We start from the raw sequence: 72,089 nt of genomic DNA, 5'->3' as shown, positions 1-72,089 counted from the left end.
GTGTCCTTGTGGACCTTCGAAGTTCAGTAGGAGCTTGATCAGAAATATCTTGATCATCATCATTAACTTCCTCTCTAATTGGTGCAGGCACCACAGGAACATTTTCCTGAGCTGCGCTACTTTCTGCTTCAAGAGGTAGTACTTCATCAAGCTCTACTTTCCTCCCACTTACTTCTTTCGAGAGAAACTCCTTCTCTAGAAAGGATCCGTTCTTGGCAACAAAGATCTTGCCTTCGGATCTAAGGTAGAAGGTATACCCAATAGTTTCTTTAGGGTATCCTATGAAGACGCATTTTTCCGACTTGGGTTCGAGCTTTTCAGGTTGAAGTTTCTTGACATAAGCATCGCATCCCCAAACTTTTAGAAACGATAGCTTAGGTTTTTCCCAAACCATAATTCATATGGTGTCGTCTCAACGGATTTCGACGGTGCCCTATTTAAAGTGAATGCGGCAGTCTCTAAAGCATAGCCCCAAAATGATAGCGGTAAATCGGTAAGAGACATCATAGATCGCACCATATCTAATAGAGTGCGATTACGACGTTCGAACACACCATTACGCTGAGGTGTTCCAGGCGGTGTGAGTTGTGAAACTATTCCACATTTTCTTAAGTGTGTGCCAAATTCGTGACTCAAGTATTCTCCCCCACGATCTGATCGCAAGAACTTGATTTTCCTGTCACGTTGATTCTCAACCTCACTCTGGAATTCCTTGAACTTTTCAAAGGTCTCATACTTGTGTTTCATTAAATAGACATACCCATATCTACTCAAGTCATCAGTGAGGGTGAGGACATAACGATAGCCACCGCGAGCATCAACACTCATTGGACCGCACACATCAGTATGTATGATTCCCAATAAGTTGGTTGCTTGCTCCATTGTTCCTGAGAATGGAGTCTTGGTCATTTTACCCATGAGGCATGGTTCGCACGTGTCAAATGATTCGTAATCAAGAGACTCTAAAAGTCCATCTGCATGGAGCTTCTTCATGCGTTTGACACCTATGTGACCAAGGCGGCAGTGCCACAAGTATGTGGGACTATCATTATCAACCTTACATTTTTTGGTATTCACACTATGAATATGTGTAGCATTACGCTCGAGATTCATTAAGAATAAACCATTCACCATCGGAGCATGACCATAAAACATATCTCTCATATAAATAGAACAACCATTATTCTCGGATTTAAATGAGTAGCCATCTCGTATTAAACGAGATCCTGATACAATGTTCATGCTCAAAGCTGGCACTAAATAACAATTATTGAGGTTTAAAACTAATCCCGTAGGTAAATGTAGAGGTAGCGTGCCGACGGCGATCACATCGACCTTGGAACCATTCCCGACGCGCATCGTCACCTCGTCCTTCGCCAGTCTCCGCTTATTCCGCAGCTCCTGCTTTGAGTTACAAATGTGAGCAACCGCGCCGGTATCAAATACCCAGGAGCTACTACGAGTACTGGTAAGGTACACATCAATTACATGTATATCACATATACCTTTCGTGATGCCGGCCTTCTTGTTTGCTAAGTATTTGGGGCAGTTCCGCTTCTAGTGACCACTTCCCTTGCAATAAAAACACTCAGTCTCGGGCTTGGGTCCATTCTTTGGCTTCTTCCCGGAAGCTTGCTTACCGGGCGCGGCAACTCCCTTGCCGTCCTTCTTGAAGTTCTTCTTACCCTTGCCTTTCTTGAACTTAGTGGTTTTATTCACCATCAACACTTGATGTTCCTTTTTGACTTCTACCTTTGCTGATTTCAGCATTGCAAATACTTCAGGAATGGTCTTTTCCATCCCCTGCGTATTGAAGTTCATCACAAAGCTCTTGTAGATTGGTGGAAGCGACTGTGGGATTCTGTCAATGACCGCGTCATCCGGGAGATTAACTCCCAGCTGAGTCAAGCGGTTATGTAACCCAGACATTGTGAGTATGTGCTCACTGACAGAACTATTTTCCTCCATCTTACAACTGAAGAACTTGTCAGAGACTTAATATCTCTCGACCCGGGCATGAGCTTGAAAAACCATTTTCAGCTCTTCGAACATCTCATATGCTTCGTGTCTCTCAAAACGCTTTTGGAGCCCCGGTTCTAAGCTGTAAAGCATGCCGCACTGAACAAGGGAGTAATCATTAGTACGTGTCTGCCAAGCGTTCATAACGTCTTGTTCTGCAGGGAGAGTAGGTGCTTCACCTAGCGGTGCTTGTAGGACATAATCTTTCTTGGCAGCTATGAGGATGATCCTCAGGTTCCAGACCCAGTCCGTATAGTTGCTGCCATCGTCTTTCAGCTTGGTTTTCTCTAGGAACGCGTTGAAGTTGAGGACAACGTTGGCCATTTGATCTACAAGACATACTGTAAACATTTTAGACTAAGTTCATGATAATTAAGTTCATCTGATCAAATTATTCAATGAACTCCCACTTAGATAGACATCCCTCCAGTCATCTAAGTATAACATGATCCGAGTTGACTAGGCCGTGTCCGATCATCACGTGAGACGGACTAGTCAACATCGGTGAACATCTTCATGTTGATCGTATCTTCTATGCGACTCATGCTCGACCTTTCGATCTTCTGTGTTCCGAGTCCATGTCTGTACATGCTAGGCTCATCAAGTAAACCTAAGTGTTTGCATGTGTAAATCTGTCTTACACCCGTTGTATGTGAACGTTGGAATCTATCACACCCGATCATCACGTGGTGCTTCGAAACAACGAACTGTCGCAACGGCGCACAGTTAGGGGAAACACTTTCTTGAAATTATTATGAGGGATCATCTTATTTACTACCGTCATTCTAAGTAAACAAGATGCAAAAACATGATAAACATCTCATGCAATCAAATAATAGTGACATGATATGGCCAATATCATATAGCTCCTGTGATCTCCATCTTGGGGCTCCATGATCATCTTATCACCGGCATGACACCATGATCTCCATCATCATGATCTCCATCATCGTGTCTTCATGAAGTTGCTTGCCAACTATTACTTCTACTACTATGGCTAACACGTTTAGCAATAAAGTAAAGTAATTTACATGGCGTTTCTCAATGACACGCAGGTCATACAAAAAATAAAGACAACTCCTATGGCTCCTGCCGGTTGTCATACTCATCGACATGCAAGTCGTGATTCCTATTACAAGAACATGATCTCATACATCACATATATCATTCATCATTCATCACAACTTTGGCCATATCACATCACAAAACACTTGCTGCAAAAACAAGTTAGACGCCCTCTAATTGTTGTTGCAAGTTTTACGTGGCTGCAAGAGGGTTCTAGCAAGAACATTTTCTTACCTACGTTAAAGCCACAACGTGATTTGTCAACTTCTATTTACCCTTCATAAGGACCCTTTTCGTCGAATCCGCTCCAACTAAAGTGGGAGATACAGACACCCGCCAACCACCTTATGCAACTAGTGCATGTCAGTCGGTGGAACCGGTCTCACGTAAGCGTACGTGTAAGGTTGGTCCGGGCCGCTTCATCCCACAATACCGCTGAAGCAAAATAAGACTAGTAGCGGCAAGAAAGTTGACAACATCTACGCCCACAACAAATTGTGTTCTACTCGTGCAAAGAGAACTACGCATAGACCTAGCTCATGATGCCACTGTTGGGGAACATTGCAGAAAACAAAAAAAATTCCTACGTTTTCACCAAGATCCATCTATGAGTTCATCTAGCAACGAGTGATCGGATGCATCTACATACCTTTGCAGATTGCGAGCGGAAGCGTTCAAAGAACGGGGATGAGGGAGTCGTACTCGTCGTGATCTAAATCACCGGAGATCCTAGCACCGAACGGACGGCACCTCCACGTTCAACACACGTACGGTCAGCGTGACGTCTCCTCCTTCTTGATCCAGCAATGGGGAAGGAGAGGTTGATGAAGATCTAGTAGCTCGACGGCGTGGTGGTGGATGCAGCAGTCACCGCAGCAGGGCTTCGCCGAGCTTCTACGAGAGGGAGAGGTGTAGCAGGGGAGAGGGAGGCGCCAAGGCTTGCGGTGTGGCTGCCCTCCCTCCCCCCTTTATATAGGCCCCCTAGGGGGGTGCACCGGCCCTAGGAGATGGGATCTCCTAGGAGGGCGGCGGCCAAGGGGGTGGAGTACCCCCCAAGGCAAGTGGAGGCGCCCCCTCCCCTGGGGTTCCCAACCCTAGGCGCATGGGGGGCCCAAGGGGGGGCGCATCAGCCCACTAAGGGCTGGTTCCCCTCCCCACTTCAGCCCTTGGGGCCCTCCGGGATGGGTGGCCCCACCCGGTGGACCCCCGGGACCCATCAGGTGGTCCCGGTACAATACCGGTGACCCCGAAACTTTCCCGATGGCCGAAATAACACTTCCTATATATAATTCTTCACCTCCGGACCATTCCGGAACTTCTCGTGATGTCCAGGATCTCATCCGGGACTCCGAACAACTTTCATATTACTGCATACTCATATCTATACAACCCTAGCGTCACCGAACCTTAAGTGTGTAGACCCTACGGGTTCGGGAGACAAGGAGACATGACCGAGACGACTCTCTGGTCAATAACCAACAGCGGGATCTGGATACCCATGTTGGCTCCCACATGCTCCTCGATGATCTCATCGGATGAACCACGATGTCGAGGACCTAGTCAATCCCGTACTCAATTCCCTTTGTCAATTGGTACGTTACTTGCCCGAGACTTGATCGTCGGTATCCCAATACCTCGTTCAGTCTCGTTACCGGCAAGTCACTTTACTCATACGGTAATGCATGATCCCATGATCAACCACTTGATCACATTGAGCTCATTATGATGATGCATTACTGAGTGGGCCCAGAGATACCTCTCTGTCATACGGAGTGACAAATCCCAGTCTCGATTCGTGCCAACCCAACAGACACTTTCGGAGATACCTGTAATGTACCTTTATAGTCACCCAGTTACGTTGTGACGTTTGTCACACCCAAGGCACTCCTACGGCATCCGGGAGTTGCACAATCTCATGGTCTAAGGAAATGATACTTGACATCCAGAAAAGCTACAACAAACGAACTACACGATCTATGTGCTATGCTTAGGTTTGGGTCTTGTCCATCACATGATTCTCCTAATGATGTGATCCCGTTATCAATGACATCCCCATGTCCATAGCCAGGAAACCATGACTATCTATTGATCAACGAGCTAGTCAACTAGAGGCTCACTAGGGACACATTGTGGTCTATGTATTCACACATGTATTACGATTTCCGGATAATACAATTATAGCATGAATAATAGACAATTATCATGAACAAGGAAATATAATAATCATTTTATTATTGCCTCTAGGGCATATTTCCAACAGACACATGGTTACAATGCATGTGTTCGCTGTGACAGGAATCCGTTGTCATACGCAATACTTAGCAAGATCTGTTACATTGGACACCGCTGTTTCCTTACCAAGGACAAGCCGCTTCCTAGAAAATACCGAAGACATGTGTTCAATGCAAATCATGAAAACTGTGATGCGCCAAAGAGGCTCACCGCCGATGAGTTGCAAGTGGAATTAGAGAAGGCCAGGCATATTACACCAGGAAACCATCCTGATAATGGTAGCGGGAAAAGGAAGCGTGGCAGCGCAGAAGAGAGATTATTGTTTACCCGCAGGTCCACTTTGTGGGACTTGGAGTATTGGAATGATTTGGATCTGCGGCATAATCTTGATGTGATGCACATCGAGAAAAATATATGTGACAGCATTATTGGCACACTTCTTAATATTGAAGGCAAGACGAAAGATACCTTAAAATCTAGGATTGATTTGACACACCTGGGTATCAGACAGGATTTGCAGGTGCAAGATGAAGGTAAACCACGGGATATGGCACCAGATGTGTACGTCTTGGACAAGGTAAAAAGAAAAGAATTCTGCGAGGTCCTATCACGTGTGAGATTCCCACATGGATTTGCTTCCAACCCTGAAAGGAGAGTCAGTGCAGATGGAAACAAGGTACAAGGGTTGAAAACTCATGACTGCCACGTCCTACTTCAAAGGGTTTTACCTGTTATACTTAGAGGATTGGGCCGCCCTAACTTATACAGAGCAGTTGCAGAGTTGGGACAATTCTTTAGGGAACTCTGCAGTAGGAATATCAGGATAGATGCTTTGGAGCGTCTTAGAGACAAGATACCAACTATCCTATGCGACCTTGAGAAGATATATCCTCCAGCCTTCTTTGATGTGATGGTGCATTTGGCTGTTCATCTACCTAATGAGGCACTACTTAGAGGTCTAGTATAGTATGGCTGGATGTACCCTATTGAAAGGCGGCTAGACACTTTCAAGGGCTATGTTAGGAATAGATCTAGACCCGGGGGTTCCATTGCAGAGGCCTACATTGCTACAGAAGCGTTGACATTCTGCTCAAAATACATTGAAACAGCTGATCAGCTTAGCAAAGAGGTGGGTGAAGACAATCCCGGGCTCAATGTTTTCAATTATTCTGTTCGAGTTACAGGGAAGAGTCAACAAGAGGACAAACCTAAAGATTTGGACAAAATGGTTTGGTATGTGTTGAATAACTGTCCTGAGATACTACCTTATATCAAGTAAGTGCAGTACTACAGCTTATACATCGTAATCTACCAAACTTGCAGCACATTCTTATATATTTAGATGTTTGACGCGATCACTATGTTGTGCAGTATCTACAAAGAGGAGTTACTGCCGCAAAATCCAAGAAACATTGACAAACTGGTTATGGAAGGATTTGCGAAATGGTTCAAGAACCATGTAAGCTTTTGAAGTGCACTGTTAGTTTTTTTTAATATATTGAGTACATAAGATGATCAGCTTGTCTATTTTATAACCGTAGGTTAAGAAGATGCGGGAGGATGGGCAGGTAGTTGATGATGCCCTTTACTCACTAGCAATGGGTCCTGATACTCGGGTAAGACATTATGAATCTTGCGTTGTTGGAGATGTGCGCTACAACACCCTTGCACGAGACGAAGGTAGGAAGACACAAAACAGTGCCATCATGAGCACGGATACGTATGACAAAGAGACAACTGAAATGTATGCTAACATAACAGACATTGTTCAGTTGCAGTATATCTCCAGTTTCGAGGATCATCGGTGTGTGGTTCTGTTGTGCTGTCGTTGGTATAACCTGTTTTCTAGAATCGCAAAACCTAGAGCTGATGATTATTTCAAATCCATCAATGTCAAGGCGGCGTACCAGACCAACGGGCCTTTTATTTTGGCAAATCAAGCAACACAGATATTTTTCTTGGAAGACACATTTGCACGTAGCGATGACTGGAGAGTATTGCAAAGGTTTGAGTAGAGGAATTCGTTTAATGAAGTTGCACAACAAGATGATGCTTACACTGCTCCTGATGTACAAGATAACACATATGTTCCTAATATCTTTGAGAACCATCACATCAATGATGCCGGCGAAAAGATTGCCTGTCATGCTGTGGACATACAAGAGTTGATCAAGAAGAAGCCAACGTTCGAGGACGGTGAGGACGAAGAAGAAGATGACACCGTGGGGAATTACGATTCAGACTGATATACATGGCGAAGATGTTGACGCTGCTGCTACGGATGATGATTACATTGCTTTTGTCGTATTTGCCTGTCAGAAGACGTTTTTTTATCTACTATGTGAAATTGTGTTTGCTATGACAACTGAAACCTGATGAACATGTTGTTTAGTATTTTGCTGTGAGAACATCACTTGTTATGTATGCTGATTTGTGTTTGGTGATTGTATGCCAACTAAAACATGATGACATTGTTGTTTAGTTGTACTCATGTTTGGCTGTGAAACTTGAATTTGATGACATAGTTTGTTGTTGGACTGCGATTTGCTCGACGTCTTCAAATGAGAACAAAGCTGACCCGACAGGGCCTCTGCTATTTATTTATTTATATGAGCAAAAGGGGATGCCCCCTGATTTCCATTAATAGAAATCATTAGATGTTCAAAACACTACGCCCAGCCTGCTACATAGGTTTCATTCATTACTAGTTTCAGCAAAGTGCTCATGTCGTAGCCACTGAATACATCACGAGTGCTACATACACTGCAAATAAAGAGACAATCATCCTGCAGAGCACATCGATTTTGCCCATTATCTTCACAAGCTCTTTCATCTCCTCATTGCTGTCAAGGCCGTTCAGCAGCTGTTGCTTGGCCATGATCAGAGGAACTGCATCTTTAACCTTCTGCTCTGCATTTTCCTCTTCTGCCGTTCCTTCAGTTACTTGTCCAACACCCCAACCTGCTGGTATTGGGATTCCTCGGCTAACCAAATAATCAGCGTAGTTGCATTCCCCCACATCAGCAACTTCCCAGAAATACAAATCACACGAATCTTCCCTTTTCTGCACGAATCAAATTGGTAGATCATCAACCAAACTATTAAAAAATCAGCAACTGAAAGCAGCAGAACAACACTTAAACATATTATTACCCCATGATTCGGGCATTTGTAGAAGACTCGGCCAGGGTTGCGGATTGTGGTTGAGACGCGACGGATGACTCTGCGTGATTTGCAGCAGTGGCACCACACCAATGGCAGCGGGTTGCGATGAGCAATCGGCTGCGGTGCGCGTGCCGGCGAGGGTGTGATGAGACCCACAGGCGATGGTACGGGTTGCGACTTAGCGCAAATCTGGTTGTTGCCTGCTGAAGAGCAGGTGGACGAGCAACCAGCGGACATGGTTGCTACGGCCAGAGCTTCTAATGCTAGGCAGAGTAAGTAGAGAAGAGGAGAAGTGAACGTTGGATATGTCAGTTTCATTACTTACAGAGTAGCATAGCACCATATATAGTCATAGTCTAGGTTTGGATTCGAACCATCTACAAGAGCACGTCTTTTTTTTCTAAAACTCGGCAACGTCTCTTTACTGGTACACTAGCTTGTTCTGTACACCTTCCCAAGTCTTTGATTTTCTTTCCCTTTTTTTGCGAGGACCTGACAGTTGGGACCCACCGGAAGGGCCTCTGTATTTCGTGAAAAAACGTCCCCCCCGCTGACATGTCGGGCCCACCAGCTATATCTTCGCACGCAAGGAAGTGCCTCCTTATTACGCGCAAAAAAAATGAATACAACCTGCTAGCTGAGACCCACCATAGTGGGAGGATGACTTGTGGGCCAACAAAGTTGACAGGGACAGAGGGCTTTGTCAACTTAGTCAATACGAACGATTCTAGCTCCAGTGACCGTACGATGTCCATCCAACGGGCGTAGTGCTTCTTCAACCTCTGGTTTTCTTGCTCCAGCCGCCTAAAGCAGCGCCGGTCGTGTCGCATGCTCCTACCTCCCATGGCAGGCTGTGCTACCGCGGAGGCCTCACCGCCCCCTACTATTCCCACCGCTGGCCAGGCCCTGCGGCGACGGAAGCCTCACATCGCAGCCGAACCAGTGAACCCTCGTACTTCTCTCCACGCGGGCTTCCACTACCACGTCTTCCCCGGCTCCACGTCGTTCCCTTCCTAGGCCTCACCGTCGTCCACCGCCGTGGTGCTCTCCGCGCAGCGTGGTCAACGTGGTCAAGGAACGACTTCCATCGGAAGAGTACTGTACGGGAGAGGCTGACAGCTGGGTCCATGGCCACAACCCAGTTTTTTTGTGATTTGCCAAGTAAGTCACTTTGTCAGGCCTGTTGGGCTGCAAATCTTTCAAGACGAGGAGAGCTTTCATTCGGCTGGCCGAGAAAATGGCCCATCAGTAATGAGAAATGGGCTGTACATTTTTAAAACACATCAAACCAGCAATTAGTTTCAAATATCTTTTTTTTCATTTCAAGATTCTAAATTACATTAATTTTTATGCATGGAGAATTTGTTGGATTTTATATTGATATACATTTATTTTTAAAATCAGTTTGAATGTGAGTCGAAATTTCGGGATTAAAAACAGTTCGGACCGCACCGAAATATGCAAAATTTCGTATAATTTTTTAACCGTGGCCACAATTTGGGCTGTAATGCTAACAAAAAGAATATGGGCTCCAAAAAAACCTTAAAAATTAGCAAATGGGCTGAAAATTATTAAAAATAATGGCAGATGGGCTGTATGCTGTTTTCCACAGATTTGAGGCTTTCCTAAAAAAAGGTTGACGCATAAGCAGTGACTGTTGGATGTCCATCCAATGGATGTCGTGCTTCTTCAATCTCTGCTCTTCCTGCTCCAGCCGCTCAAACAGGCGCCGGCAGGACTGCCTGCTCCTTCCTCCCCGCGGCCAGCTCTGCTGCCGCGCAGGCCTCACCGCCTCCACCGTACTCCCATCGCTGGCCTAGCCATCCCTCTACTCACCCACACCTGCTATTATTCTCCGGCGACGGCAGACGAACCAGTAAACCCTCGTATAGTCGTACTCCCCTCCGCGTGGGAAACAACTGCCGAGTCTTCCCTGCCTCCGTGTCGTTCCCTTCCTAGGCCTCGCCATCGTCCACCGCCCTGGTGCTCTCGGCGCGACCTAGTCAACGTGGTCAACAACCGACATGCATCTGAAGTGGACTGTACGTGGAGAGGCCGACAACTGGGTCCACGGCCGCACGCAAGGAAATGCCTCCTTATTATGCGCAAAATAATGACTCCTCCACCTGACATCAGGGACCCACCGAAAGGGCCTCTGTATTTCGCGAAAAAAACGTTACCGCCGCTGACAGCTTGGACCCACCAGCTATATCTTCGCACGCAAGGAAGTGCCTCCTTATTATGCACAAAAAAATGAATACTCCCCCTGTTAGCTGGGACCCAGTATAGTGGCAGGCTGACTTGTGGACCTACTAAGTTGACGGGGACGGAGGGCTTTGTCAACTTAGTTAATAATGCACGATTCTAGCTCCAGTGACCGTACGATGTCCATCCAACGGCCGTAGTGCTTCTTCAACCTCTGGTCTTCTTGCTCCAGCCGCCCAAACCAGCGCCGGTCGTGCCTCGTGCTCCTGCCTCCCGTGGCCGGCTGCGATGCGGCGGAGGCCTCACCGCCCCCCACTACTCCTACTGCTAGCCAGACCATCCCTCTACTCACCCACACCCCCTGTTACTCTGCGGCGATGGCAGCCTCATACCGCAGCGAACCAGTGCCCTCGTACTCCTCTATGCGTGGGCATCCACTGCCGCATCTTCCCCGCTCTGCTTCGTCCCCTTCCTAGGCCTCTCTGTCGTCCACCGCCCTGGTGCGCTCGGCGCGGCGTGGTCAACATGGTCAAGGAACGGCTTCCATCGGATGTGGACTGTACGTGGAGAGGCTGACAGCTGGGTCCACGGCCGCAGCAAGGAAGTGCCTCCTTATTACGTGCAAAATAATTATTCCTCCACCTGACAGCAGGGACCCACCGGACGGGCCACCAGTATTTTGCGAAAAAAATCGTTTCCCCCTGACTGCCGGGACCCACCGGACGGGCCACCGTATTTCATGAAAAAAACGTTCCCCCGCTATCAGCTCGGACCCACCGGAAGTGCCTCCTTATTAGAACAAAAAATGAATACTCCCCCGGCTAGCTGGGACCCACCTTGGTGGGAGGCTGACTTGTGGGCCTACTAAGTTGACGGGGACGAAGGACTTTGTCAACTTAGTCAATATGAACGATTCTAGCTCCATTGATCGTACGATGTCCATCCAACGGCCGTAGTGCTTCTTCAACCTCTAGTATTCTTGCTCCAGCCGCCCAAAGCAGCGCCGGTCGTGCCGCATGCTCCTGCCTCCCGTGGCCGGCTGTGCTGCCGCGGAGGCCTCACCGCCCCCTACTATTCCCACCGCTGGCCAGGCCCTACGGCGATGGCGGCCTCACACCGCAGCCGAACCAGTGAACCCTCGTACTCCTCTCCGCGCGCGCGGGCTTCCACTGCCACATCTTCCCCGGCTCCCCGTCGTCCCCTTCCTAGGCCTCGCCGTCGTCCATCGCCCTGGTGCTCTCGGCGCGGCGTGGTCAACGTGGTCAAGGAATGACATCCATCAGACGTGGACTGTACGTGGAGAGGCTGGCAACTAGGTCCACGGCGGCAGCAAGGAAGTGCCTCCTTATTACACGGAAAATAATGATTCCTCCACCTGACAGCAGGGACCCACTGGACGGGCCATCGTATTTCACAAAAAAAACGTTTCCCCCCTGACTGCTGGGACCCACCAGCTACACCTTTGCACGCAAGGAAGTGCCTGACAGTCGGGACCCACCTGGTCGAAGCGTACGTAGCATTGTCATTCTGGTCGCGAACGTGTACGTACATATATACTGGTGGATGTAGAGGCGCGCACGTGTCGTAGTAGAGGCGGCCAGGGTGCAAGAAAGAAAATACGACCACGTATGTGTACATACGGGCGGGGTCTCGAACGCCTACTCGCGCATACGTACGGCGAGGTCTTGTGTACATGGCTGGGTCAGAACGGAGAAACAACGTCGTCGTCGTGTTCATGGGTCAGAACGGAATGTGTGGTCGTGTTCATCGGGAGGGCTTGGACGGAAGAGGCGATGGAAACGAGGCCTGGCGTACCGCACAACGGAGGAAACAGACCTCCTACGGTCGAAACGGGGGTCCTGTTGATCGGGAGGGGTGTGGCGTATCGCAAAACGGAGGAAACAGACCTCCTACGGTCGAAACGGGGGTCCTGTTGATCGGGAGGGGTGTGGCATACCGCAAAACGGAGGAAACGGACCTCCTACGGTCGAAACGGGGGTCCTGTTGATCGGGAGGGGTGTGGCGTACCGCAAAACAGAGGAAATGGACTTGTGTTGGAGCCTACGGTCGAAACGGGGGTCCTGTTCATCGGGAGGGGTGTGGCGTACCGCAAAACGGGACTCCACGGGATACTGTCCATCTCCACCGTCGACCCCCTCCAGCCTCCACGAGCTACTATTCATCCACCGTCGACCTCCTCCAGCCTCCACGGGCTCCTGTTCATCCAGCCTCCACCGCGCGCCACTCCACCGGCTACTGTTCAACCACCCCTACACCGTCTACTATTCATCCAGCCCTCCACACCACGGGGTCCTGTTCAACCACCCCTCCACGGGCACCCCTCCATCGTCTACTGTTCATCCTGCCCTCCACACCACGGGGTCCTGTTCATCCACCCCTCCACGGGCACCCCTCCACCGTCTACTATTCATCCAGCCCTCCACCACACCACGGGGTCCTGTTCATCCAGAGGCAACGCCACCGCTCACTGTTCATCCAAACCCCCCCGCAACGCTCACTGTTCATCAGATCGATCGGCTTCAGTTAGCAGCAGTAGCTAAGGAATCGCTCGATCGGGTTCAGTTAATAGCCATCGATCGATCGCTCGGGTTCAGTAACGCGTAGCCTGCAGTGCAATCGCTTGGGTTCAGTTAGAGCCCAACGCCTCGCTCGGGTTCAGTTAGAGCCAACGCCTCGCACACACGTGCGTACGTATACGAGAGAAACGCGCATCGCTCGCCCCCCGACCTCCCACCGTAACTGGGAACTCCCCGAAATTTTCCTCCCCCTCGCTTCTACCACGGTTTTTTCCGTCATGGACGGCCTAAAGAATGTCATGCAGCTACGTCTCCGGCCCGCCCAGGACGAAAAGCCTATTTTCTGTCATGATTTTTTGTCATACCGGGTTTTGTCACAATTATCGTCATAGAAGTGTCATATGTATGACAGAATTTTTTTTCGTTTGGCCCAAAATGTCACGGATGTTTCTTTTTTTGTAGCATCTATCATGGTGATGCATAGCAATGAGAGGTGAAGACTGTTGTCCACGTACCCTCGTACACCGTAAGCGTAAGCGTTATGACAATGCGGTTGATGTAGTCATACGTCTTCATGATCCGACCGATCCTAGTACCGAAATTACGACACCTCCGCGATCAGCACACGTTCAGCTCGGTGACGTCCCACGAACTCTTGATCCAGTTGAGTGTCGAAGGAGAGCTTCGTCAGCATAATGGTGTGATGACGGTGATGATGAAGCTACCGGCGCAGGGCTTCGCCTAAGCACTACGACGATATGACCGAGGTGGATTATGGTGGAGGGGGCACCGCACATGGCTAAGAGATCAATGATCAATGTGTGTCCTAGGGTGCCCCCTGCCCCCATATATAAAGAAGCATGGGGGGAGGCATATGCCGGCCCTTGGGGCGCGCCAAGGAGGGGAGGAGTCATCCTCCTAGTTGGAGTAGGACTCCCCCTTTCCTAATCCAACTAGGAGGAGGAAGGGGGAAGGAAGGAGAGGGAGAGAGGGAGGGAAAGAGGGGGCACCGCCCCCTCCTTGTCCATTTAAGACTCCTCAAGGGGGGAGGCGTGGCCAGCCCTAAGGCCCCCTCCTCTCTCACACACAAGGCCCATGTTGGCCCATTATTTCCCCCGGGGTTCCGATAACCCCCCCGGCACTCCGATAATTATCCAGTGACCCCCGGAACTCATCCGGTGTCTGAATATAGTCATCCAATATATCAATCTTTATGTCTCAACTATTTCGAGACTCCTCGTCATGTCCGTGATCACATCTGGGACTCCGAACTATCTTCGGTACATCAAAACACATAAACTCATAATACCGATCGTCACCGAACGTTAAGCGTGCGGACCCTACGGGTTCGAGAACTATGTAGACATGATCGAGACACGTCTCCGGTCAATAACCAATAGCGGAACCTGGATGTTCATATTGGCTCCCACATATTCTCTGAAGATCTTTATCGGTCAAACCGCATAACGATATACGTTGTTCCCTTTGTCATCGGTATGTTACTTGTCCGAGTTTCGATCGTCGGTATCTCAATAACTAGTTCAACCTCGTTACCGACAAGTCTCTTTACTCGTTCCGTAATGCATCATCCCGCAGCTAACTCATTAGTCACATTTCTTGTAAGACTTATAGTGATGTGCATTACCGAGAGGGCCCAGAGACACCTCTCCGATATACGAAGTGACAAATCCTAATCTCGATCTCTGCCAACTCAACAAACACCATCGGAGACACCTGTAGAGCATCTTTATAGCCACCCAGTTATGTTGTGACATTTGATAGCACACTAAGTGTTCCTCCGGTATTCGGGAGTTGCATGATCTCATAGTAATAGGAACATGTATAAGTTATGGAAAAAGCAATAGCAACAAACTAAACGATCATCGTGCTAAGCTAACGGATGAGTCAAGTCAATCATATAATTCTCCAATGATGTGATCCCGTTAATCAAATGACAACTCATGTCTATGGTCAGGAAATATAACCATCATTGATTCAACGAGCTAGTCAAGTAGAGGCATACTAGTGACACTCTGTTTGTCTATGTATTCACACATGTACTAAGTTTCCGGTTAATACAATTCTAGCATGAATAATAAACATTTATCATGATATAAGGAAATATAAATAACAACTTTATTATTGCCTCTAGGGCATATTTCCTTCAATTGCCCCACCCGTGCCACCTTCAGCGAGCATGTTGGGCCAACGGCCAACCTCGCCGCCTCCTTTCCCTCTCGCACGTGCCCACCCACATGACTCTGACGCCTTCCTCGAGCACATCTGACTGTCTGATGCCCCTCTCTGTAGGGCCCTTGGGCCCACAAATATACGGTCCCAGGGGCAAGTCAAGAATAAGGGGTCTTCTTGACACAAAAATGCTCAACTCTTTTTACTTCAAAAGCGAAGTAAATATATCTGGGACATATCATAGGTTGATCTTTTTTTTGAGACAATCTCGCGAAACCTTTAGTTAACTGGTCACAATGTTAACAGGGACAAAAGTAAGATCACCGGGGTTACCAGACATGAAGGCCAACCCCCAGTGAGAGAGCATGTTTCGCTAAATTGCGAGCCTCGGTATTCGAGCTCCTAAATTCATGACTAAAAGAGCAACTAGTAAAAAAGCTAGAATGATCTAAAATTTCTAGGATAATTGTGCCGTAGACTGCCGCACTCTTATACTTGATATCATCGATGACAATCTTACAATCTGAAGCAACATAAATTCTTTGCTCGTAGAGGTCATCTGCAAGGGCGAGCGCTTCTTGGACTTCAAGGGCTTCAAGTGTTGTAGGGTCTGAAATTTCCACAAGAGTAATTACTCAAGATCCAATATAATTCCCTGATTGGTCCCTGCACACCACGACTACTAATGATGTGTTCCGCAGTAGAGCAGCATCAACATTTATTTTAACTGTGCCTTGGGGTGGGGCAATCCAATGGTTCGGCCTTTAAAACAAAACTACCTAGGTTTTTTTTATATAGGAAGATTGTAAGGGAACCCCTTACAGTATAATTGGTGCAACAAACCCAAATTGCAAATATCATGCCTTGAACCTGGGTGGGTGGAAGGCATCAGCCCCTCCCCACCACTAGGCTATACCTAGGTTGGGGTGCATGTCTGCTTGGGGCCTAGGACGGCTGCCACGTTTGCCCAGCCCATGGGTCAGGCCTACCTCTCTGGCGCTGACTGCATGAGTCTTTTGCCATACCAACTTCCTCGCCGACGACACGTCGCACCTCCCATGCATGCTTTGAACACCTCCACTGCCCCTAGCTCGCGCCTCCAGCCTCATGAGGTCTGTCGTGACCCTTACCCTCATTCGTGCTCCTTGGGTGTGGAACGCGGGGAGCATCCGATGTTTCCGCTCGCGTATTCGTGGTGGCCATGGCTCGTCACAATATGGTTTTGTTGCTCAAGTTGAAGCAGTTACTCGGGACTCGGAAAGCGAAAACAACCCCATCATACAACAAATGATGGTGGTTAGAAATATGGCACATCAATCTTGATATATCTATGCGTGTGTACGTGAACTTCTATGTTATGTTAAAAAAAATGGCACATCTATCTTGATCTGTACTCCCTGTCCATAGGGAAAAAACCCGACTCCGAAGGATCAAAGGAGACTTGGGTGGAGCCTTGTGATGCTATACACACAGAGAGAGGGCCGGGACAGAGAGTGAGAGATCTCAAGCCTGACAATTAATTATGTCAGATTATCATATCAAGCTGTGTAGCATGGGATTACAAATCCATAATTATGTTATGCCACCCATGGTTAGTTACGTTGCCATGTGTGTCAGTGTGTGTGTGGCCCTTGAGTGATGCCTGCTGGAAACATGGATGCAGGCTCACCTAGCTAATTAACAGATGATTCCAGCTGGTGCTGGATTTTTCTTTTCCTTTGATTGATGGTACGAGGAGATACCCTCCACCTAACTTGATCGCAACACACACGTCAATCACACCCCTTTTGCCTAACCATTTTTTTCTCCAGAAACAGAGCTGAGGGCGCTGATATGCATCGCCTGTAGCGATAGAACCGCTCACGCAAAGCTCGCATCCCCGCGCCGATCGCTCAGGTCCCTGGCGTAGGATGAGCCGGACCATTAGCTCCAGTCGCTTATGCATAGTTTTATACGTGTGTTGGTGTTGGCTGTGTGCATGTTAACTATGCAGAGGCCGGGTGCGTGCTCATTGTGTTTGTATCGACTTGATGCTTCATTCTGAGTAAATAAAATTCACCCTTTGTCGAAAAAATTAGCTCCGGTCGCTATGTTCTGTAGCGCAGCGTTGGTAGGATCAGTGGATTTTTTTCCTTTCATTTTTTTTCAATTTTCCCATTGCATAAAAAACCCATCGAAAGTTCACAAAGTTCGTGAATAAAAAAGGTTGAACGGATTTGATAAAAATGTTTACAATTTTTTTGAAAATTTTCAGGAACAAAAGAGATGTTCACAAATTTAAAAAATGTTCATGAATTCAAAAAAATTCTCGTGAGTTTGGAAAAATTGTATGCAGACTTAAAAAATGTTCACTTGGTAGCTCCTTCTCTTACAGGTTCAAAGAGAAAATACGGACTGTGGTCTTTTATAACATACAAAAATCGAGCAATTTCAAAATGTTCATGAATTTAACAAAAAGTTCACAAATAGCTAAAACCTGCGGCATAAGAGCCGAATAGAGAGTTGGGGTGTACAAATTGTGGACCAAATTGAGCCCGGTATGGATGCCAGGCCACCGGGGTATCCAACAACAACCTAACCAGTGTCGTCAGGCCGAAAACAAGTGGCATGCAGAGTTGTGCCTTCGGCTGGCTATGGCCCACGTTTCCGTAACATCCCAAAAGTTTTCCCTAAATAAAAAATCATTTTCATAAATTCAATATTTAACTGGGATATTTTACTTTGCTATTTTATTAAATGGTGAATAAATAAACCCCTTCTCTCTTGTGTTGTTCTAGATCGAGACACGACTCCGAACCATCGGACACGACCTTGTTGTGATATTTGGGAGGTACCCCAATTATTTAATGAAGTGTGCACAAGCTACCATCACTCGAATTTCAAAACCCATTTATTTCAAAGTGTGAATAAAAAATTTGAGAAAATTGTTTGCAACTTTTTTTAAAAGTTCATGAACTAAAAATATGTTCACAAATATAAAAAACGTTTATGATTTCAAAAAATGTTTATGAGTTTGCAAAAAATATTAATGAGATCAAAGAATATTCATGCATCTGAATTTCTAAAAGATTTAGAAAATATGGTAATTAAAAAATGCCCATGAATAGAAAAAGTGTTCATGAAATTCAAAAAAGGTTCACGAATTCAGAAAAAATTCAGGATTTCGAAAAATTTCACAAATATGAAAATTGTTGGCAAATTAGAAACATGTTTGGAAAATAAATGTTCACCTATTTCAAAATTGTTCACGATTTGGAAAATTGTTTGTGAAATCAGAAAAAAATATTTCAGGAAAAGTTCATCATTTCTCCCACAAATTTGGAAAATGTTCGTGAAATAGTTGTTCATGAATTCGAAAATGTTCAAAAATTAAAAAACATTCTCAATTCACAAAAGGTTTGTTAATTCAAAAAAAATTCTATGTATTTAGAATTTTTTTGCAAATTCAAAAGGAGGTCTACGAATTGAAAAGGGGTTAGAACAATAAAAAAGGGGAAGAAACAACATAATATTAAAGAACACAAAAGGGTAGAAAGGAAAAGAAAGAATCTTCTTCTCTAAAAAAAGGAAAAGAAAGAATCTAAAAAAATACAAAACAAATTAGAAAAAATCACCTAGGAAAACTGTAAGAAAAAACGATCTGGAACCCTTCAGAAATATGATGGGAAGCTTCCAGGATGTTTGCTTCTCTTTGCTTATTTTCTTCGCACAACCGGTCGCTCCGGTGCCCAGAATGGGATAGGCCACATTCGAGCACTAGTAAGCGATCATGATGATACGTATCACAGTAAGCGATACATAACAGTCGCACAGACCATGCCCAACCAGAATCGCCTTGTGCGTCACGGTGGTTAGTCACTACAATGCCTGAAGGAGGGATGAGGAGTTTCTTAGCCCGAGCTCAAATGAGCTCCAGTGAACAGTAAAATTGAAAAAGCTTTAAAAAAATAAAAAAGCTGAACTTTTCTGTGAAAAGATATTGACAAAAGTTCTAAGAGCTTGAAAAGATTCGTCATGAAATCACATTTGTGAAAGTCGTGGCAAAAAATCGATACTCTAAAAATGCTAGTTTCAAAAGCCTTTCACCTCTTGGCCTTTTAAGGCCTCTTGATATTCAAATTATATAAAAGTGCACCAAAGGAGGGATGACAAGTTTCTAGCCCTTCCTCGAAGCTTCTGGGTCTCTTTTTTTCCATAAAAAATCAATGTAAATTTTCAGCCCATTCCGAGAAATTTTATTTCTGCACAAAAACAACACCTGGTAGTTTTGCTAAAAACAACATCAGTCCGGGTTAGTTCCATTCAAATCATATAAAAGTGCACCAAAACCATATAAAATTGTCATAAACTTGGCATTAATACTTCATAAATTATAGATACGTTTGAGACATATCACCCGTCTGAAGGAAATATGCCCTAGAGGCAATAATAAAGTTGTTATCTATATTTCCTTATATAATGATAAATGTTTATTATTCATGCTAGAATTGTATTAACCGGAAACTTAGTACATGTATGAATACATAGACAAAATAGAGTGTCCCTAGTATGCCTCTACTTAACTAGCTCGTTAATCAAAGATGGTTAAGTTTCCTGACCATAGACATGTGTTGTCATTTGATGAACGGGATCACATCATTAGAGAATGATGTGATGGACAAGACCCATCCGTTAGCTTAGCATTATGATCGTTTAGTTTTATTGCTATTGCTTTCTTCATGAGTTACACATATTCCTCTGACTATGAGATTATGCAACTCCCGAATACCGAAGGAACACCTTGTGTGCTATCAAACGTCACAACGTAACTGGGTGATTATAAAGATCCTCTACTAGTGTCTCCAAAGGAGTTTGTTGGGTTGGCATAGATCAAGATTAGGATTTGTCACTCCGTGTATCGGAGAGGTATCTCTGGGCCCTCTCGGTAATGCACATCACTATAAGCCTTGCAAGCAATGTGACTAATGGGTTAGTTACGGGATGATGCATTATGGAACGAGTAAAGAGATTTGCCGGTAACGAGATTGAACTAGGTATGAGGATACCGACGATCGAATCTCGGGCAAGTAACATACCAATGACAAAGGGAATGACGTATGTTGTTATGCGGTTTGACCAATAAAGATCTTCGTAGAATATGTAGGAGCCAATATGAGCATCCAGGTTCCGCTATTGGTTATTGACCGGAGATGTGTCTCGGTCATGTCTACATAGTTCTTGAACCCGTAGGGTCCGCACGCTTAACGTTCGATGACGATTTGTATTATGAGTTGTGTGTTTTGGTGACCGAAGTTTGTTTGGAGTCCTGAATGAGATCACGGACATGACGAGGAGTCTTGAAATGGTCGAGAGGTAAAGATTCATATATTGGAAGGTTATATTCGAACATCGGAATGGTTCCGAATGATTCGGGTATTTTTCCGGAGTACCGAGGGGTTACCGGAACCCCCCGAGGAAGTGTTGGGCCAACATGGGCCTAAGGGAGAGAGAGGGAAGACCGCGGGGGGTGGCCGCGCGCCCCCCTCCTAGGGAGTCCGAATAGGACAAGGTGGAGGGGGCGGCACCCCCTTCCCTTTTCCTCTCCCTCTCCTTCCTATTCCCTCCGGTGGAAGAAAGGAAAGGGGGGGGGGGGAATCCTACTTGGACTAGGAGTCCAAGTAGGACTCCCCCTGTCGTTGTCAAAACCGGCGGATCTCGGGTAGGGGGTCCCGAACTGTGCATCTAAGGCGGATGGTAACAGAAGGCAGGGGACACGATGTTTACCTAGGTTCGGGCCCTCTTGATGGAGGTAATACCCTACATCCTGCTTGATTGTTCTTGATGATATGAGTATTACAAGAGTTGATCTACCATGAGATCATAGAGGCTAAAACCCTAGAAGCTAGCCTATGGTATGATTGTATGTTGTCCTACGGACTAAACCTTCCGGTTTATATAGACACCGGAGGGGGCTAGGGTTACACAGAGTTGGTTACAAGGGAGGAGATCTAGATATCCGTATTGCCTAGCTTGCCTTCCACGCCAAGGAGAGTCCCATCCGGACACGGGACGAAGTCTTCAATCTTGTATCTCCATAGTCCAATAGTCCGGCCAAAGGATATAGTCCGGCTGTCCGGAGACCCCCTAATCCAGGACTCCCTCAGTAGCCCCTGAACCAGGCTTCAATGACGATGAGTCCGGAGCGCAGTATTGCCTTCGGCATTACAAGGCGGGTTCCTCCTCCGAGTACTCCATAGAAGATTTTGAACACAATGATAGCGTCCGGCTCTGCAAAACAATTTCCACATACCACCGTAGAGAGAATAATATTTCCACAAATCTAATCTGCGGACACGTTTTGACAGCACGACGTCAAGTCATGGCCCGGTCATCATCCGAACCATTTTCCCCAACCAGCACTACACATATTGCGAGGCGGTTTTCTTGACACGTCTTGTCGAAGCAGATATCGTGTCCCCCTTATTACGGGTTTCTCATCAAGACGGACGTGGGTAACCCACTTGTGCCCGTTGGTATGACTCCTTGATTTTAGGCGAGTCCAAAACGGCCGCGAGGAGGACGCTTGACATTCAACCTCTTTATAAAGAGGCCAAGACCTGTCCTTTTTTTCTCTCGTGCTCAATCGAATCCTTCCCCCGCCTGGAGTTCCAACACCCAAGGCTCAGGCCAGGCGCTTCGGACCTTCAACCATGTCCGGATCCAACCTCCAAGGTCGGTGGATGCCTTCGTCTGTCACAGAGGAGGACATCAAGAAGCTGAGAGAGGCCAGGTATCTGACCGCCGAAATCTCACACAGGCTGCCTGCCCATGGGCAGGTCATCCCCACTCCCGAATCCAACGAGAGTGTCGTGTTCGTCTCTCACTTCCTCCGAGGGCTAGGCCTTGCTCTGGACCCCTTTGTTAGGGGGATCATGTTCTATTATGGGCTGGACTTCCATGATCTGGCCACGAATTCCCTCCTTCACATCTCGTCGTTCATCGTCGTATGTGAGGCCTTCCTCCGCATTACCCCTCACTTCGGCCTGTGGCTCAAGACCTTCAATGTGAAGCCGATGATGATTGAGGGGTAGCATGCAGAGTGTGGAGGCGCCGTAATAAGCAGAAGCGCTGATGCTCCATGGCCAGAGGGTTCCTTCCCAGAGGTGTCCAGTTTGTGGCAGCGGGAGTGGTTTTATATCACCGCTCCCCGAAGTGCCAAGTGGGTAGCCGCCCCTGCCTTTCGCTCGGGCCCCCCACCACAACTGACGTCATGGATCAGCAGGGCGCTGAGCTGGGGTCCAGCAAAGGATGTGTCGATACTGCAGAGCCGCATCCGAGATCTCTTTGATAGAGATTTCAGCCTGGTTATGGTAATGCAAGTTATGGTAGTTCGTCGAGTCCAGCCTTGCAAACGTCGACCCCTCCGTATGTGGGAATTCAACCCGGAAGGACCGCAAACTAGTCAGCACTTCCTCGACATGACACTCGAAGAGATTTATAAATTATTCTTTGGACCCCAAATAGAGTGTCCGGACACCACCGAGGATGCGGGTCTGAGCTGCAACCGCCCTGATAACCAAGTAAGTAATCCCATGGCCGAACACGCTGTCCTTTTATTTATCATGACATCATTCTGAAAAGTCACACTTTGACCAGGACTGGATAATAAAGGCGAAGTTGATCAGGTGTTCGGCCCCCTTCCCGAAGGCTTGGCCAATCCGATACTGGACAGAATGCTCGAGCCGACGCCTCATCAGGTGCCCTCAAAGGAAGATGAAGGGGGGAATAAAGAGGCCGAAAGGGGGCCTCACTCGCTACTCATCCCAACTGGGGGAATGAGCGCCTCCGCGAGGGAGGATAACCAAGGAGAAGAATCTGACATTCCCTCTACCCGAGGAAGGAAGAGGATCACCTCTGAGGATCCGGAAACCAAGGTTTCTAAATAGGAGAAGAAATCTTCACCAGAGGGTCCTGCCTCGGAGGGTATTCTTGCCGCGCAATGTCCGCACGGGGATCAGCCCTCTACCGAGCTGTAAGTAATCAAAAGGTATTTTAATAGTGGAAGTGTCCTACCTTACTTCTGGAGACAATAACTGAAGCTTATATCTTGTAGTTCGGATCGTAGCCCTTCTTGACAGAGTTCGTCTTCCAGGGATCTTCTTCCGAAGATGATGGAGAGCGAAACGCCTCCCCCTGCTACCCTGCCTCATGAGGCGGGTGACCCTGAAGTGTCGTCGCGGAGGGTCTCTCCTAATCCGCCAAGGCCAGAGGGTAATCCTTTGGATACCCGGAGTCCTCAGTGTTCGGCTCCTAAAGAGAGCAACAGAAAGAGTCCGAAACCGTACAGTGTGCGGTCGGACACACTGAAGGATATTCTGGAGCAAGCGGCCATCTCAGAAGCACATTGTACGCTAATGGGTACGGTAATTGAAAGGATTTCATCCACTGAAAGCGGATTGCATGGAGCTTTTATGAGTCTGCTGAAAGGCTTTAAGGTACGTGAAATAGTGTATGTTTTTGACAGTACCACACACGTTAGGTGTGCCCTATGCAGATAGTAGCCCCTGAGAATCTGGTTGTTGTCGGAAACGGCAGAAATCATAGGATCATAGTCCCAGGTAATAACCAGACCACCTTTATGTGCAGGTAGCTGAAGCTCCGGTGGCTAGCCGAACAGATGGGTTTGCCGAGCTAAAGTGGCAACTTGATGCGGCAGATGCCGACATCGTGCTTGTCAACAAGCGGCTTGACGAGGCACAGGGTAAGTGATTTTTCCGGTGAGCAACACATAGTAAGAGGAGCATGATGCCAGTATCTTTAATATGTTGTGACTACAGATGGAGCTGCCACCGTGGAGTCCCTTCGGGCGGAGCTTGCCCGAGCCAAGGAACAAGCAAGGAATAGCGATGCGGCCACCCTAAAGGCGATCGAAGAGCTGAGGGCCGAACAGGCCGCGCATCACCAGAGCAAGGAAAGAATAGCCAAGATGGCCATTGAGTTGAAGGATTCCGCTGACCGTTACAAGCTTCTTGAAAAAGAAAGCCGAGCGAAGGCGACGGACCTGGAGAAGGCCATGGTAGCTGAGGGAGTCCTGGATTAGGGGGTCTCCGGACAGCCGGACTATATCCTTTGGCCGGACTATTGGACTATGAAGATACAAGATTGAAGACTTCATCTCGTGTCCGGATAGGACTCTACTTGGCATGGAAGGCAAGCTAGGCAGTACGGATATGGATATCTCCTCCTTTGTAACCGACCTTGTGTAACCCTAGCCCCTCCCGGTGTCTATATAAACCGGAGGGTTTTAGTCCGTAGGACAACAAACAATCATACCATAGGCTAGCTTCTAGGGTTTAGCCTCTCCAATCTCATGGTAGATCAACTCTTGTAATACCCATATCATCAAGATTAAATCAAGCAGGACATAGGGTTTTACCTCCATCAAGAGGGCCCGAACCTGGGTAAAACATCGTGTTCCCTGCCTCCTGTTACCATCCGCCTTAGACGCACAGTTCGGGACCCCCTACCCGAGATCTTCTGGTTTTGACACCGACATTGGTGCTTTCATTGAGAGTTCCTCTCTGTCGTCGCCGTTAGGCTTGATGGCTCCTTCTATCATCGATAGTAATGCGGTCCAGGGTGAGAATTTTCTCCCCGGACAGATCTTTGTGTTCGGCAGCTTCGCACTGCGAGCCAACTCGCTTGGCCATCTGGTCAGGTTTGGAAGCTTAAATTACACGGCCGATATCCGCGGAGACTTGATCTTTGACGGATTTGAGCCCCTGCCTTATGCGCCACGCAGTCACGATGAGTACAATTTAGCTCTACCATCGGACCGTATTCAGGAGATCGCACCGGCAGCCGCTCCGAGCCTCAATTCGGAGCCAGTTGCGCCATCCATGGACAGGTGGATAGACCCCGTCACGGAGGCCGTATCCTCAGCGGCGATCGAGCCGAATATCGACCTTACCCTTCACGAGAGCCATGTTGCCAAATTGCCGGATCCTTCCCCGGCCACGGACTCCTAACCGCCTGCGCCCGTGCCTATCAAATCCGATTGGGCGCCAATCATGGAGTTCACCTCCGCGGATATCTTTCAGCATTCGCCCTTCGGCAACATACTGAATTCATTAAAGTCTCTCTCCTTGTCAGGAGAGTCCTGGCCGAACTATGTCTGGCAGGATTGGGATGCGGATGACGAAGAAATTCGCCGCCCACCTACCACCCACTTAGTAGCCACTATCGATGACTTAACCGACATGCTCGACTTCGACTCCGAAGACATCGACGGTATGGAGACGATGCAGGAGACGAACAGGAACCACTGCCCACAGGGCACTGGACGCCCACTTCATCACATGACGTATACATGGTGGACACACCAAAAGAAAACGACGACGAGGAACAGAAGGATGCAACGAAGGGTTATCCCCTCGAGAAGCAGTCAAAGCGGCGGCGTAAGCACCGCTCCAAATCCCGCCTCGGCAGAAACAACGATCATATAGACCCAGCGTTAGAGCAGGGTGAACCATCGCCGGACCACGACAACACGGAGAATCAAACCGAACAACCCGACTCTGTCAAAGATAATAGTCCGGACGACATCACACCGGACAGGCACCTGGAGCAAAAGAATGCCCGTCAAAGGCTTGTTGCCACCGCGATGAGTCTAAAAAAGCAGAAGCAAAGGCTCAAGGTTGCGCTAGACACACTCAGAATCAGATGGAGTAAAGTACTCAACACAGCAGCGAAGTACGGCGGTAATCGCCCCACCAAGAGCTACCCAAAGCGAAAGTTGCTACCTGAATTTGATGAGGAGGCCTTAGATCCCCCGTAACCAAAAACGGCCATCTGGCCGGATAGACGACCTCACGGCCAACATAGAGTGGCAAACAACGCTGCACATAAGCCAATACGCGATCCACGCGAGGGCTCGCATCAAAAGGACGGCGCAACCAGATCCATCTATGGACCATGCAAGCGCGCTCCAGCATACGATGCAACATAACAAACATCCGAACAATGTGGTACACCCAGATACAGGGGTGCCGGACACCCCCTATGTTTCACCAATGAGGTGCTGGACCATGAATTTCCAGAGGGATTCAAACCCGTAAACATAGAGGCATACGACGGAACAACAGACCCTGGGGTCTGGATTGAGGACTATATCCTCCATATCCATATGGCTCAAGGAGATGATCTCCACGCCATTAAGTATTTACCCCTCAAACTCAAAGGGCCAGCTCGGCACTGGCTTAAAAGCCTCCCCAAAAGCTCCATTGGAAGCTCGGAAGAGCTCGAAGACGCTTTTCGGGCAAATTTTCAAGGGACTTATGTCCGACCTCCGGATGCAGACGATTTAAGTCATATAACTCAACAGCCCGAAGAGTCAGCCCGAAAGCTCTGGAATAGGTTTCTTACTAAAAGAACAAAATAGTCGACTATCCGGACGCCGAAGCCTTGGCAGCTATTAAACACAGCGTCCGAGACGAATGGCTTGCCAGACACCTCGGCCAAGAAAACCTAAGAACAATGGCAGCATTAACAAGCCTCATGACCCGCTTTTGCACGGGCGAGGACATCTGGCTAGCCCAATGCAGCACCCGCAACCCAAGTACATCCAAAGTTAGAGATGGAAACGGGAAATCACGACGCAGCAAAAATATTAAGCGTCGGAATAAAGAAGACAACCCGAAGAGCACGGCGGTAAACGCTGGATTCAGAAGCTCTCGGCCAGGTCAGCAAAAGCCGCCCTCTAAAGGCGCCAGAGATGAACTGTCCAGCCTAAACAAAATTCTGGACCAAATATGTCAGATCCATAGCACCCCCGATAAACCTACAAATCATACCCACAGAAAATGTTGGGTCTTCAAGCAGTCCGGCAGGGTCAACGCCGAACATAAGGGGCAGGATACACCAAGCGAAGACGAGGATGAGCCTCGTAAGCAAAGCACTGGGGAACAGAAGAAATTTCCACCAGAAGTCAAAACAGTAAACGTGTTACACGTGATAAAGGGGAGAAACAAAGCGGCACTCCCAGATAAATATGCCCAAGGGCCTATCACCGTGGAGTTCTACCACTGGCCGTCTCAACCGATCACCTTTGACCATCAGGATTACTCGGCAAGTATTCGGTGCGCAGGATGGGCTGCCTTGGTATTAGATCCAATAATTGACGGATACCACTTAACACGAGTCCTGATGGACGATGGCAGCAGTCTAAACCTGATATATCAGGACACAATCCGCAAAATGGGGATAGACCCAATGAAAATTCGTCATAGCAATACTACCTTTAAAGGAGTAACGCCAGGCCCAGGGGCTCATTGCACGGGCTCCCTGCTACTAGATGTTATATTCGGCTTCCCCGATAACTTCCGTAGCGAAAATTTAACCTTCCACATTGCTCCGTTCCAAAGTGGCTATCAAGCACTACTTGGACGTGAAGCTTTCGCTCGCTTTAATACAATACCGCATTACGCTTTCCTCACGCTTAAGATGCCCGGTCCACGTGGAATAATTAAAGTAAATGGAAATATTGAGCGATCCTTGCGCGCCGAAGATAGTGGCAGCCACACACTAAAACGGCCTCACCAACTAAAGCATTCGATAGGTCGTCAAGACCACGGACACGGTTAGACGAGTCCAACGCAACTATATGTAATTCATACAGGTTTGATGACCACACCCCTATTACAAATATAAGGGCACAACGCGCGCAGACAAGTGGCAACTTTTACTCATCTTAAATTGAACATGGTTTCTTTAAACCTACCTTTTTTCACGACAACTTTTCACCTAAGTTCCTCTCTTTTACAGATGGCCATCGTGATACACCCGTCCAGGATACGGCACAACGGAGACACAGGCGCAGACGTGCAGCAGGGACCCGTTCCAAGGATTCTTTTTAGATTAAGACCCTGCGTCAACCTTTTTTACTGTCTCTTGTTGATACACATCCCTCGGATTCTCAGCACAATGTAGAAGGATGCTGAGGTCTTGGCATGTGGCCACGTCAGAGTAATGCATGTACCTGGACACCAGGGGCTTCTTACAAAGGGCACTGTTCAGGCCCACAATAAAGACCGAATACCTTAGGGAGTGTTCGGCGTCGCGAGTTTGGCCTTATATGCATCAGCTCCGAATCATGTCTTTGGTCAAATGTTGGGTTTGCCCGGCTCCTGTGTTTTGCTGCCTTACGTTCCGCTCTATCGGCTAAGGCGGCACCAGGAGAACTACTGCGATTGTGCCCCGGTTCATTCGGAAGAGCACCTCAGTAGAGAAAGCCGAAAACTGACTGTCATGATATATCGTGAGACTGGTTAAACACTCGATGACCTATCAGAATGTTAGAATTCCTTCGCCTTAATGAAGGGCCGTTTCCCGGCCAGGCAGGTACGCACCCGAATTCGGGAGAGTGCGGAGCCACCAGGGGCTATATAGTAGCCCCATCGTCAAACTCCTATGGCTAAGTGAAAGTGTTAAAGCATTATAGTCCGGTTGCCTCGTTCGCTGCGCTATTACCTCCTTAATAGGACCAAGACGTTGGATTAAGTGTGAACATGCGTCTTCTGTGAGCACCTCCGCATTATATGCGTGGGGGTTGAAGCTGACGACTGCAATCGTTCAGGTTATATACATATATACATAAACGGCCGCACAGGAGGCATCATATTACTTTCAGGCAAAAGTATAAATACAACCTTAATAAATTTCATAAACATTGTTTTTACAATGGGAATACATGTCACTCAAACATAATATTCTTCGAGCACTGGGCCTCTATCAAACGAGCACCCTCGAGAACTTCTTCGAAATAGTGCTCGGCAGCCACTCGGCCTATGGCCGAACCCTGTGCCGCAACAGTAGTGGCATCCATCTCCGCCCACTATGCTTTGACACGGGCAAGGGCCATCCGTGAGCCTTCTATGCACGCCGACCTCTTCATCGCATTAATACGCGGCACCGCACCAAGGAACTGCTGCACCAAGCTGAAATAGCTGTTCGGCTTCGGCCTTTCCGGCCACAGATGATCTATGACGGACCGCATGGCGAGTCCGGACAATCTATCAAGTTCGGCCCATTCGGCAAGCTGATCAGTCAATGGAAGCGGGCGCTCTGGAATGTTAAACTGCAACCAGAACAGCTTGTCCACTTCACGATCTATTTGATCTCGGAAGTATTCGGCCACATCGACAGCGCTCACCGCCAAGTCCAGATATGCGTCTGCCGAACTTCACAGCCGATCCAGAGGGGCATACCGAGGATCTCCAAACTTCCTCCGTAGCATAAAAGGCTTCCCAGACACAATATCCCCGGCTTCACACAGTTCCTCCTTCTTTGCTCTCATTGCAGAGCGGGTGTCTTTGGTCGCCATCATGGCCTTTTCCGGGTCCATCGCCTTCGCCCGATTTTCTTCTTCAAGAAGCTGGCACTGGTCTGCAGTGTCTTTCAACTTTATAGTCATCTTGTCCATTTTTTCTTTGGTCTCGCTATGCGCGGCCTTCTCAGCTCTTAAATCTTCGGCCGCCTTCAAAGCGGCCGCATTATTACTCCTTGCTTGCTCCTTGGCTCGGGCAAGCTCCGCCCGAAGGGTCTCCACGGTGCCAGCTCCATCTGCAGTCACAACATATTAAAGATACTGGCATCACGCTACTCTTACTATGTGACATTCACCAAAAAAATCACCTACCATGTGCCTTGTCGAGCTGCTTGTTAACAAGCTCGATGTCGGCATCCGCCGCATCCAGTTGCCGCTTTAGTTCGGCAAACCCATAAGTCTGGCTAGCCACCGGAGCTTCAACCACCTGCACATGAAGGCGGTCTGGTTATTACCTGGGACTACGATCCTTTGTTTGCCGCCGTTCTTGAAGACAACCAGAGTCTCAGGGGCTACTATCTACACAGGGCACACCTAAAAATGTGCGGTACTATCACAAATGTATATCATTTCACGTACCTTAAAACCCGTCAGTAGACTCATAAAGGCTTCATGCAACCCGCTTTCGGTGGACGAAATCCTTTCAATCACCGTACCCATCAATGTACGGTGTTCTTCTAAGATAGTTGCTCGCTCTAGCAGATCCCTCAGTGCGTCCGACCGCATACCAGACGGTGCCAGATTCTTTTGTTTGCTCTCTTCAAGAGCTGGATGCTGGGGACTCCGGGTGACTATAGGATTATCTTCTGGCCTCACCAGATCCGGAGAGGCCCTCCTTGATGACACTTCAAGGTCGCCCGCTTCTTGAGCGGGGGAGGCGTTTCGCTCTCCATCATCTCCGGAAGAAGATCCCCCATAGACGGGCTCTGTTGAGAAGGGCTAAGATCCGAACTACAATATAAACACTTCGGTCATTTTCCTTGGAAGTAAGGTAGAATATCTTTACTATTAAGTATTTTTTGATCACTTACGGCTCGTTAGAGGGCTGATCCCCGCGCAGACTTTGTGCGGCAAAAGCACCCTCCGAGGCAGGACCCTCTGGTGGAGACTTCTTCTCCCGTTTGGAAGCCTTGGTTTTCGGATCTTCAGAGGCAGTCCTCTTCCTTCCCCGAAGCGAGAGAGGGTCAGATTCTTCCCCTTGGTTATCCTCCTTCATGGAGGTGCTCATTCCCTCGGTTGGAATTGGTAGCGATGGGGGCCCACTTTCGCCCTCATTATTCCCCCCTTTATCTTCCTTTGAGGGCCCCGGGCAAGGTGCTAGCTCGAGCATCTTTTCCAGTACCAGATTGTCCAAACCCTCATGAAGGGGGGCCGAACACCGAATCATCTTCGCCTTTGTTAGCCAGTCCTGGTCAAAGATGAAGGAAATATGCCCTAGAGGCAATAATAAAGTTATTATTTATTTCCTTATATCATGATAAAAGTTTATTATTCATGCTAGAATTGTATTAACTGGAAACATAATACATGTGTGAATACATAGACAAACAGAGTGTCACTAGTATGCCTCTACTAGACTAGCTTGTTAATCAAAGATGGTTATATTTCCTAACCATGGACAAAGAGTTGTCATTTGATTAATAGGATCACATCATTAGTTGAATGATCTGATTGACATGACCCATTCCATTAGCTTAGCACCCGATCGTTTAGTATGTTGCTATTGCTTTATTCATGACTTATACATGTTCCTATGACTATGAGATTATGCAACTCCCGTTTGCCAGAGGAACACTTTGTGTGCTACCAAACGTCACAACGTAACTGGGTGATTATAAAGGAGCTCGACAGGTGTCTCCAAAGGTACATGTTGGGTTGGCGTATTTCGAGATTAGGATTTGTCACTCCGATTGTCGGAGAGGTATCTCTGGGCCCTCTCGGTAATGCACATCACTTAAGCCTTGCAAGCATTGCAACTAATGAGTTAGTTGCGGAATGATGTATTACAGAACGAGTAAAGAGACTTGCCGGTAACGAGATTGAACTAGGTATGGGATACCGACGACCGAATCTCGGGCAAGTAACATACCGATGACAAAGGGAACAACGCATGTTGTTATGCGGTCTGACCGATAAAAGATCTTCGTAGAATATGTAGGAGCCAATATGAGCATCTAGGTTCCGCTATTGGTTATTAACCGGAGACGTGTCTCGGTCATGTCTACATTGTTCTCGAACCCATAGGGTCCGCACGCTTAAGGTTACGATGACAATTATATTATGAGTTTATGCATTTTGATGTACCGAAGGTTGTTCGGAGTCCCAGATGTGATCACGGACATGACGAAGAGTCTCGAAATGGTCGAGACATAAATATTTATATATTGGAAGCCTATGTTTGGATATCGAAAGTGTTCCGGGTGAAATCGGGATTTTACCGGAGTACCGGGAGGTTACCGGAACCCCCCGGGAGCTAGATGGGCCTGAATGGGCCTTAGTGGAAAAGAGAAGGGGCAGCCCAAAGTGGGCCGCGCGCCCCTCCCCTCCCTTGGTCCGAATAGGACAAGGAGAGGGGGCCGGCCCCCCTCTCTCTTCCCCCCCTCCGCGAGTCCTAATCCAACTAGGATTGGGGGGGGGGGATCCTACTCCTAGAGGGAGTAGGACTCCTCCTGGCGCGCCTCTCCTAGGCCGGCCGCACCCCCCTTGAGCCTTTATATATGGAGGCAGGGGCACCCCAGAGAGACAAGTTGATCCACGTGATCATGTTCTTAGCCGTGTGCGGTGCCCCCTTCCACCATAGTCCTCGATAATATTGTAGCGGTGCTTAGGCGAAGCCCTGCTGCGGTAGTGCATCAAGATCGTCACCACGCCGTCGTGCTGATAGAACTCTTCCCCGACACTTTGCTGGATCGGAGTCCGGGGATCGTCATCGAGCTGAACGTGTGCTAGAACTTGGAGGTGCCGTAGTTTCGGTGCTTGATCGGTCGGGCCGTGAAGACGTACGACTACATCAACCAAACACTTCCATTGTCGATCTACAAGGGTACATAGATCATACTCTTCCCTCTTGTTGCTATGCATCACCATGATTTTGCGTGAGCGTAGGAATTTTTTTGAAATTACTACGAAACCCAACAGTGGCATCCGAGCCTAGGTTTTATGTGTTGATGTTATATGCACGAGTAGAACACAAGTGAGTTGTGGGCGATATAAGTCATACTGCTTACCAGCATGTCATACTTTGGTTCGGCGATATTGTTGGATGAAGCGGCCCGGACCGACATTACGCGTACGCTTACGCGAGACCGGTTCTCCTGACGTGCTTTGCACATAGGTGGCTTGCGGGTGATAGTTTCTCCAACTTTAGTTGAACTGAGTGTGGCTACGCCCGGTCCTTGCGAAGGTTAAAACAGCACCAACTTGACAAACTATCGTTGTGGTTTTTGATGCGTAGGTAAGATTGGTTCTTGCTTAAGCCCGTAGCAGCCACGTAAAACATGCAACAACAAAGTAGAGGACGCCTAACTTGTTTTTGCAGGGCATGTTGCGATGTGATATGGTCAAGACATGATGCTAAATTTTATTGTATGAGATGATCATGATGGTGCTTCGGAGATGGAGATCACAAGCACAAGATGATGATGGCCATATCATATCACTTATATTGATTGCATGTGATGTTTATATTTTATGCATCTTATCTTGCTTTGTTTGACGGTAGCATTATAAGATGATCTCTCACTAAATTATCAAGAAGTGTTCTCCCTGAGTATGTACCGTTGCAAAAGTTCTTCGTGCTGAGACACCACGTGATGATCGGGTGTGATAGGCTCTACGTTCAAATACAACGGGTGCAAAACAGTTGCACACGTGGAATACTCAGGTTATACTTGACGAGCCAAGCATATACAGATATGGCCTCGGAACACGGAGACCGAAAGGTCGAGCATGAATCATATAGTAGATATGATCAACATAGTGATGTTCACCAATGAAACTACTCCATCTCACGTGATGATCGGACATGGTTTAGTTGATTTGGATCACGTAATCACTTAGAGGATTAGAGGGATATCTATCTAAGTGGGAGTTCTTTAAGTAATATGATTAATTGAACCTAAATTTATCATGAACTTAGTACCTAATAGTATCTTGCCTGTTTATGTATGATTGTAGATAAATGGCCCGTGCTGTTGTTCCGTTGAATTTTAATGCGTTCCTTGAGAAAGCAAAGTTGAAAGATGATGGTAGCAATTACACGGGATGGGTCCGTAACTTGAGGATTATCCTCATTGCTGCACAGAAGAATTACGTCCTAGAAGCACCGCTGGGTGCCAGGCCTGCTGCTGGAGCAACACCAGATGTTGTGAACGTCTGGTAGAGCAAAGCTGATGACTACTCGATAGTTCAGTGTGCCATGCTTTACGACTTAGAACCGGGACTTCAACGACGTTTTGAACGTCATGGAGCATATGAGATGTTCCAGGAGTTGAAGTTAATATTTCAAGCAAATGCCTGGATTGAGAGATATGAAGTCTCCAATAAGTTCTATAGCTGCAAGATGGAGGAGAACAGTTCTGTCAGTGAGCATATACTCAAAATGTCTGGGTATAATAATCACTTGATTCAAATGCGAGTTAATCTTCCAGATGATTGCGTCATTGACAGAATTCTCCAATCACTGCCACCAAGCTACAAGAGCTTCGTGATGAACTATAATATGCAAGGGATGAATAAGACTATTCCCGAGCTCTTCGCAATGCTGAAAGCTGCGGAGGTAGAAATCAAAAAGGAGCATCAAGTGTTGATGGTCAACAAGACCACTAGTTTCAAGAAAAAGGGCAAAGGGAAGAAGAAGGGGAACTTCAAGAAGAATAGCAAGCAAGTTGCTGCTCAAGAGAAGAAACCCAAGTCTGGACCTAAGCCTGAAACTGAGTGCTTCTACTGCAAGCAGACTGGTCACTGGAAGCGGAACTGCCCCAAGTATTTGGCGGATAAGAAGGATGGCAAGGTGAACACAGGTATATGTGATATACATGTTATTGATGTGTACCTTACTAATACTCGCAGTAGTACCTGGGTATTTGATACTGGTTCTATTGCTAATATTTGCAACTCGAAACAGGGACTACGGATTAAGCGAAGATTGGCTAAGGATGAGGTGACGATGCGCAAGGGAAATGGTTCCAAAGTCGATGTGATCGCAGTCGGCACGCTACCTCTACATCTACCTTCGGGATTAATATTAGACCTAAATAATTGTTATTTGGTGCTAGCGTTAAGCATGAACATTATATCTGGATCTTGTTTGATGCGAGACGGTTATTCATTTAAATCAGAGAATAATGGTTGTTCTATTTATATGAGTAATATCTTTTATGGTCATGCACCCTTGAAGAGTGGTCTATTCTTATTAAATCTCGATAGTAGTAACACACATATTCATAATGTTGAAACCAAAAGATGCAGAGTTAATAATGATAGTGCAACTTATTTGTGGCACTGCCATTTAAGTCATATTGGTGTAAAGCGCATGAAGAAACTCCATACTGATGGACTTTTGGAACCACTTGATTATGAATCACTTGGTACTTGCGAACCGTGCCTCATAGGCAAGATGACTAAAACACCGTTCTCCGGTACTATGGAGAGAGCAACAGATTTGTTGGAAATCATACATACAGATGTATGTGGTCTGATGAATATTGAGGCTCGTGGCGCATATCGTTATTTTCTCACCTTCACAGATGACTTAAGCAGATATGGGTATATCTACTTAATGAAACATAAGTCTGAGACATTTGAAAAGTTCAAAGAATTTCAGAGTGAAGTTGAAAATCATCGTAACAAGAAAATAAAGTTTCTACGATCTGATCGTGGAGGAGAATATTTGAGTTACGAGTTTGGTGTACATTTGAAACAAAGCGGAATAGTTTTGCAACTCACGCCACCCGGAACACCACAGCGTAATGGTGTGCCCGAACATCGTAAACGTACTTTACTAGATATGGTGCGATCTATGATGTCTCTTACTGATTTACCGCTATCGCTTTGGGGTTATGCTTTGGAGACGGCCGCATTCACGTTAAATAGGGCACCATCAAAATCCATTGAGACAATACCTTATGAACTATGGTTTGGCAAGAAACCAAAGTTGTCGTTTCTGAAAGTTTGGGGCTGCGATGCTTATGTGAAAAAGCTTCAACCTGATAAGCTCGAACCCAAATCGGAGAAATGTGTCTTCATAGGATATCCAAAGGAGACTATTGGATACACCTTCTATCACAGATCCGAAGGTAAGACTTTTGTTGCTAAATTCGGAAACTTTCTAGAGAAGGAGTTTCTCTCGAAAGAAGTGAGTGGGAGGAAAGTAGAACTTGACGAGGTAACTATACCTGCTCCCTTATTGGAAAGTAGTGCATCACAGAAAACTGTTTCTGTGACACCTACACCAATTAGTGAGGAAGCTAATGATAATGATGATGAAACTTCAGAACAAGATACTACTGAACCTCGTAGATCAACCAGAGTAAGATCCGCACCAGAGTGGTATGGTAATCCTGTTCTGGAAGTCATGCTACTAGATCATGATGAACCTACGAACTATGAAGAAGCGATGGTGAGCCCAGATTCCGCAAAATGGCTTGAAGCCATGAAATCTGAGATGGGATCCATGTACGAGAGCAAAGTGTGGACTTTGGTTGACTTGCCCAATGATCGGCAAGCAATTGAGAATAAATGGATCTTCAAGAAGAAGACTGATGCCGACGGTAATATTACTGTCTACAAAGCTCGACTTGTTGCAAAAAGGGTTTCGGCAAGTTCAAGGGATTGACTATGATGAGACCTTTTCACCCGTAGCGATGCTTAAGTCTGTCCGAATCATGTTAGCAATTGCCGCATTTTATGATTATGAAATTTGGCAGATGGATGTCAAAACTGCATTCCTGAATGGATTTCTGGAAGAAGAGTTGTATATGATGCAACCGGAAGGTTTTGTCGATCCAAAGGGAGCTAACAAAGTGTGCAAGCTCCAGCGATCCATTTATGGACTGGTGCAAGCCTCTCGGAGTTGGAATAAACGCTTTGATAGTGTGATCAAAGCATTTGGTTTTATACAGACTTTTGGAGAAGCCTGTATTTACAAGAAAGTGAGTGGGAGCTCTGTAGCATTTCTGATATTATATGTGGATGACATATTACTGATCGGAAATGATATAGAATTTCTGGATAGCATAAAGGGATACTTGAATAAAAGTTTTTCAATGAAAGACCTCGGTGAAGCTGCTTACATATTAGGCATAAAGATCTATAGAGATAGATCGAGACGTTTAATTGGACTTTCACAAAGCACATACCTTGACAAGATTTTGAAGAAGTTCAAAATGGATCAAGCAAAGAAAGGGTTCTTGCCTGTGTTACAAGGTGTGAAGTTGAGTCGGACTCAATGCCCGACCACTTTAGAAGATAGAGAGAAGATGAAAGATGTTCCCTATGCTTCAGCCATAGGCTCTATCATGTATGCAATGCTGTGTACCAGACCTGATGTGTGCCTTGCTATAAGTCTAGTAGGGAGGTACCAAAGTAATCCAGGAGTGGATCACTGGACAACGGTCAAGAACATCCTGAAGTACCTGAAAAGGACTAAGGATATGTTTCTCGTATATGGAGGTGACAAAGAGCTCATCGTAAACGGTTACGTTGATGCATGCTTTGACACTGATCCGGATGATTCTAAATCGCAAACCGGATACGTATTTACATTAAACGGTGGAGCTGTCAGTTGGTGCAGTTCTAAACAAAGCGTCGTGGCAGGATCTACGTGTGAAGCGGAATACATAGCTGCTTCGGAAGCATCAAATGAAGGAGTCTGGATGAAGGAGTTCATATCTGATCTAGGTATCGTACCTAGTGCATCGGGTCCAATGAAAATCTTTTGTGACAATACTGGTGCAATTGCCTTGGTGAAGGAATCCAGATTTCACAAGAGAACCAAGCACATCAAGAGACGCTTCAATTCCATCCGGGATCTAGTCCAGGTGGGAGACATAGAGATTTGCAAGATACGTACGGATCTGAATGTTGCAGACCCGTTGACTAAGCGTCTTCCATGAGCAAAACATGATCAGCACCAAGACTCCATGGGTGTTAGAATCATTACTGTGTAATCTAGATTATTGACTCTAGTGCAAGTGGGAGACTGAAGGAAATATGCCCTAGAGGCAATAATAAAGTTATTATTTATTTCCTTATATCATGATAAAAGTTTATTATTCATGCTAGAATTGTATTAACCGGAAACATAATACATGTGTGAATACATAGACAAACAGAGTGTCACTAGTATGCCTCTACTAGACTAGCTTGTTAATCAAAGATGGTTATATTTCCTAACCATGGACAAAGAGTTGTCATTTGATTAACAGGATCACATCATTAGTTGAATGATCTGATTGACATGACCCATTCCATTAGCTTAGCACCCGATCGTTTAGTATGTTGCTATTGCTTTATTCATGACTTATACATGTTCCTATGACTATGAGATTATGCAACTCCCGTTTGCCAGAGGAACACTTTGTGTGCTAGCAAACGTCACAATGTAACTGGGTGATTATAAAGGAGCTCTACAGGTGTCTCCAAAGGTACAAGTTGGGTTGGCGTATTTCGAGATTAGGATTTGTCACTCCGATTGTCGGAGAGGTATCTCTGGGCCCTCTCGGCAATGCACATCACTTAAGCCTTGCAAGCATTGCAACTAATGAGTTAGTTGCGGAATGATGTATTACAGAACGAGTAAAGAGACTTGCTGGTAACGAGATTGAACTAGGTATGGGATACCGACGACCGAATCTCGGGCAAGTAACATACCGATGACAAAGGGAACAACGCATGTTGTTATGCGGTCTGACCGATAAAAGATCTTCGTAGAATATGTAGGAGCCAATATGAGCATCCAGGTTCCGCTATTGGTTATTGACCGAAGACGTGTCTCGGTCATGTCTACATTGTTCTCGAACCCATAGGGTCCGCACGCTTAAGGTTATGATGACAGTTATATTATGAGTTTATGCATTTTGATGTACCGAAGGTTGTTCGGAGTCCCGGATGTGATCACGGACATGACGAGGAGTCTCGAAATGGTCGAGACATAAAGATTTATATATTGGAAGCCTATGTTTGGATATCGGAAGTGTTCCGGGTGAAATCGGGATTTTACCGGAGTACCGGGAGGTTACCGGAACCCCCCGGGAGCTAGATGGGCCTTAATGGGCCTTAGTGGAAAAGAGAAGGGGCAGCCCAAAGTGGGCCGCGCGCCGCTCCCCTCCCTTGGTCCGAATAGGACAAGGAGAGGGGGTCGGCCCCCCTCTCTCTTTTCCCCCCTCCGCGAGTCCTAATCCAACTAGGATTGGGGGGGGGGATCCTACTCCAAGAGGGAGTAGAACTCCTCCTGGCGCGCCTCTCCTAGGCCAGCCGCACCCCCCTTGAGCCTTTATATACGGAGGCAGGGGCACCCCAGAGAGACAAGTTGATCCACGTGATCATATTCTTAGCCGTGTGCGGTGCCCCGTTCCACCATAGTCCTCGATAATATTGTAGCGGTGCTTAGGCGAAGCCCTGCTGCGGTAGTGCATCAAGATTGTCACCACGCCGTCATGCTGACGGAACTCTTCCCCAACACTTTGCTGGATCGGAGTCCGGGGATCGTCATCGAGCTGAACGTGTGCTAGAACTCGGAGGTGCCGTAGTTTCGGTGCTTGATCGGTCGGGCCGTGAAGACGTACGACTACATCAACCAAACGCTTCCATTGTCGATCTACAAGGGTACGTAGATCATACTCTTCCCTCTCGTTGCTATGCATCACCATGATCTTGTGTGAGCATAGGAATTTTTTTGAAATTACTATGAAACCCAACAAAAGAGCGATTTCTCAGAATGACGTCAGGAAAGACGGTGTGTTCGGCTAGAGGATTACTTACTTGGTCGGCGGTGTAGTTGCTGCTCAGGCCCACGTCCTCGGTAGTATCTGGACACTCTATTTGGGGTCCAAAGAATGATTTATACATCTCCTCGTGCGTTAGGCCGAGGAAATTTTGAATAGTGCGCGGTCCTTCTGGGTTGAACTCCCACATGCGGAGGGGCCGACGTTTGCAAGGCTGGACTCGACGAACCAACATGACTTGCACCACCATAACCAGACCGAAATCTCCTTCGAAGAGATCTTGAATGCGGCTCTGCAGTATAGGCACGTCCTTGGCTGGACCCCAGCTCAGCCCTCTGCTAATCCATGACATCAGTTGTGGTGGAGGGCCCGAGCGGAAAGCAGGGGCAGCCGCCCACTTGGCACTTCTGGGAGCTGTGATGTAAAACCACTCCCGTTGCCATAATCTGGACACCTCTGGAAAGGAACCCTTTGGCCATGGAGCTCCAGCGATCTTGCTTATTAATGCGCCTCCGCACGCTACATGCTGCCCCTCGACCATCTTCGGCTTCACGTCAAAGGTCTTGAGCCACAGGCCGAAGTGAGGGGTAATACGGAGGAAGGCCTCACATACGACAATAAATGCCGAGATGTGGAGAAAGGAGTCCGGGGCTAGATCGTGGAAATCTAGCCCGTAATAGAACATCAAACCCCTAACGAAGGGATCCAGAGTGAGGCCTAGACCTTGGAGGAAGTGGGAGATGAACACAACGTTCTCGTTGGGTTCGGGAGTAGGGACGACCTGCCCTCGGGCAGGCAGCCGATGCGAAACCTCAGCGGTCAGGTATCTGGCCTCCCTCAACTTCTTGATATCCTCTTCCGTAACGGAGGAGGGCATCCACCGGCCTTGAAGGCTAGATCCGGACATGATTGAAGGTCCGAAGCACCTGACCTGGGCTTTGGGTGTTAGAACTCGAGGCGGGGGAAGGATTCGATTGAGCACGGGAGGGAAAAAAGTAAAAGCCTTGTCCCTTTATAAAGAGGGTGAATATCAAGCGTCCTCCTAGTGGCCGTTTGGGACGTGCCTAAAATCTAGGAGTCCTAGGCACGGTTGGGTTACCCACGACCGTATTGATGAGAATCCCGTAATTAGGGGAACACGATCTCTGCTTTGACAAGACGTGTCAAGAAACCGCCTCGCGTTATGTGTGGAGCTGGTTGAAGAGAAACGGTTCGAATAATCACCAAAGCCATGGCCTCATGTCATGTAGCCAAAGCATGTCAGCAGATTAAGATTTGTGGAAATATTATTCTCTCTACGGTGGTATGTGGAATTTATTTTGCAGGGTCGGACACTATCCTGGTATTCAAACTCTTCTGTGATGTGTTCGGAGGAGGAACCCGCCTTGCAATGCCGAAGACAACACTGCATGCCAGACTCATCGTCATTGAAGCCTGGTTCAGGGGCTACTGAGGGAGTCCTGGATTAGGGGGTCTCCGGACAGCCGGACTATATCCTTTGGCCGGACTGTTGGACTATGAAGATACAAGATTGAAGACTTCGTCCCATGTCCGGATAGGACTCTACTTGGCGTGGAAGGCAAGCTAGGCAGTACGGATATGGATATCTCCTCCTTTGTAACCGACCTTGTGTAACCCTAGCCCCTCCCGGTGTCTATATAAACCAGAGGGTTTTAGTCCATAGGACAACAAATAATCATACCATAGGCTAGCTTCTAGGGTTTAGCCTCTCCGATCTCGTGGTAGATCAACTCTTGTAATACCCATATCATCAAGAATAAATCAAGCAGGACGTAGGGTTTTACCTCCATCAAGAGGGCCCGAACCTGGGTAAAACATAGTGTTCCCTGCCTCCTGTTACCATCCGCCTTAGACGCACACTTCGGGACCCTCTACCCGAGATCCGCCGGTTTTGACACCGACAGTAGCAGCCAAGGAAGCCCGCTCCAAAATCAGAGCGACGAAGGAGGAGCTACGTCAAGCTGTGGATATCGTGGCTGGGAAGCCCTTCTTGTTGCGGTCTAAGTTCGGAGATCCGAAGTATGCTCCTCTTGATCAACTGTGGAGTTCTGCGGACGCCTACGTGGATTTGGCAGCAAGTGCTGCTGATGCGGCCGAGTACTTCAAGGATCAAAAAGATCGTGAAGTGAAAAAGTTGTTCTGGTCACAATTCCATGCTCCAGTGCGTCCGCTGCTGTTGAATGAGTGAATGGCCGAGTGGGCCGAGCTCCATAGGTTGTGCATCATCTGTGGCCGGGAGGGCCAAGGCCGAATAGTTACTTTAGTTTAGTGCAACAATTCCTTGGTGCTGTGCCGCACATCGACGCTATGAAGAGGTCGGCGTGCATAGAGGGTGCGCGGATGGCATTTGCCCATGTCAAAACATACTAGGCAGAGATGGAGGCCACCACTATTGCAACACAGGGTTCGGCCGTGGGCCGAGTGGCTGCCGAGCACTACTTTGAAGAGGTCCTTGAGGGCGCTCGTTCGATAGAGGCTCAGTGCTCGAAAAATATTATGTTCTAGTGACATGTATTCCCATTGTAAAAACAATGTTTTATTGAATTATAAAGGTTGTGTTTATACTTTTTCCCGAAAGTATTATGATGCCTCCTGTGTGGCCGTTTATGTATATATGTATATAACCTGAAAGTTTGCAGTCGTCGGCTTCCGCCCCCACGCATATAATGCGGGGGTGTTCGCAAAAAATGCGTATTCACACTTGATCCAACGTCTTGGTCCATGAAGGAGGTGGTAGCGCAGCGAACGAGGCAATCAGACTATATTGCTTTAACACTTTCACTTAGCCATAGGAGTTTGATGGTGGGGCTACTATATAGCCTCTGGTACTTCTCCGCTCGTCCGAATATGGGGCACGTATGTACATGACCGGGAAACGGCCCTTCGTTAATGCGGAGGAATCCCGAGGATTCCGCTGAGTCATCGAGTGGTTGACCAGTCTCGCGCTACATCATGACAGTCAGTTTTTGGCTTTCTCTACTGAGGTGCTCATCCGGATGAACCAGGGCACAATCGCAGTAGTTCTCCCAGTGCTACCTTAGCCAATATAGCGGAACATAAGGTACCAAAACATGGGATCCGGGCAAACCCAACATTTGACCAAAGACATGATTCGGAGCTGATGCATATACAGCCAAACTCGCGACGCCGAACACTCCCTATGGTATTCGGTCTTTATAACATATACCGGGCTGAATAATGCCCCGTAATAATAAACCCCGAGTGTCCAGGTACGTGCAATGTCCTGACGTGGCCACATGCCAATAACGTCAGCATCCTTCTCGGTTGTATTGAGTATCCGGAGGATGTGAACAACAAGAGACAGTAAAAAAGGTTTACGCAGGGTCTTAATCTGAAAGGAAACATTTGAGCAGGTCCCTGATGCACGTCTGCGCCCGTATCTCCGTTGTGCCGTGTCCTAGACGGGTGTAGCACGATTGTCATCTGTAAAAGAGAAGAACTTAGGTGAAAGTTGTCGTGCCAGAAAATTGGTTATTATCAATAAACCATTAAAATTCAAAATAAGTCAAGTTTGAGCCGGACTAGCCCTGATTACACGCGGGAAGCCCCTGGTACCGTCTATGAGGGTTTGACCATCAAACCAATCGCATGTGTATGTGGTGATGCGCCTGACTCGTCTAACTGTGTCCGTGGTCTTGACGACCTGTCATTTTTTTCTAGTTGGTGAGGCCGTCTAGTGTTCGGCTGTTAAAGCCGCCGCACATTCTTCCGCACGTAGAGAACGCTTAGTGTTTCCGCTAACTGTGATGGTGCCCCGTGGACCGGGCATCTTGAGCTTGAGAGAAGCGTAATGCGGTATTGCATTAAAACGAGCGAAAGCCGCTCTTCCGAGTAGTGCTTGATAGCCACTTCGGAATGGAGCAATGTAGAAAGTTAACCTTTCGGTTCAGAAGTTGTCGGGAGAGCCGAATACAACCGCTTGTAATAGAGAGCCCGTACAGCGGGCCTATGGGCCTGGTATTACTCCCTTGAAGGCGGTATTATTGTGGCTTATTTATGTCGGGTCTATCCCCATTTTGCGGACAGTGTCCGGATATATCAGGTTTAGACCACTGCCGCCGTCCATGAGGACTCGTGCGAGATGATATCCATTTATTATTGGGTGTAACACCAAGGTAGCCAATCCTTCATGCCGGATGCTTGTCGCGTGATCCCCGCGATCAAAAGTGATCGGGCAGGCCAACCAAGGGTTGAACCTAGGGGTGACGAGCTGTATGTCACGTGTGTCTTGGAGTGCATGTTTGCTTCTCCTCTTCGTCACATGGATCATGTTTACTATTTTAATCTCTGGTGGGAATTTTTTCTGTCCTCCAGTGCTTTGCTGGCGAGGCTCGTCCTCGTCTTCGCCTGGTGTCTCCCCCCTTATGTTCGACGTTTAGCTTACCGGCCCGCTTGAAGACCCATCATTCTCTGTGGGTGTGATTTGCAGGTTTATCGGGGGTGCCATGAATCTGACATAGTTTGTCAAGAATCTTGTTTAGGCCAGACGGTCCGTCTCTGCTGCCTTTGAAAGGCTTTTTCCACTGACTTGGTAGAGAGCCCCTGAATCCAGCGTTTACCGCCGTATTATCTGGGCTATCTTCTTTATTTCGACGCTTGCTTTTATTGCGTCGTGGTTTTCCATTGCCATCCCCGACTTCGGATGTGCTTGGGTCGCTGGTGCTACTGCGGGCTAACCAGCTATCTTCGCCCGCGCAAAAGCGGGTCATGAGGCTTGTTAGGGATGCCATTGTCCTCGGTTTTTCTTGGCCGAGGTGTCTGGCAAGCCATTCGTCTCGGACGCTGTGTTTGAAAGCTGCTAATGCTTTGGCGTCCGGACAGTCGACGATTTGGTTCTTCTTGGTGAGAAACCTGTTCCAAAGTTTTCGGGCGGACTCTCAGTACTGTTGAATTATATGACTTAAATCGTCTGCATCCGGAGGTCGGACATAGGTCCCTTGAAAATTAGCCCGGAAAGCATCCTCGAGCTCCTCCCAACTTCCAATTGAGTTTTTGGGGAGGCTTTTCTGCCAGTGCCGAGCTAGTCCTTTAAGCTTGAGGGGAAAGTATTTAATGGCATGGAGATCGTCTCCGCGAGCCATATGGATATGGAGGATAAAGTTCTCAATCCAGACCCCAGGGTCTGTGGTCCCATCGTACGCCTCTATGTTCACTGGTTTGAATCCTTCTGGGAATTCATGGTCCATCACCTCATCGGTGAAACATAGGGGGTGTGCGTCACCCCTGTATTGGGATGTGCCATGGCGTTCAGACGGTTGTAGTATTCGGTTTTGATTTTGTGCTGGAGCGCGCTTCCTAGATCCATAGATGGATCTGGTCGTACCAGATTTTTGGCACAAGTCCTCACGTAGATATTGTGTTGACTTATGTGCGACTTTGTTAGCTTCTCTATTGCGGTCACAAGGTGGTGGATCCGGCCGGTTGGCCGTTTCATTTTTTGGCTGTGTGGGCTCTAAGGCCTCATAGTCGAATTCAGGTAATAGCTTGCGCTTTGGATAGCTCTTTGTGTGGTAACTTCCACCATGCTTTGCTTAGTTGTCGAGCACTTTGTTCCACCTGTTGTTGAGCCTATTCTATGCGGCCTTAAGCCTTTGCTTTTGCCTTTTCAGACTCCTCGCTATGGCAATAAGCCTTCTGCGGAGGTTCTCTTGCTCCGAGTGCGTTTCTGGGATGATGTGTGCATCTTCGTCCGGACTGTTTTCCTCCCTAGAGGGGGTTTGATGAGGTTTATCCTCGGCGTTGCCATGTTCGAACGTCGGATCCGTACTATGTTCGCCGCTTGCAGCTTCATCGTGCTCTGCCGCCGGGGCAATGTGGTCGTCGTTTCTTCTGGAGTCGACTGGAGTATTATTTTCTCTTGCGTTGTTATCGCTGTTTTTTCTATGGCGGGACTTAGAGTGGCGCCGCTGACGTCGGCGCTTGGGTTGCTTCTTGGAGGGGCCATCCTCTGTAGTCTCTTCGCCATTGCCTTCTTTGGGTGTATCCACCATGTATATGTCATGTGATGAAGTGGTTGTCTGGCACCCTGTGGGCGCTGGTTCTTGTTTGTCTCCTGCATCTTCGTCCATGCCATCGATGTCTTCGGAGTCGAACTTGAGCATGTCGGTTAAGTCGTTGACAGTGGCTACTAAGTGGGTGGTGTGTGGGCAGCGAATTCCTTCGCCGTCCGCATCCCATTCTAGCTGGACGTAGTTTGGCCAAGGTTCTCCTGACAAGGAGAGAGACCTTAATGAATTTAGCACATTGCCGAAAGGCGAGTGCTGAAAGATATCCGCGGAGGTGAACTCCATGATCGGCGCCCAGTCAGATTCGATAGGCACGGATGCAGGTGGCTCGAGACCATGACCGGAGACGAATCCAGTGGTTCGGCGACACGGCTCTCGTAAGGGGTGAAGTCAGTATCCGGCTCCATCTCCACTGAGAGTGCGGCTTCCATGGCGGGGTCTATCCCTCCATCCTTGGATGGCACGATTTGCTCCAGATTGAAAGCCAAAGTAGTTGCAGATGCGATCTCTCGAACACTGTCCGACGACAGAGTTACGTCGTGCTCGTCGTGACTGTGCGGCGCACCTGACACGAGCTCGAATCCGTCGAAGATCAAGTATCCGCGGATGTCGGCAGTGTAGTTTAAGTTTCCGAATCTGACCTAATGGCCAGGGGCGTAGCTCTCGATCTGCTCCAGATGGCCAAGCGAATTGGCCCGTAGTGCGAAGCCGCCGAATACAAAGATCTGTTCGGGGAGGAAAACCTCACCCTGGACCGCATCGCTACCGATGATCGAAAGAGCCATCAAGCCTTATGATGACGACATAGTGGAACTCTCAATGAAAGCACCAATGTCGATGTCAAAACCGGTGGATCTCGGGTAGGGGGTCCCGAACTGTGCGTCTAAGGCGGATGGTAACAGGAGGCAGGGGACATGATGTTTATCCAGGTTCGGGCCCTCTTGATGGTGGTAATACCCTATGTCCTGCTTGATTGTTCTTGATGATATGAGTATTACAAGAGTTGATCTACCACGCGATCATAGAGGCTAAAACCCTAGAAGCTAGCCTATGGTATGATTGTATGTTGTCCTACGGACTAAACCCTTCGGTTTATATAGACACCGGAGGGGGCTAGGGTTACACAGAGTCAGTTACAAGGGAGGAGATCTACATATCCGTATTGCCTAGATTGCCTTCCACGCCAAAGAGAGTCCCATCCGGACACGGGACGAAGTCTTCAATCTTGTATCTTCATAGTCCAACAGTCCGGCCAAAGGATATAGTCCGACTGTCCGGAGAACCCCTAATCCAAGACTCCCTCACCACCCATGGCGCGCCCCTCCTGGCCACCGGCCTCTCCCCCCTCCTTTATATACGTGGGCAGGGGGCACCCCAAAGGCACATCAATTGTTCTCTTAGCCATGTGCAGTGCCCCCCTCCACAATTTACTCCTCCGGTCATAGCGTCGTAGTGCTTAGGCGAAGCCCTGCGTGGATCAAATCACCAACACCGTCTCCATGCCGTCGTGCTGACGGAACTCTCCCTCGACCCTCAGCTGGATCAAGAGTTTGAGGGACATCATCGAGCTGAACGTGTGCTGAACACAAAGGTGCCGTACGTTCGGTACTTGGATCGGTTGGATCGTGAAGACTTTCGACTACATCAACCGCGTTAACCTAATGCTTCTGCTTTCGGTCTATGAGGGTACATGGACACACTCTTCCCCTCTCATTGCTATGCATCTCCTAGATAGATCTTGCATGAGCATAAGAAAATTTTCGAAATTGCATGCATGCTACGTTCCCCTACAGTGGCATCCAAGCCAGGTCTATGCGTAGATGATATGCACGAGTAGAGCACACAGAGTTGTGGGCGATAATAGCCATACTGCTTACCACCAACGTCTTACTTTGATTCGACAGTATTGTTGGATGAAGCGGCCTGGACCAACATTACATGACCGCGTTCATGAGTGTTCTACCGACGTGCTTTACACACATGTGGCTGGCGGGTGTCTGTTTCTCCAACTTTAGTTGAATCGAGTTTGACTATGGCCAATCCTTGTTCAAGGTTAAAACAACACACTTGACGAAAATCATTGTGGTTTTGATGCATAGGTAAGAACAGTTCTTGCTAGAAGCCCGTAGCAGCCACGTAAAACTTACAACAACAAAGTTAAGGATGTCTAACTTGTTTTTGCAGGTCATGTTGTGATGTGATATGGTCAAGACATGATGTGATATACATTGTTGTATGAGATGATCATGTTTTGTAAGTTATCGGCAATCGGCAGGCGCCATATGGTTGTCTTCTTATTGTATGAATTGCGATCGCCATGTAATTGCTTTACTTTATCACTATGTGTTAGCTATAGTCGTAGTAGCAATAGTTGGCGAGACGAGCATGATGCTACGATGGAGATCAAGGTGTCAAGCCGGTGACGATGGAGATCATGACAGTGCTTTGGAGATGGAGATCAAAGGCACAGGACGACGATGGCCATAATATGTCACATATTTTGATTGCATGCGATGTTTATCTTTTATGCATCTTATTTTGCTTAGTACGGCGGTAGCATTATAAGATGACCCCTCACTAAATTTCAAGGTATAAGTGTTCTCCCTAAGTATGCACCGTTGCTACAGTTCGTCGTGCCGAGACATCACGTGATGATCGGGTGTGATAAGCTCTACGTTCACATACAACGGGTGCAAGCCAGTTTTACACATGCAAAATACTCGGGTTAAACTTGACGAGCCTAGCATATGAAGATATGGCCTCGGAACACTGAAACTGAATGGTCGAACGTGAATCATATAGTAGATATGATCAACATAGATATGTTCACCATTGAAAACTACTCCATCTCACGTGATGATCGGACATGGTTTAGTTGATATGGATCACGTGATCATTTAGATGACTAGAGGGATGTCTATCTAAGTGGGAGTTCTTAAGTAATATGATTAATTGAACTATAATGTATCATGAACTTAGTACCTGATAGTTTTTTTGCAGTCTATGTTGTTGTAGATCAATGGCCCGTGCTACCGTTCCCTTGAATTTTAATGCGTTGCTAGAGAAAGCTAAGTTGAAAGATGATGGTAGCACTACACAGAATGGGTCCGTAACTTGAGGATTATCCTCATTGCTGCAAAGAAGAATTACGTCCTGGAAGCACCACTAGGTGCAAGACCTACTGCAGGAGCAACTCCGGACGTTATGAATGTCTGGCAGAGCAAAGCTGATGACTACTCAATAGTTCAGTGTGCCATGCTTTACTGCTTAGAATCGGGACTTGAAAGACGTTTTGAACATCATGGAGCATTTCAGATGTTCCAAGAGTTGAAGTTAATATTTCAAGCAAATGCCCGAGTTGAGAGATATGAAGTCTCCAACAAGTTCTATAACTGCAAGATGGAGGACAACAGTTCTGTCAGTGAACACATTCTTAGAATGTCTGGGTACCATAAACACTTGACTCAGCTAGGAGTTAATCTTCCTGATGATAGTATCATTGACAGAGTTCTTCAATCACTGCCACGAAGCTATAAAGGCTTCGTGATCAACTATAATATGCAAGGGATGGAAAAGACAATTCCCGATCTCTTCGCGATGCTAAAGGCTGCGGAGGTAGAAATCAAGAAGGAGCATCAAGTGTTGATGGTTAACAAGACTAATAGTTTCATGAAGAATGGCAAAGGGAAGAAGGGGAACTTCAAGAAGAATAACAAGCAAGTTGCTACTCCCGGGAAGAAGCATAAGTCTGGACCTAAGCCTGTAACTGAGTGCTTCTACTACAAAGGGACTGGTCACTGGAAGCGGAACTGCCCCAAGTATTTGGCAGATAAGAAGGATGGCAAAGTGAAAGGTATATTTGATATACATGTTATTGATGTGTACCTTACTAATGCTTGTAGTAGCGCCTTTGTATTTGATACTGGTTCTGTTGCTCATATTTGCAACTCAAAATAGGGGCTATGGATTAAACGAAGATTGGCTAAGGACGAGGTGACGATGCGCGTAGGAAATTGTTCTAAAGTCAATGTGATCGCCGTCGGCACGCTACCTCTACATCTACCTTAGGGATTAGTTTTAGACCTAAGTAATTGTTATTTTGTGCCAACATTGAGCATGAACATTATATCTAGATCTTGTTTGATGCGAGATGGTTATTCATTTAAAATCTGAGAATAATGGTTGTTCTATTTATATGAGTAATACCTTTTAAGGTCATGCACCCTTGATGAGTGGTCTATTTTTGTTAAATCTTGATTGTAGTGATACACATATTCATAATATTGAAGCCAAAAGATGCAAAGTTAATAATGATAGTGCAACTTATTTGTGGCACTGCCGTTTAGGTCATATTGGTGTAAAGCACATGAAGAAACTCCATGCTGATGGGATTTTGGAATCACTTGATGATTGCGATCCATGCCTCATGGGCAAGATGACTAAGACTCTGTTCTCCGGAACAATGGAGCGAGCAACTGACTTATTGGAAATAATACATACTGATGTATGCGGTCCGATGAGTGTTGAGGCTCGCGGCGGGTATCATTATTTTTTGACCTTCACAGATGATTTGAGCAGATATAGGTATATCTACTTAATGAAACATAAGTCTGAAACATTTGAAAAGTTCAAAGAATTTCAGAGTGAAGTGGAAAATCATCGTAACAAGAAAATAAAGTTTCTACGATCTGATCGTGGAGGTGAATATTTGAGTTATGAGTTTCGTCTTCATTTGAAACAATGTGGAATAGTTTCGCAACTCACGCCACCTGGAACACCACAGCGTATTGGTGTGTCTGAACATCGTAACCGTACTTTATTAGATATGGTGCGATCTATGATGTCTCTTACCAATTTACCACTATCATTTTGCGGTTATGCTTTAGAGACGGCTGCATTCACGTTAAATAGGGCACCATTAAAATCCGTTGAGACGACAACATATGAACTGTGGTTTGACAAGAAACCTAAGCTGTCGTTTCTTAAAGTTTGGGGCTGCGATGGTTATGTGAAAAAGTTTCAACCTGATAAGCTCGAACCCAAATCGGAAAAATGCGTCTTCATAGGATACCCAAAGGAGACTGTTGGGTACACCTTCTATCACAGATCTGAAGGCAAGATATTCATTGCTAAGAATGGATCCTTTCTAGAGAAGGAGTTTCTCTCGAAAGAAGTGAGTGGGAGGAAAGTATAACTTGATGAGGTAATTGTACCTTCTCCCGAATTGGACAGTAGTTCATCACAGAAATCAGTTCTAGTGATGCCTACACCAATTAGTGAGGAAGTTAATGATCATGATCATGAAACTTCAGATCAAGTTACTACCGAACCTTGTAGGTCAAGCAGAGTACGTTCTGCACCAGAGTGGTATGTGAATCCTATTCTGGAAGTCATGTTACTAGACCATGCATGACGAACCAACGAACTATGAGGAAGCGATGATGAGCCCAGATTCCGCGAAATGGCTTGAGGCCATGGAATCTGAGATGGGATCTGAGGGAGTCCTGTATTAGGGGGTCTTCGGACAGCCGGACTATATCCTTTGGCCGGACTGTTGGACTATGAAGATACAAGATTGAAGACTTTGTCTCGTGTCTGGATGGGACTGTACTTGGCGTGGAAGGCAAGCTAGACAATATGGATATGTATATCTCCTCCTTTGTAACCGACCTTGTGTAACCCTAGCCCCCTCCGGTGTCTATATAAACCGGAGGGTTTTAGTCCGTAGGACAACATACAATCATACCATAGGCTAGCTTCTAGGGTTTAGCCTCTACGATCTTGTGGTAGATCAACTCTTGTAATACCCATATCATCAAGAATAAATCAAGCAGGACGTAGGGTTTTACCTCCATCAAGAGGGCCCGAACCTGGGTAAAACATCATGTCCCCTGCCTCCTGTTACCATCCGCCTCAGACGCATAGTTCGGGACCCCCTACCCGAGATCTGCCGGTTTTGACACCGACATTGGTGCTTTCATTGAGAGTTCCTTTGTGCCGTCGCCAGAAGGAAGGATGTCTTGTCTCGTCTTTAAAGATGGTACTACTGTTGGAGGAGCTTTGGCTGTCGGCCAAACTCTCCGGCTAGGCGGTTTCATCATGACCGCCTGTTCGGCATCCGCGGCGATGATGACTTCTCGGGTCATCGAAAACAGCCTTCACGTCAAATTGGCACTCGCCGAATAGATGAATCCAATGGAGCTCGCCTCCTTAAACGAGCTCTTGGATCGCATCGCCGCCTTGGGAGTCGCTATGGACTATGATCGGATTGGGCTTAAACCCGATCAAAGGAAGATTAACTCTCCACCGGTCACCCATCATATTGCAGTGGTGGAGGAACAATGCGGCGACCTTTCCTCTATCTTGAGGACCAACTATGTCCGGATTCCCGAGATCTCCGAGCCGGACGCCTGTTCGCGGGAGGACAACATCCAATCCCTGAACTTAGAGTCAGGCAGCGGGCCAGGATTATCGGGTAACACCCCGGAACCGGAACTTTCCAAAATTGCACTACTAGGAAAAGGGCTATAGATAGGATTGACACTAATGGCGCACCAGGGAGGCAGTGCGCCACTACTATATACTAATGACGCACCAGTTGGTGATGCGCCACTAGTGTGGAAGACACTAATGGCGCACCAGAAAACAGGTGCGTCATTAGTGATATTTTTTTTTCATTTTTACATACATACTAATGGCGCATCCTACCGAATTGCGCCATTACTAGTTCTAACTAGTAATGGCGCACCAGACAGGGAGTGCGCGAGTACTGAATTTTTTTATTCTTTTTTTTTGCAAAACTACTAATGGCGCACCGCCTCACAGTGCGCCATTACTAGTTTAAACTACTAATGGCGCACCCTGTAGAAGTGCGCCATTAGTGTATATTTTGATATCATGAATATTTTTAAATATCATGGGCACTTTTTGATATCATGAATATTTTTAAATTTCATGGGCACTTTTTGAATTCATGAATATTTTTTCAAATTTGATGATATTTTTTCATATTCAATATGATAAAATATTGAATATTCATGAGGACACTCGATCTCGATCCCCCTCCATCTCGATCTCGATTCCCCCTCCATCTCGATCTCGATTTCCCCTCCATCTCGATCTCGATCCCACCCGCGCCTCCTCTCCCCTCTTCATTTTAAAAAAATAATAATAAAAAAGTGTAGACTACAATTGTTGTTAAACAACAATTATTACTGTTTTTATAAAAAAATATTACTGTTTCATATTCATATTCATTTTCTGTAAAAAATTATTACATGCAACAAAAAAATTACTTATGGCGCACCTCTGGCTGGTGCGCCATTGCTATATATATATATATATATATATATATATATATATATATATATATATATATATATATATATATATATATATATAAAAGATTACTAATGGCGGACCTCTGCCTGGTGCGCCATTGCTATGTAAAAAAAAGATTACTAATGGCGCACCTCTGCCCGGTGCGCCATTGCTATGTAAAAAAAAGATTACTAATGGCGCACCGACAACTGGTGCGCCATTAGTAAGATTCCCCCTAGCTAATTCTCTCCCTCTCGCCAGATCCCCTTCATCCCTCTCCCTCGCCCCCTAGCTACTTCCCCCCGCTGCCCACGACCCACGCCGCCGCCGACCCCCCGCACCCTCCCCCGCTCCACCGCTGCTGACGACCCACCGCACCCTTCCCCGCTCCACCGCCGCCGCCGACCCCCCGCACCCTCCCCCGCTCCACCGCCGCCGCCGACCCCCTGCACCCTCCCCCGGCCCGCTCCACCGCAGCCGCCGACACCACGCACCCTCCCCCGCTTTTTGATAATATTTTCAAATAACAAATTTGATGATATTTTCAAATAACAAATTTGATGATATTTTCAATTAAAAATAAAAAACAAATTTGATGATATTAAAAAAACATATTTGATGATATATTTTGTTCTAGTCCTCATGAAAATAACAAATTTGATAAAAAAACAAATTATTAGATGCAACAAGAAATAATCAAAAAAAGAAGTTACTAATGGCGCACGAGAGGAGGGTGCGCCATTGCTATCAGAAAAAAAAGTTACTAATGGCGCACCAGAGAATGGTGCGCCATTGCTATGAGTGTTTTTATGGTGCACCCCTTGATGGTGCGCCATTACTAACATTCCCCCCTCTATAGCTGGATACCCGGCCCTTCCACTACGGGAAACAGCTAATTTGCCATCAGTGGACATCTTTGCTGTCAGCTTCTCGTCGTGGCAGACGGCAAAGAGCTGTTTTGCCGTCTGCAGCTGACGGCAAAGAATGACTAATGGCAAAACATATTTTGCCGTCTGCATTTTTTATTACAGACGGCAAAGTAATCTTTGCTGTCTGCGTTTTTTATTACTGATGGCAACGATCATGCTTTTCCGTCTACAAATAAATACACAGACGGCAAAGACTTTGTCGTCTGCGTTTTTAATTACAGACGGCAAAGTATGACATTTGCCATCTGTAATAAAAAAAGCGGACGACGAAGACATACTTTGTCGTCTGTATAAAAAACATAGACGGCAAAGAAGAAGCACACCACGCGGATCGATCCCACGGATCGATGATGTGGCGGTCCCTCCAAATGCACGCAGCCCCACCCATCCTGACACACCCACTAACCCAAGCCCACAGCCCCACCCACCCACCCACCAACGCACGCACACCACACAACCACTCACACCACGGAACCCACAACGGGCCATCCTGACACACCCACGCACGAAGCCCACGCCACCACACATCCATGGCCGGTGGGGGCAAGCAGGCCATCCACGCGGGCGGTGAGCAGGGAGGCCGCGCGGGCAGGGAGCAGGGCGGCCGCTCGGGCAGCAAGCTTGGCGGATGCGTGGGCGGGGAGCAGGGCGGCCGCGCGAGCAGCGAGCTTGGTGGATGAGCGGGTGACGAGCATGGCGGACGTGCGGGCGGCAAGCATGGCACGCGGCGGCGAGCTTAGCGGATGCGCGGGCGACGAGCATGGCGGACGTGCGGGCGAGGAGCATGGCGCGCGGCGGCGGCTCACTCCACCATCGACTACTCAACGCAGGAGTGCGGTGGCTTCTTCCCTCGGGCGTGCAGCGGCCTCTTCCCTTGAGCATGGCGCGTGACGGCCACTACAGAGGAGATCCTCCCTCCGATGTCGTCCACCCGATGCTGCACTGGCACGTGGCGGTGCCCCTCTATCTCTCTCTCTCCAGGAACCAGCAAGCACGGCCGAGCGAGCGGCGGGGGCGAGCGTGGCTTTCCAGTGGCGCGGTGAGCAGGGCGAGGTGGCGGCAGTGGTGTCCTTGTGCCCGGCGAGAAGGACGGCCGACGGTGAAGTACCTGTTGCTGCGATGGGCTTGATTGCTTTTCCATTTTAGTTTCTAGGGGTCCTTGTGTAAATTTTCAGGACAGATTTGTAACTTGTCTGTAACTCCACCGATGATGAATGCAAGACAGCACGACCGTGTCCAATCAAAAATCTTTGTGAGCTGAACCTGTTTTGGTTTGTTATTCGTGTGTCCGGCGAGATGCACTGCTTGGACCTCACTTTTAAAAAAAATGAAAAAACAATCTTTGCCGTCTGTACTTTAGTCTGGCTAACGACAAAGCATACGTTTTGGCTGATGGCAAAGAACACGTTTTTTGCCGTCTGTTATTTTTGCGGCAGACAACAAAACCGTATTGACTGACGGCAAAATCTTTGCCGTCATCTCAACAAAAAGCTGACGGCAAAGTATTCTTTGCCGGCTTATCTTTGCCGTCTGAGTTTGCCGTCTGCTTCCTGACGGCAAAATCTTTGCCGTCTGGATTTGGGTCTTTGCCGTCTGTGATCCACAGACGGCAAATTACCTGTTTCCTGTAGTGTTCGCCCGATACCTCCTTCCCTCTCCCTCGCCAGATCCCCTTCCATCCCTCACCACACCCACTCCGGCTCCCCCGCGCCGCCGCCCCCGCGCCCCCCGACCCGCGAAGCACGTGGCTGCTGGCCTCCCCACGACCAACCGAGGCGCCCAGGAGGACCGCCGTCGTCCTCCTCTTTGACTACGAGGACCCGGACGAGCTCGGGCGCCCTCGAGCCACCCCTTCGACGCTGCCGCCGACCTCGACCCCGACCCCTCCGGCGACTGGCCACGCCCGCCCAGGTACCTCTCCTCCTTCCTCCCTCTCCACCCTTCCTCCCCATTCCCTCCCTCCCTAGTTCTTCTTGCTATATGGATCAGAACATCAAGAGTTATCATCAAGCTCACTACACTAGAACAAGCTCACTACACTACACTACACTACACTACACATGCTTAAACTCTGAACATAAACAAACACCAGCAATGCAATATGTAAACTACCTCTGTTTCTAGGAAACAAGAGTTATCATCAATGCTTTTGAGTTTATTAAGTACCTTCAGTTCTGAGTTTTAAATGTCAAAACAGCTTCACAGAATCTTGAATCCTCCAAATCACTCTTAACAGTTCTGCATTGCACAAAGGCAGCAATGAGCCAATGATATCAGTAGCAATAATAGGTGCTTACATTCTCATAATGTCAGTATTAGTTAACCAAAATTCAACCTACAGAGTTCTAGTACAGTGAGTAACTCCCAATTCTTTTAATAGAAGCACAATTAACAACACAACTAGGGAGTCTAGGACAATGCCACCAGATAGAATTTGATGGAAAAACGTTCTTCCAGAACCTTCAAGCCACAATCATACATAGAGTGGCTGATCATATAAGTTATATTTAAATAAACATCAACTAAACTTGATGACAAGAAAAACTACAATCACATTGATACAAACTAGAGCATATAGCAATAGTAAATTGCTGCTCCATATAGCAATAGTAATGCACCTAATCAACATTGTAGAGCATCCTGTTACAAACTTGTTCTGATCCTGCAAATTAATGGGGAGGAAGAACTAGGGAGGGAGGGAATGGTAATGGTTCAGAGAAGAACAATAGTAATGCTCCATATAGCAATAGTAATGCTCCATATGTTCTAATCCATATAGCAAGAAGAACTAGGGAGGGAGGGAATGGGGAGGAAGGGTGGAGAGGGAGGAAGGAGGGGAGGTACCTGGGCAGGCGTGGCCAGTCGCCGGAGGGGTCGGGGTCGGCGGCGACGTCGAAGGGGTGGCTCGAGGGCGTCCGAGCTCGTTCGGGTCCTCGTAGTCGAAGAGGAAGACGATGGCGGTCCTCCTGGGCGCCTCGGTTGGTCGTGGGGAGGCCGGCAGCCACGTGCTTCACGGGTCGGGGGCGCGGGGGCGGCGGCGCGGTGGAGCAGGGGCGGCGGCGCGGGGGAGCCAGAGCGGGTGTGGCGAGGGATGGAAGGGGATCTGGTGAGGGAGAGGGAAGGAGGTATCGGGCGAAGGGCCGGGTATCCAGCTATAGAGGGGGGAATGTTAGTAATGGCGCACCATCGAGGGGTGCGCCATAAAAACACTCATAGCAATGGCGCACCATTCTCTGGTGCGCCATTAGTAACTTTTTTTTCTGATAGCAATGGCGCACCCTCCTCTGGTGCGCCATTAGTAACTTCTTTTTTTCATTATTTCTTGTTGCATCTAATAATTTGTTTTTTATCAAATTTGTTATTTTCATGAGGACTAGAACAAAATATATCATCAAATAACATCAAATTTGTTTTTTTTAATATCATCAAATTTGTTTTTTATTTTTAATTGAAAATATCATCAAATTTGTTATTTGAAAATATCATCAAATTTGTTATTTGAAAATATTATCAAAAAGCGGGGGAGGGTGCGGGGTGTCGTTGGCCGCGGTGGAGCGGGCCGGGGGAGGGTGCAGGGGGTCGGCGGCGGCGGTGGAGCGGGGGAGGGTGCGGGGGGTCGGCGGCAGCGGTGGAGCGGGAGAGGGTGCGGGGGGTCGGCGGCGGCGGTGGAGTGGGGGAGGGTGCGGTGGGTCGTCGGCGGCGGTGGAGCGGGGGAGGGTGCAGGGGGTCGTCGTCGGCGGCTTGGGTCGGGGCAGCGGGGGGAATTAGCTAGGAGGGCGAGGGAGAGGGATGAAGGGGATCTGGAAAAAGGGAGGGAATTAGCTAGGGGGAATCTTACTAATGGCGCACCAGCTGTCGGTGCGCCATTAGTAATCTTTTTTTTACATAGCAATGGTGCACCCGGCAGAGGTGCGCCATTAGTAATCTTTTTTTACATAGCAATGGCGCACCAGGCAGAGGTGCGCCATTAGTAATCTTTTTTTATATATAGCAATGGTGCACCAGCCAGAGGTGCGCCATAAGTAATTTTTTTGTTGCATGTAATAATTTTTTAGAAAATGAATATGAATATGAAACAGTAATATTTTTTTATAAAAACAGTAATAATTGTTGTTTAACAACAATTGTAGTCTACACTTTTTTATTTTTTTTAAAATGAAGAGGGGAGAGGAGGCGCGGGTGGGATCGAGATCGAGATGGAGGGGGAATCGAGATCGAGATGGAGGGGGAATCGAGATCGAGATGGAGGGGGATCGAGATCGAGTGTCCTCATGAATATTCAATATTTTATCATATTGAATATGAAAAAATATCATCAAATTTGAAAAAATATTCGTGAATTCTAAAAGTGCCCATGAAATTTAAAAATATTCATGATATCAAAAAGTGCCCATGATATTTAAAAATATTCATGATATCAAAATTTATACTAATGGCGCACTTCTACAGGGTGCGCCATTAGTAGTTTAAACTAGTAATGACACACTGTGAGGCGGTGCGCCATTAGTAGTTTTGCAAAAAAAAAGAATAAAAATTTTTCAGTACTGGCGCACTCCCTGTCTGGTGCGCCATTACTAGTTAGAACTAGTAATGGCGCACTTCAGTAGGATGCGCCATTAGTATGTATGTAAAAATGAAAAAGAATATCACTAGTGGCGCACCTGTTTTCTGGTGCGCCATTAGTGTCTTCCACACTAATGGCGCATCACCAACTGGTGTGCCATTAGTATATAGTAGTGGTGCACTGCCTCCCTGGTGCGCCATTAGTGTCAATCCTATCTATAGCCCTTTTCCTAGTAGTGGAAAATCACACTAGATATGGTATTTGGCACGCCGGATAATTACAGGTTCGAAAAAATCACATTCCAAGTGGCCCCGTTCAGCAGTGGTTATCACGCTCTTTTAGGACGGGAGGCATTCACAATCTTCCAAGCCTTACCCCATTACGGGTACATGAAGCTCAAAATTCCCGGCTAAACGGAATCATCACTCTCGCCAGCGATCCGGACATAGCACTCCGCGCCGGAAAAAAAAGCCGCACTGGCCCTCGAGGCATTATCCGAAGCCCTCTCGGTCGAGGAATTAACCACGCTACGCTCCATAGTGGATAGGGACGACGTGATACTTGACAAGAGATCCAAGTCCACCTCTTTTAAACCAGCGGATGAAATAGTCAAATTCCAAGTCCACCCGACGGACCCTACAAAAACTGCCTACATCGGGGCACAGTTAAACCCCGCTGTGGATGCCGCACTACGAGAGTTCCTGCGCGGGAACTGGGACATATTCACCTAGCATCCCTCAGACATGCCAGGAATCCCACGCAGGCTGGCCGAGCATAGCCTCAATATCCTAAAGGGATTCAAGCCGGTCAAGCAAGCTCTTCGATGTTTCTCCGAACCTAAGAGACAGGCCATGGGAGAGGAACTAGCCAAGTTATTGGAGGCCGGATTCATCAGAGAAATAAAACACCCGGACTGGCTAGCAAACCTGGTGATGGTACCAAAGAAGGACAAATCCTGGCGCCTTTGTGTCGATTTCAAAGACCTCAATAAAGCTTGCCCAAAGGATCCCTTCCCCCTCCCACGCATTGATCAAATCATTGATGCTACCGCAGGACACGAGTCATTGTGTTTCCTCGACGCATACTCCGGCTACCACCAAATCAAGATGGCGGAGTCCGACCAAGCCGCAACGGCATTCATCACACCATATAGTCCCTTTTGTTTTAACACAATGCCTTTTGGGCTAAAAAACGCCGGCGCGACATATCAGCGCATGATTCAGACATGTCTGGAGAAACAAATTGGCAAAACAGTAGAGGCATACGTAGACGATGTGGTCGTCAAAACCAAACTCGTCGACTCTTTGATAGACGACTTGAGGCTCACATTTGACAACCTTCGAACATACGACATCAAGCTCAATCCGGAAAAATGCGTCTTCGGTGTACCAGCCAGAAAGCTCCTGGGTTTCATTGTCTCCAGTAGAGGTATTGAAGCTAATCTGGCTAAAATCCAAGCTTTGTCACAGTTGGCTACCCCAACAGACCTCAAACAAATCCATAAGTTAACTGGATGCGTGGCGGCTCTAAGCCGCTTTATCTCCCGCTTAGGAGAAAAGGCTTTACCCCTTTATCGCCTCCTTCGGCGCACCGAACACTTCGAGTGGACGGACGCGGCCACAGCCGGATTGGAAGAAATAAAGGCCATCTTGGCAACCAACCCAATCCTGTCCGCGCCAAACATCGGCGAACCAATGATGTTGTACATTGTGGCAACTCTCAAGTTGTAAGCGCGGTGCTCGTTGTTGAACGGGAAGCGGACAGACATAAATTCCCTCTTCAGATGCCGGTATACTATGTATCCACTGTCCTCACTCCATGCAAATCACGGTTCCCGCATTACCAAAAGATAGCATATGCGGTATTCATGGCATCGCGGAAGCTGTGAGACTACTTTCAAGAGTGTTCGATTACAGTAGCCTTAGAAGTGCCACTTAATGATATTATAAACAACCGCGGCGCTACGGGCCGGATTGCCAAATGGGCCATTGAGCTCCTCCCATTCGACATAACATACAAACCTCGACGAGCCATTAAGTCGCAAGTATTGGCCGACTTCATCGCCGAATGGACGGAGGCCGAACTCCCTAAAGAGAACAGTGCATACTCCAATTGGATCATGCACTTCGACGGTTCTAAAATGCTGGCTGCTCTAGGGGCTGGCATCGTCCTGACGTCCCCAACCGGAGATACCGTTCAGTACGTATTGCAAATATTGTATACAGACTCCAACAATGCAGCCGAATACGAAGCTCTGTTGCATGGTCTTCGGATGGCAGTCTCCATGGGCATTCAACGCCTGGAGGTGCGTGGGGATTCAAACCTCGCAATATCCCAAATAAATGGAGACTTTGACGCCAAGGATCTGAAAATGGCGGCCTATCGAAACGCTGTCCTAAAAATGTCACCTCGGTTCGAGGGGCTCGAATTTCACCATGTGGCTCGGGAAAACAATCAGGCGGCGGATATCCTCGCCCGCATCGGCGCAAAACGTGATGCGGTCCCCCCAACATATTTTTGGAAAGGCTGTTTAAGCCATCCGTAGTATGGGAAGGGGACACCGGTAACAACAGTCCGAACCCGGCCAAAATACCCGATACCGAACTCTCTGACACAATCGGAGGCTCCGCCACCGAAATAACACCTTCAACCCATGAAATAATGGCCTTTATTGCCCCGTGGACAGAACCATTCCTGTCCTACCTAAATTAGTGCGCTCCTTAACGGAGTCTAACACGCACTTGGTAGAGGAGCTCGACTCCGTACTCTGGGGGCTGCGGACCACGCTGAATCATAGTACCGGATATACACCCTTCTTTATGGTGTACGGCGCAGAGGCAGTTTTGCCCTATGACATAATTCATGACTCACCTCGAGTGTGCATGTACGAAGAAAGAGAAGCCGAGCCCGAGCGCGACGTAGCCAAAGCCCGTTCCGCATTTTATCAGCAACAGGCTCGCAGATACCAAAGCAGAGAAGTACGGGCCAAAACTTATAACGTTGGCGAACTAGTTCTACGCCTGCCACATAAGAAAAAGAACAAGCTCGAGCCCAAATGGGAAGGTCCCTTCATTATTGACCAAGTTCTGACCGGTGGAGCGTACCGACTGCGGGATGCATCGACTATTCGACTCGAGCCGAACCCATGGAACGCGGCCAGGCTCCGAAGATTCTACGCCTAGAACCGGACTCTATGTTAGTCCCCTCCCTTTGTCCATTTTCTGCATATACATTATCTGTCTTGCTTTCTTTCTTTCTTTCTTTTATTATTTCTCTAGACCTTCAAGGGTCACCTTGTGCCTCGCTTGCACATTATAGATGCGCTAGCCGCACTCTTCATACCTGGGGGCTTCTTTCACAGAAGCTTAAATTATTTATCTGGGCCTCATGCCCCACACATGTGTTATACTTCCGCATGTACCTTTTTTCACCATTATATGCATCGATATGACTTAAGTTTTGGCCAAGCTGGGTTGCCTGGCTCTTGTATTTATGCCCTACGTTCCCGTTAATTCGGCTAGGGCATAAGGGGAGTACCTCTGCGATTGTTACTGCCGGGTCAGCCAGATGTGTACCTCAGACTGGGTGAAGCCGAAAGCTAGCGTTCTTATGGGAACATTCGGTCGGTGAACAAAAGATGATTTTTTATTTATTGTCCATATCTGCCCCCAGATGTTTTTCCTGCGTTTCCTATCGCAGTTCGGACATGCACTTTAGGGCATGCTTACCCAGGGAAAGGAACCCTTAACGGAACTATTCTCTCTGGAAGATGTTTCTTACTACCCATGTATATATAACATAACTAGTTGGGCACTTGTCTGATAAAGCACTAATGACCCCTACGCCTGGTCTCCACGCATACCTCGGTTCTTATATAACTGAGCGGGTATTCGGATACACTCCGGACTATTGGGCCCGGAGGTTGAAGTGAAAAGGTCCGCAACGACAAATGATCTACAATCCGGCTAGAAGGCATTATACATGTCACTTTAATTACATAGTCATGCAGACTGACTAAATTCCTCTTCTATACCATCCAACAGGCGGTCTAGCTTACAATCCTATTGAGAATACTTTGTGGCTAATTCTACTTGCCCCTAAACTAAGCTAACGTGGATCTCTTTTCCGTCGGGACCCACAGGTCCGACTTCGGCCATGTGATTTGGGTCTGCCTTGGTATACCACGTCTTCACCATGGCCCAGGCTTCTCTGGCACCATGTCGGCAGGCTGATATCTTCCATAATCGGAAGCGCCGCCGTGCTCCCTTGAGCTTCTCCGCAAGCTCGGCAACGCCCTCTGGCAGGGAGACGGACGGCCACAAGGCCTGGGCAACACCCTGCATCACCTGTTGAACATGTTCGTGCAGATGTGATAGCTCGGACAGAAGATCACCCGCAGACCCGGGCATTTCCTCCGCGGGACGACCCGTCAGCACACCTACAGACATAACGCTGTTAGTCGACTTCTTCGCTGAACTCCTTTAAAAGGATTCGTTCAAGCACTTACTGAAAATGCCACGCCGAAGCCGCTTATTCTCCTTCTCGGAGTCTGCAAGCTGGCCACGAACATCTTTTAGTTCCACGCTCAGCTTAATATTGGCATCTTGGAGATTGTTTTTCTCCTGCCTAACTTCAGTCAGCACGCGTTTGCCAGCCTCTAGCTGTCGCATAACATGCTGGACCTCCGGATTCTCTCCGGATTAATCTGCAACATCTGTTGTTAGATCTGCAGCCAAGCCGCACACTATATGGTAACCATCATTCTTTAAAGTAAATGTTACCAGTGGGATGCTTTTTCTGTTCCTGCAATGCGGCAACAGCGGCCCGTAGTTGGGTCTTGCATTCCTCCAGCTCCTAGGACAACCTAGTATTGTTCTCTGTAAGAACCTACACAATAAAGATGATCCTCAAATCAGTTTTGCTAACTGTTTGAAGTCTCATGGGCTACTGATACATATAAGTCACCAGATTCACTCACCCGTACATCCTTTACATACTGATCCGTGGCTCTGGCTAGACCATCTTGAGCGGCACGGAGGTACGCCTCTCCAGAATTGAAGGCATGAAATGCCTCTGGTGAGAAACAAGCGTCACGGAGTACGGCCCAACGGCGGCTATGATTCATGGCGCTTTCCACTTCTGAGTTAGTAGCGGATAATCTATCTGCATCTTCTATAGGGGGATTATCCGGCACCTGCCCCATATCGGCTTCCACCTCTATGTCCGGTCCTGGCGCCTGACTGGTGGAGGCGTGATCTGCAACATCGCTGGACATATTCCGGCGAGCATTTTTTCTATTAAAGAAACACGGGTGTCATTACATTTTGAGAAAGACGACAACCAAGGAGAGGGGTTTTTATAGCTTTGCGCCGGCGTCTCCGTCCTGACCGCCTTCCTCTTTGGCCTACCCGGCCTCGGTGCCTCTGGTTGGCGAGTTGTTGCGGGTTCGGCAGGGCGTCCCGAATGCCTTCCCTGTAAAAAATGCCATGTGTATATGGTGGGTGAAGTGTTTAAAAGGGGATCCTAGTTTTTGGAGTTAGGATTTTTTGGTTTTTCTTACTTGCGATGCAGGGAGCAGTCCGGGATAGTCGGCCGTAATGGCCACCATGGCATCGTCGCAGCTTAACTGGTAGAACTGCCGGTCTATCAGCTCCACGGAGATAACCGAATCTTCTTCAAGTCCGGAGTCGAGGGCCCGGTCAAGGTCCTCTGGTTGTGGAGAAGGGCTGTAGACCTCCTTTATGGCTTTTCGCAATTCCTGCCGCAAAGTGGCTAGGTGAATACTTACGACAAAGAATGCGGGAAAAATGGGAGCAGGGAAACATAACTTACCCAGCTTGGAGGATTGTACATGGAGAATCCATCCCGTGGCTTGATGCGGGTGAACTCCTCTTCCTCACCTTTGAACAGTTCGAACATAATTTTCTCTAGAGCGGCAGCATTGTCCGGACCCTTACGCCCGCAACGAGTGGCGTCATCTGCCCCGTTATAACACCACAAGGGGTGCTCGCGATATTGAAGTGGCTGCACTCCCTGCATTATTCAAATCGACATAACTTCGATTATTCTCAATCCTGATTGAGCCAGTGCTTTGATCCGGTTCATCAGATAGAGGACTTCCATGTTGTCTTCCGCCTGGGGGCTCTGTGGGCGCCAACTTCGGAGCTTCTTCAGAGGAGCATTGTTGAACTCAGGAAGACCCCGCCAAACAGGGTCCGGAAGGGGAACGTCCTCCATATAAAACCATTCTGAAGGCTAGTCTTCGGACGACTTCTTCGGGGTACCAGACATGTATCCGGAATCGGCGATGCGCCATATTTCGGCTCCGTCCACTTGATAAAGTGATTTCCTCTGTGTGCGAGGGACAAGGCAAAATAGCCTTTTCCACAACTCGAAGTGAGCCTCGCAGCCGAGGAACAACTCACAGAGAGCAACATAGCCGGCGATATGTAGAATGGAGGCAGGGGTGCGATTGTGTAATTGGAGGCCGTAGAACTCCAGGAGCCCACGGATAAATGGATGAATTGGAAATACGAGTCCCCTTAGTAAATAAGGAACAAGGCAAACCTGTTCCCCCATGGAGGGACAGGGAAAGCTCTCCGCTTGCTCCCCGCCATTGTAGGTGGCAAGCCCGGCTCGAACAGGCACCATATACGCCGGAGGGAGAAATCCCTTAGTCTGCAGCTCGACTAATCGACTGTGCGGGACTGAACACCTCTCCCAATCACCGGGCTTAGGGCTACGGGGGCAGGAGGAGGAGCTGCGGAGGTCGGCCATGCTGGAATGGATCTTTCCGAAACACGCTCTAATGGATTCTCGCTGGGGGAGGATGGTATGGATCGGATCTAAGAATCCCCGTCCCTTTAATAGACAATTTATTTATCTAGCTAGGGGGGCGAATGTAAAAACGCCCTGGCGCCTCGTATTCATTCGACGCGTGGGAGATAGCCCTTATTGGGCACAGAAGCCAAGAGGTCCGAACATTTATGGGACTGGACACTGCTTACAAACACTTGGAAATTGGAGAAGAACCCGCCTTGCAATGCCAAAGACAATACTGTGCACCAGACTCATCGTCATTGAAGCCTGGTTCGGGAGCTACTGAGGGAGTCCTGGATTGGGGGGTCTCCGGACAGCCGGACTATATCCTTTGGCCGAACTATTGGACTATGAAGATACAAGATTGAAGACTTCGTCTTGTGTCCGGATGGGACTCTACTTGGCGTGGAAGGCAAGCTAGACAATATGGATATGTATATCTCCTCCTTTGTAACCGACCTTGTGTAACCCTAGCCCCCTCCGGTGTCTATATAAATCGGAGGGTTTTAGTCCGTAGGACAACATACAATCATACCATAGGCTATCTTCTAGGGTTTAGCCTCTCCGATCTCGTGGTAGATCAACTCTTGTAATACCCATATCATCAAGAATAAATCAAGCAGGACGTAGGGTTTTACCTCCATCAAGAGGGCCCAAACCTGGGTAAAACATCGTGTCCCCTGCCTCCTGTTACCATCCGCCTCAGACGCACAATTCGGGGCCCCCTACCCGAGATCCGCCAGTTTTGACACCGACAGGATCCATGTATGAGAACAAAGTGTGGACTTTGGTTGATTTGCCCGATGATCGGCAAGCCATAGAGATTAAATGGATCTTCAAGAAGAAGACTGACGCTGACAGTAATGTTACTGTCTACAAAGCCCGACTTGTTGCGAAAGTCAGTCTGAATCATGTTAGCAATTGCCGCATTTTATGATTATGAAATTTGGTAAATGGATTTCAAAACTGCATTCCTTAATGGATTTCTTAAAGAAGAGTTGTATATGATGCAACCAGAAGGTTTTGTCGATCCTAAAGGTGCTAACAAAGTGTGCAAGCTCCAGGGATCCATTTATGGACTGGTGCAAGCCTCTCGGAGTTGGAATATACGCTTTAATAATTTGATCAAATCATATGGTTTTATACAGACTTTTGGAGAAGCCTGTATTTACAAGAAAGTGAGTGGGAGCTCTGTAGCATTTCTAATATTATATCTGGATGACATATTATTGATTGGAAATAATACATAATTTCTGGATAGCATAAAAGGATACTTGAATAAGAATTTTTTAATGAAAAACCTGGGTGAAGCTGCTTATATATTGGACATCAAGATCTATAGAGATAGATCAAGACGCTTAATTGGACTTTCACAAAGCACATATAAAGTTTTGAAGAAGTTCAAAATGGACCAGTCAAAGAAAGGGTTGTTGCCTATGTTACAAGGTGTGAAGTTGAGTCAGACTCAATGCCCAACCACTGCAGAAGATAGAGAGAAAATGAAATTCATTCCCTATGCCTCAGCCATAGGTTCTATCATGTATGCAACGCTGTGTACCAGACCTGATGTGTGCCTTGCTATAAGTTTAGCAGGGAGGTACCAAAGTAATCCAGGAGTTGATCACTGGATAGCGGTCAAGAACATCCTGAAATACCTAAAAAGGACTAAGGATATGTTTCTCATTTATGGAGGTGACAAAGAGCTTGTCGTTAATGGTTATGTCGATGCAAACTTTGACAGTTATCCAAATGACTCTAAGTCACAAACCAAATACGTATTTATATTGAATGGTAGAGCTGTTAGTTGGTGCAGTTCCAAGCAGAGCGTCGTGGCGGGATCTACGTGTGAAGTGGAGTACATAGCTGCTTTAGAAGCAGCAAATGAAGGAGTCTGGATGAAGGAGTTCATATCCGATCTAGGAATAATACCTAGTGCATCGGGTCCAATAATTTTTTTTGTGACAATAATAGAGCAATTGGCTTGGCAAAGGAATCCAGATTTCACAAGAGAACCAAACACATCAAGAGACGCTTCAATTCCATCTGCGATCAAGTCAAGGAGGGAGACATAGAGATTTGCAAAATACATATGGATCTGAATGTTGCAGACCCGTTGACTAAGCCTCTTCCACAAGCAAAATATGATCAGCACCAAGACTCCATGGGTGTTATAATCATTACAATGTAATCTAGATTATTAACTCTAGTGCAATTGGGAGACTGAAGTAAATATGCCCTAGACACAATAATAAAGTTGTATTTATGTTTCCTTATATCATGATAAATGTTTATTATTCATACTAGAATTGTATTAACCAGAAACTTAGTACATGTGTGAATACATAGACAAAACAGTGTGTCCCTAGTATGCCTCTACTTAACTAGCTCGTTAATCAAAGATGGTTAAGTTTCCTGCCCATAGACATGTGTTGTCATTTGATGAACAGGATCACATCATTAGAGAATGATGTGATGGACAAGACCCATCCCTTAGCTTAGCATTATGATCGTTTAGTTTTATTTCTATTTGTTTCTTCATGACCTATACATATTCCTCTGACTATGAGATTATGCAACTCCTGAATACCGGAGGAACACCTTGTGTTCTATCAAACGGCACAACATAACTGGGTCATTATAAAGATGCTCTACAGGTGTCTCCGAAGGTGTTTGTTGGGTTGGCATAGATCAAGATTAGGATTTGTCACTCTATGTATTGGAGAGGTATCTCTGGGCCCTCTCGGTAATGCACATCACTATAAGCCCTACAAGCAATGTGACTAATAGGTTAGTTACGGGATGATGCATTATGGAACGAGTAAAGAGACTTGCCGGTAAGGAGATTGAACTAGGTATGAGGATACCGACGATCGAATCTCGGGCAAGTAACATACCAGTGACAAAGGGAATGACGTATGTTGTTATGCGGTTTGATCAATAAAGATCTTCATAGAATATGTAGGATCCAATACGAGCATCTAGGTTCCGCTATTGGTTATTTACCGAAGATGTGTCTCGGTCATGTCCACATAGTTCTCGAACCCGTAAGGTCCGCACGCTTAACGTTCGATGACGATTTGTATTATGAGTTGTCTGTTTTGGTGACCGAAGTTTGTTCGGAGTCCCGGATGAGATCACGGACATGACGAGGAGTCTCGAAATGGTTGAGAGGTAAAGATTCATATATTGGAAGGTTATATTCGGACATCGGAATGGTTCCGGGTGATTCGGGTATTTTTCCGGAGTACCGAGGGGTTACCGGAACCCCCCAGGGAAGTGTGCTACCTCTTTTGCATGGGTTGGTTTTCCCTTAAATAGGAAAGGGTGATGTAGCAAAGTAGCATAAGTATTTCCCTTAGTTTATGAGAACCAAGGTATCAATCCAGTAGGAGACCACACGCAAATCACCTAGTACCTGCACAAACAATCAAGAACCTTGCAACCAACGCGATAAAGGGGTTGTCAATCCCTTCATGGCCACTTGCAAAAGTGAGATATGATAAAGATAATAAGATAAATATTTTTGGTATTTTTGTTGTATAGATTGGAAAGTAAAGATTGCAAAATAAACGGTGATAGAAATTGGCAAGTTGACGATAAACTAATATGATGTAAATAGACCCGGGGGCCATAGGTTTCACTAGTGGCTTCTCTCATGATAGCATATATTACAGTGGGTGAAAAAATTACTGCCGAGAAATTGATAGAAAAGCGCATAGTTATGAGAATATCTAGGCATGATCATGAACATAGGCATCACGTCTGTGTCAAGTAGACCGAAACAATTCTCCATCTACTACTACTAGCTGAGTACCCGTGTGTTGCCACGGAATGGCAAAAAATATTAATCGAAATTTTTGTTCTTCCAAGAAGTGTGTTAAACAAGACAACATGTTGATTCCTTCCATATAGCAACTACAATGATTCTCTATCACACTCATATGTCTCTTTAACAACCATATCTCTTTCAGGCAGTAACTTTCACCATGTTCGCATGCACATTCATTCAATTTCATCTGCCCTTGTTGTAGCCTTGCCACCGCTTAACAATTTTTTCATCTCACCCTTCCATCGCCTTGGAATATTTGTTTTAACTTAAGCAAGTCTATAGAATAAACTAAGTAAAGTGCATCCTAGGTCCTCGAACTATTTCGAAGGTGTCATCTAGGTCCTCAAACTATGAAAAGTAGCATCTAGGTCCTCAAAAATCCTTGAAGTGTAATAAGTGTGTGTATGTGTGACACCTACGAAATAATTCAAGGACCTATGTGACACCTTTGAAATAGTTTGAGGACCAGGATGACACACATATTGCACTTTGAGGACCTGGATTGCAATTTTCATAGTTCGAGGACCTAAGTGACACCTTTGAAATAGTTCGAGGACCTATCATGCACTTCACTCGAATAAACTTGACCATGGATGCATCATTCCTCAAAATCAACATGTTCTACGGACGCGGAGTTTATGCACCTGAGCTCAAATGAGCTCGTGTGAACAGTAAAATCGAAAAAATTCAAAAAAATCCAATTTTTTTTGAAGAAACATTGACAAAAGTTTTAAGTGCATGCAAAAAATCGTCATGAAATCACATCCCTACAAGGCTTGGCAAAATAAAAACAAAATCGATAGTCTGAAAATGCTACTTTCAAAAGCATTTTGGAGTACTGAATTTGTTTTTTTACCATGCCTTATAGGAATGTGATTCCATGACGAATTTTTGCACGCAGTTGGAACTTTTGTCAATGTTTCACCAACTTTTTTTGGATTTTTTTGAATTGTTTTCGATTTTACTGTTCACTGAGCTCATTTGAGCTCGGGAGCAGAAAGGTACTTTCGCATGTTCTACCATGTACACTAACTAAAAAATTAGCAACATAAAATGAGTACGAAAAAAGAGGTTAGCAAGGGATTCCCCACTCCATGTTGAAAACTAATAAAGAAATATTTCTTTAGAGCAGGTTTACCATAAATATGCAGACACCTTCAAGTTGAAATATATTGGCCGCCTTGTTGGGGATCGTTGCAGAATTAAAAAAATTCTACGCATCACCAAGATCAATCTATGGAGAGACTAGCAATGAGAGAGAGGGGAGTGCATCTTCATACCCTTGAAGATCGCGATGCAGAAGCGTTGCAAGAACGCGGTTGGAGGAGTCGTACACGCATCGATTCAGATCGCGGTCGATTCTGATCTAAGCGCCGAACAACGGCGCCTCTGCATTCAACACATGTGCAGCTCGGTGACGTCTCCCGCGCCTTGATCCAGCAAGGAGGGAGAGGTTGGGGAAGACAACTCCAGCAGCAGCACAATGGTGTGGTGGTGGTGGAGCTGCATGGTTTCCAGCAGGGCTTCGCCAAGCACTACGGAGAACGAGGATGTGGAGAGGTAGGGCTGCGCCGAGAGAGAGAGACTCGTGTCTTTGGCAACCCCAAAACCCACACTGTTTATAGGAGGAGGGCAGGAGGGTGTTCCCCCTCTAGGGTTCCCACCCCTAGGGGGGCGGCAGCCCTAGATGGGATGGTGGGGGACGCCAAGAGGGGGAGAGAGGGGGGTGCGCCCTAGGGTGGGCCTTAGGCCCATATGCGCCTAGGGTTTCCCCTTACCCTCCTAGCTGCGCCTTGGGCCATGGTGGGAGGTGCACCAGCCCACTCAGGGGCTGGTCCCTTCCCACTCTTGGCCCATGCAAGCCTCCGGGGCTGGTGGCCCCTTCGGGTGGACCCCCGAAACCCTCCGATGGTCCCGGTACACTACCGGTGACGCCCGAAACAATTCCGGTGGTCAAAACCTCACTTCCTATATATTATTCTTTACCTCTAGACCATTCTGGAACTCCTTGTGACGTCCAGGATCTCATCCGGGACTCCGAACAACATTCAGTAACCACGCACAAACTTTCCCTATAACCTTAGCGTCATCGAACTTTAAGTGTGTAGACCCTACAGGTTCGGGAGGCATGCAGATATGACCGAGACATCTCTGTGGTCAGTAACCAACAGCAGGATCTGGATACCCATGTTGGCTCCTACATGTTGCACGATGATCTTATCGGATGAACCACGATGTCGAGGATTCAATCAATCCCGTATACAATTCCCTTTGTCTACCGGTATGATACTTGCCCGAGATTCGATCATCGGTATTCTTATACCTTGTTCAATCTCATTACTGGCAAGTCTCTTTTTCTTGATCCGTAACACATCATCCTGTGATCAACTCCTTGATCACATTGAGCTCATTATGATGATGTCCTAGCGAGTGGGCCCAGAGATACCTCTCCGTCACACGGAGTGACAAATCCTAGTCTCGATTCGTACCAACCCAACAGACACTTTTGGAGATACCCATAGTGCAACTTTATAGCCACCTAGTTACGTTGTGACATTTGGCACACCCAAAGCATCCCTACGGTATCCGGGAGTTGCATAATCTCATGGTCTAAGGAAATGATACTTGACATTAGAAAAGCTTTAGCAGACGAACTACACGATCTTGTGCTATGCTTAGGATTGGGTCTTGTCCATCACATCATTCTCCTAATGATGTGATCCCGTTATCAATGACATCCAATGTCCATGGTCGGGAAATCGTAACCATCTATTGATTAACGAGCTAGTCAACTAGAGGCTCGCTAGGGACATGTTGTGGTCTATTTATTCACAGGTGTATTACGATTTCCGGATAACACAA

This window comes from Triticum aestivum, chromosome 4A (genome assembly GCF_018294505.1).
Source record: "Triticum aestivum cultivar Chinese Spring chromosome 4A, IWGSC CS RefSeq v2.1, whole genome shotgun sequence".
Classification (NCBI taxonomy): domain Eukaryota; kingdom Viridiplantae; phylum Streptophyta; class Magnoliopsida; order Poales; family Poaceae; genus Triticum; species Triticum aestivum.
This window is presented reverse-complemented; position numbering follows the sequence as displayed.